The sequence below is a fragment of the Neomonachus schauinslandi genome, chromosome 6 (assembly GCF_002201575.2).
Source record: "Neomonachus schauinslandi chromosome 6, ASM220157v2, whole genome shotgun sequence".
NCBI lineage: Eukaryota > Metazoa > Chordata > Mammalia > Carnivora > Phocidae > Neomonachus > Neomonachus schauinslandi.
In genome coordinates this window covers 116,967,998-117,040,086 of record NC_058408.1, presented here as the reverse complement: position 1 = coordinate 117,040,086, position 72,089 = coordinate 116,967,998, and the positions used below count along the sequence as shown (strand labels likewise).

The following is a 72,089-nucleotide window of genomic DNA, read 5'->3' as shown; positions in this document are numbered from 1 at the left end:
CGTGTGATTCTTCTAGCACCAAATTGTGACAGTGCATGTGAAGTATTGCCTACCAGTGAAACTTATCAAAGACTCAGGGCCCAAGGTATTCTCCCTAGCACAAACCCAAATTCCAGCTTCTCAGAAGGAAGGCACATTTTCAGGATAAGGCATATTGTCTGAACAAACAGTTTAGGCACAATGAGACAGTCTTATCAGGGAAAGATGAAACACTCCTGAAATCCAAGTTCCCAGGTGCCAGCAACAGGCCTTGAAAGCAGGCCTTCCTAAGGATATTAATCTTGGGCTTGCCGTATTAACCCTTTTCTGCACACTTTCTCTTTCTGACTTGTTCGGAGTTTGTCCAGGTGTTGGATTTTGTTAAATGGTTTTTCTACATTTGTAATATGAGCACATGAGTCTTCTTCGTTAGCCTGTTTATATGGTGGATTACATTATGATCGACTGATTGATTTTTTTTTTTTTAATATTTTATTTATTTATTTGACAGAGAGAGACACAGCGAGAGAGGGAACACAAGCAGGGGGAGTGGGAGAGGGAGAAGCAGGCTTTCCGCTGAGCAGAGAGCCCGATGTGGGACTCCATCTCAGGACCCTGGAATCATGACCCGAGCCGAAGGCAGATGCTTAACGACTGAGTGACCCAGGCGCCCCTGATTGATTGATTTTTAAGGAAGCTCTGGGGGCGCCTGGGTGGCTCAGTCGGTTAAGCGACTGCCTTCAGCTCGGGTCGTGATCCTGGAGTCCCGGGATCGAGTCCCGCATTGGGCTCCCTGCTCGGCAGGGAGTCTGCTACTCCCTCTGACCCTCCTCCCTCTCCTGCTCTCTCTCTCATTCTCTCTCTCAAATAAATAAATAAAATCTTTAAAAAAAAAAAAAAGGAAGCTCTGGGCCCAGTGTGGGGCTTGAACTTAGGACCCCAAGATCAAGAGTGGCATGCTCTACTGACTGAGCCAGCCAGAGCCCCTACATTATGAATTTTTAAATTAGCCAACCTCACTACTTGGAAAAAATCTGTCTTGGTCATGGTGTGTGGTACTTTTTATACATGATTGAATTTGGTTTCTTAGTATTTTGTTGCAGATTTTTGTGTGTAAATTGATGAGAGGTATTGGTCTATTGTTTTTTTTCTGCGCTGTATGTACAGTTTTGGTATCAGGCTAATACTAACTTTATTAAATGAGTTGGGAAGTACCCTCTGTTTTTTTTGTTTTTTTTTTTTAAAGAATGTCTAATTGATGTTAATTATTCTTTTAAAATTTGGTAGATTCTCCAAATCTGGATCTGGAGATGTCTTTTTTGGGGAGCTTTATAGTTATGAATTTTGTTTTTGTTTTTTTTAAAGATTTTATTTATTTGACAGAGAGAGACACAGCGAGAGAGGGAACACAAGCAGGGGGAGTGGGAGAAGGAGAAGCAGGCTTCCTGCTGAGCAGGGAGCCTGATGCGGGGCTCGATCCCAGGACCCTGGGATCATGACCTGAGCCAAAGGCAGACGCTTAACAACTGAGCCACCCAGGCGCCCCAAATTTTGTCTGTTTTATCGCTTGCTGAGTTTGTGGTGTTGAAGTTTCCAATTGTAATTATGATTTTTTTAGCTTTATTGTATTTTTATGTTTTATGTATTTTGAGGCTCTCCTGGTTGGTTCATAAACATTTAGGATTTCTAAATGTTATGTCTTTCGGTTACATTCCTCCTTTTATCATTATGTAATATTCCTCTTTGTTTCTAGTAATTTTCTTTGTTCTGAAGTTTACTTTATTGGGTATTACACTTTTGTAATTGTCCTACAGTTCTTGGATATTGTTTTATTTTGTTCTCTTTGCATTTCAGTTTTGGAAGTTTCTATTGACATTTCTTTAGGCTTGCTGATCCTTTCCTCAGCCATCTCATCTCTTGATGAACCCATAAAAGGCATTCTTCATTTCTTTCACAGTGTTTTTGATTTCTAGCATTTGTTTTTGATTCTTTCTTAGAGTTTCCGTTCTCTGCATACATTACTTATCTGTTCTTGCATGTTGTCCATTTTTTCCATTACTGCTCTTAACATAGTAATCATAATTTTATTTTATTTTTTTAATTTAATTTAATTTTAAAGATTTATTTATTTGAGAGAGAGCGTGCAGGGGGGAGGGAAAGAGGGAGAGGGAGAAAGAGTTTTTTTTTTTTTTTAAAGATTTTATTTATTTATTTGAAAGAGAGAGAATGAGAGAGAGCACATGAGAGTGGGGAGGGTCAGAGGGAGAAGCAGACTCCCTGCTGAGCAGGGAGCCCGACGCGGGACTCGATCCCGGGACTCCAGGATCATGACCTGAGCCGAAGGCAGTCGCTTAACCAACTGAGCCACCCAGGCGCCTGAAAGAGTTTTTTTTTTAATATTTTATTTATTTGACAGAGAGAGACACAGTGAGAGAGGGAACACAAGCAGGGGGAGTGGGAGAGGGAGAAGCAGGCTTCCTGCTGAGCAGGGAGCCTGATGTGGGGCTCGATCCCAGGACCCTAGGACCTGACCAGAGCCGAAGGCAAAGGCAGACTCTTAACAACTGAGTCACCCAGGCGCCCCGAGGGAGAAAGAGTCTTAAGTAGACTCTGCACTGTGTGCAGAGTGAGATCAGACCAGAGCTAAAACCAAAAGTCGGATGCCTAACTGACAGCACCATCCAGGTGCCCCAGTAATCATAATTTCAAATTCTCAGTCTCATAATACCAACATTTCTGCCATATCTGAGTCTGGCTCTGATGCTTTCTCTTTCTTTTCAAACTGTCTTTTTTTGTCTTTTAGTATACCTTTCATTTTTATTGAAATACGGATATGATGTACTGGTGTATTAGAGTTCTCCAGAATAAGAGACAGACACAACACAGCAGCTGAGGGTCACAAGTGGGAAAGTTTATTAAAGCGAAAGTACACTCTCAAGATATGAGAGCTGGTGAGTTCAAGAGAAGGAGCGTTGTGTGCCCTGGGGTTTGGGTTTCTGACATTTATTGACCGTTGTTAACAAGGGGGAGAATATTCATTACTTGAGGAGGGGATTTTTCTGAAGCAGGGTTTTGGCCTTTTTCTTCCTTATATGGACAGGAGTTCCTGTCGTGGCACCTGTCATCTTGGGCCTGTCTGGTTTGATCCGGCCTTTTGTGGCTTCGTTTGGAGCGCTGCCAGAAAGTCAGCCTCTGACTTGCCCGATAGCTGGCTGTGACTTCCTCTTTACTGGACACCAGGCCTCCTGCTAGAACTCAACCAACGGCCTCTAACAGCTGTAGGGGTCAATATTTGTAGTAGTTGCTCCCGGTATCATAATATATATGTAACTGAATGTTTATCACAGTTGACTTATGTCAACATTTTACCACTTAGTGTGAAGCATGGAAACCTTACTTCCATTTAGTTGTTTTTCCTTTCCCTACTTTTTTTTTTTTTAAAGATTTTATTTATTTATTTGACAGAGAGATAGAGAGAGAGCACAAGTAGGCAGAGAGGCAGGCAGAGGGACAGGGAGAAGGAGGCTCCCCGCTGAGCAGGGAGCCCGATGCGGGGCTCGATCCCAGGACCCTGGGATCATGACCCGAGCCGAAGGCACCGCTTAACCAAGTGAGCCACTCAGGTGCCCCTCCTTTCCCTACTTTTAAATATTATTCTCTTGAGTATCACATTGATGTAGGCAAGCTGGGTCTGAGGACCCAGACGGGGGGCCCCTGCAGGACCAGCGATAGAGTCCTTGACTTTGCGCAGGATAGAAATCAAACTCATGTGGAGAGGAAGTGAGAACAGTTTATTGAAGGCATAGAGAGCAGGTAGAGACTGTTTAGGTGTCCTCCCTAAGTCACTTATGCTCTGGAGCCAGGGGTCTTGGTGAGTCATTGGTCTGGAACACTGCATGTGACACTGCCTGGTCACTCTTTAGTTATCTATAGTGCCGGAAGACTTCAAGGAAATCATTAACTCCTTGACCTTTATAAGGAGGACATAGCGTGTGTAGGATAAGGGTGCAGGGCCTAGCAAGAATAGAAGCAGGAGAAGGAGCCGGAAGCAGCCCTTCGTGGGGTCTCTTCAGTGTCCCTGGCTCAACATGGTATTTTAATTTTTGTTTCAACCTTGAAATATGATTTATAAAACTCATGAGGAAAGGATAGTTTATTCTTTAGCAATTCCTCAATGGTGGGTCTCCTTACAACAAATTCTATTAGTTTTCTTTCATGCGAGAATATCTTTACTTCTTTTTCATTCCTGACGGAGAGTTTTAAACCAGATGAAGAATTTATAATTTAGAGTATTTTCCTATGAGCATTTGGAAAAATGTGACAATTCCTGGGGCTCCTGGGTGGCTCAGTTGGTTAGGTGTCCGACTCTTGATTTTGGGTCAGGTCATGATCTCAGGGTCATGAGATGGAGCCCTGCATCAGGCTCCCTGCTCAGTGGGGAGCCCTGCTTCTCCCTCTCTGTCTGTAGCTCCTCCTGCTTGTGCTCTCATAAATAAATAAAAAATCTTAAAAAAAAGAAAGAAAAATGTGACAGTTCCTTCTGGCCTCCATGATTTCAGATGAGAAATTCACTGTCATTCGAACTGGTGTTCTGTGGGTGATGTGTTGTTTCCTTATGGCTGTTTTCAGGATTTTTTTCTTTAGCTTTTGGATGTTTAATATGATGTGTCTAGGCATAGATTTTTGGGGAGTTTGATCAATGTCTTCTATTTAGATTGGTCTTTTGTCAGTTTGGAGACATTTTCAGCCATTATTTTTTTAAACACACAGCTGGGGGGCCCTGAGGCTTTTTTTAGTCTATTTTCTCTCTGGTCCAGATGGGCAAATCTGTTGCTCTGTCCTCAAGTTCACAGATTCTTGTCATCTGCAATTGTTATGGGTTGAATAAAGTCCCCTTGAAAGATATGATGAAGTCCAAACCTCTGGTGCCTATTTGTGACCTTGTTCAATTATTCAATTTTGCCCTTAAGAAAATTTAAGTCTTGGGTGCCTGGGTGGCTCAGTCGGTTAAGTGTCTGACTCTTGATTTTGGCTCAGGTCATGATCTCAGGGTTGTGAGATAGAGCCCTGTGTGGGGCTCTGCACTGGGCATGGAGCCTGCTTAAGATTCTCTCTTTCCCTCTCCCTCTGCCCCTCCCTGCCTTCTCCCTCTAAATAAACAAATAGATAGATAAATAGATAGGAAGGAAGGAGGGAGGGAAGGAAGGAAGGAAGGAAGGAAGACATTTTAAGTCCTCTCATAGAATTTCAAACTTGGTACTTATCTTGAGACACTTTACATATTCAAAAATTTGCTTTTAACTCCAGCCCTTATTTATCTATTTATTTATAACAATTTTATTTGTCAGAGAGAGAGAGTGCGAGCGCACAAGCAGGGGGAGGGGCAGAGGCAGAGGGGAAGCAGGCTCCCCGCTGAGCAAGGAGCCTGATGTAGGGCTCAACCCCAGGACCCTGGGATCATGACTTGAGCTGAAGGCAGACGCTTAACTGACTGAGCCACTCAGGCATCCCTCCAACCCTTCTTGAATGCTAGATTCTGTCCTCCATACCTGCTCTGTGCAGGGGCTGAAGCCTTATTCTCAACCCTTATCTGTGCCAGAATTGGTAAGTGGTCCTGGATTAGGAGTGGGTTTAGATACTGAAGAGCAATTCACTACATTCTCTAGTGTTTTCATATCTTGCCTGTTTTGTTTTCAGAAGGTCTTTATATTCTAAGCACTGCAAGACTGAGATAGACTTCATTCTGCCTTTTTGTTCTCATCTCATTAGCCTCTTAGTAGAGGCTCTTGAATTTGTCATTCCTATCATAGCATACCACTGCCCAAAGTGTCCTTGCTTTGTTTTTTCCTCAGCAGAGACACAGTACGTGGGGCAAGACAAGCCCAGAGGCTCTGCTTGCATCCAGAATTGGAAAATGCTATCAGGAGAAACACACAAACAAACAGCAGGAATTTAGGAGTTCACCTCCTTGTGATTCTCTGTTCTGAAGTTTTGGTCTCCTTTATCCTTGTTGCTCCCACAACAGTTGGATGCCTTTAAGTATATTTTTGTTTTTTATATGGGTTTTACTAGATGTTTTTAGAAGGAATATTGGCCTACAGCAATGTAATACATCCTACCATGAAGGAGGTGTGTTTGTGTGTGTTTATTCATTTATTTTAAAAGAAATATATAGCTGGTCAGGTGTATAGGGAGTGCTGAACTTAAACCAGGTCTCCTCTTCTCAATTGCATGGATTGGTGTTTTCACTGTGAAGTCTGGGGCATCATGTGTTTTATTTTTGAGCTACCCCAGAAAAGGCTGGCTTGGAATCCCGATCAGTACAGATTCCCTCATGGTTGCAGAGTTGTCTTGCTGACCCCACTCCAAGATGCAAGCAGCCTTTCTCTTGCTGAAAAGATGACTTTCCCATATGATATTCCTTTTATGATGAAAGTAAAAGGCGAAAGATTTATGTGATCTGAAGAGAAATGGATAACCTAATTGGCAGATAATTCACAGGGGACATCCTCTTGCATCCACGGGATTTGAGGGATTCTCGATTTTTTTAAAAAATACTTTATTTATTGGGGTACCTGGGTGGCTCAGTCAGTTGAGCATCCAACTCTTGATTTCAGCTCAGGTCTGGATCGGAGGGTAATGAGTTAAAGCCCAGCATTGGGCTCCTTGCTGGGTGTGGAGCCTACTTAAAAAAAAAAAAAAAAAGAGAGGGACTTACCGGGCAAGTCTGTCTCTCTTTCTTTCTGTGTGTGTGTGTGTGTGTTGTGTGTGTGTGTATGTCTTGCATAAGAAAGTACTGTAGCCTTTTGGGGAAAATTTCAATTGTGCAAATATGAAAAAAATATTTTTCTGTATAATAAGTAGTACTGTATAATACTAATAAATTTTAACATGCACAAAATTAAAAACAGTGCAATTCCTTCTCAAATTTTCAAAGTTGTCAGGAATCGTAAATATTGAAAAACTTTTGTGTCCAGTGAATTAGGAGTTGTGTTGATGGTAGTATTACTCCCTGTTGCCCTTTACACACACATTTGGTATTATTACTATCTTTTTTTTTCTGGTTTAATTATTTTTTTCTTTCTTCCTTTTTTTTTTTTTTTTTGTAAGCTCTACCCTCAGTATGGGGCTCAAACTCACAATCCTGAGATTGTCACATGCTCCTTGGACTGAGCCAGCCAGGTGCCCCTGGTTTAATTATTTTTTAACTTACTGGTTATACTGCAATTGTCTTGGAAACTTTATTTGCTCATTTTTTATAACAAATTTATTGAGATATAATTAATATAACCCAAAATGCAAGTGTGTAAATCAGTGATTTTTGGTATATTCACAGAGTTAGGCAATCATTACCCCGACAGGCTACCTCAGATATCCTGCAGGTTCAGTTCTAGAACACCACAATAAAGCAAATATCACAATTAAGTAGTAAATGCCTGTATAGACCTCAGTTGTGGCAACCCTGAGTCGGGCACTTTGTGTTACGTATTTCCTTCCTAGCACTACTTCAGTTGGTGTCTCACAATTTTTGATATGTTTTATTTTTACTTTCATTTGGTTTAATGTATTTTTAAAAATCTCCTCTGAGGAATTCTTACTCTCAGGAAACAAACTGAGGGTTGCTGGAGTGGTGGGGGGGTGGGAGGGATGGGGTGGCCCAGTGATAGACATTGGGGAGGGTATGTGCTATGGTGAGCGCTGTGAATTGTGTAAGACTGTTGAATCACAGACCTGTACCTCTGAAACAAATAATACATTATATGTTAAAAAAAAAGAAGAAGAAGAAGAGGATAGTAGGAAGGGAAAAATGAAGGGGGGGAAATCGGAGGGGGAGACGAACCATGAGAGACTATGGACTCTGAGAAACAAACTGAGGGTTCTAGAGGGGAGGGGGTGGGGGATGGGTTAGCCTGGTGATGGGTATTAAAGAGGGCACGTATTGCATGGAGCACTGGGTGTTATATGCAAACAATGAATCATGGAACACTATATCAAAAACTAACAATGTAATGTATGGTGATTAACATAGCATAAAAAAAAAATTTCCTCTGAGACTCCCCTTGACCCATAGATTTTCCTACAAATGTATTGTTGAGTTTACAAGGGTTAGGAAAATTTCTTTTTCTTTTATTGATTTCTAGTTTGGTTACATTGCAGTTGGAGAACGTACTATGTGTGATTTCAGTTCTTTTAAATGTGCTGAAGTTTGTTTTATGGTACACGTTCCATAGGTACTTGAAAAGAATGTGTATGTGTTTTGTTGGGTCAAGGGTTCTATAAATATCAATTAGATCTTGTTGGTTGATGTGCTGCTGAGTTCTTTTATATTCTTGGTGATTTTCTGTATATTGTTTCAATTATCTAGAGAGGTATGTTGATGTCACTAGCTATAATGGTGGATTTGTCAATCCTTCAGTTCTGTCAGTTTTTGCTTCACATATTACGTGGCTCTGTTGTCTGGTATATATGCATTGAGGACTGCTATGCCTTCTTGGAGTAACCCCTATTATATAATGTTCTTCTCTTTGTTGGTACTTTTCTGTGTTCTGAAGTGTACCTTATTTGATATTTATATAGCCACTCTTGCTTTTTTTACATTAAAATGTAAAAAAATTAATGTTGGCACGATATATTTTTTCCTATTCTATTACTTTCATCCTGCCTATAGGATTATATTTGAATTCAGTTTCTTCTAGACAGTATAGTTGGGTTATATTTTAAAAATCCACTTGCCAACCTCCGTATTTTAATTCGCATTATTAGACCACTTAGATTTAATGTAATTATTGATATGTTAGGATTTAAATCTGCCATTTTAGTTTGTGTTTTATATTTGTTCCTTTTGTTTCTTGTTTCTTTGTATTGCCTCACTTTCTGTGGATTACTTGAACATTTTGTAGAATTCCATTTTGATGTATATATAGGGTTTTGAGTATATCTATTTGTATGGCTATTTTAGTGGTTGCTCGTATATTATATATGTATGTAACTTATTAACTGTTTTCATTTTATTTGAGTGAAGAAAAGAAATCTTATCTCCCTTTCCATCCTTTTCCCCTCTACTGCTTATAATAATGATTTTATTTATTTTTATTTGTCAGAGAGAGAGGGGGGAGAGAGAGAGAGAGCACAAGCAGGGGGAGCGGCAGCCAGAGGGAGAAGCAGGCAGAGGGAGAAGCAGGCTCCCTGCTGACCAAGGAGCCCAATGAGGGACTGGATCCCAGGATCTTGGGATCATGACCTGAGCAGAAGGCAGACGTTTAACCAACTGAGCTACCGAGGCGCCTCTGAAATATTGTTGAAGATTGAGTCTTACTTTTGTGAAAATCATAGGGCTATCTACCTTTTAAAGTCTTTTAAATGTTATACACAAAATGCCTTTTTTTTTTTTACAAGTTTACTTCTTTTATTAACTCGAATAATTCTTTTGCACAATTTTTAAAAAGACTTTGAGAGAGAGAAAACACGAGAGGGGAGGGGCAGAAGGAGAAGCAGACTCCCCACTAGGCAGGAAGCCCTATGCGGTGCCAGATCCCAGGACCCGAGATCATGACCTGAACTGAAGGCAGATGCCTAACTGACTGAGCCACCCTGGTGCCCCTATTTGGCACCATTTTTGATGCGATTGTGAATGGAACTTAATTATCATTGGAAAAAAATATTGGTTTTGTATTTTACAAGAAATTGTTTTCTGCAAAGATAGTGATAAAAATTATGCATATAATCGCATTTCTGCAAACTACAAGAAGGTTGTGTGTCTAACCGTTAAGCACATAAATCTCATGGAGCGGGAGGTGAAGTTGTGTCCATTGTTTCTTTTGGTTGTGTGCATTTTCTGATTTTCCTGAAATTTTCGTGTATCACTGGGTAATTGCAGGCTAGCATCGTAAGAAGAATGATAATGAAACATTCGTCATTATTTTCCCATCTTGGGAGACACCTGCCGTTCGGACGCAGTTCACGCCAAGGCCGTAGGGTCTCTGGTTTCCGCGTCCCTCGTTGTCGGGGGGGGGCCCCGCCCATCTCCCGGAACTGCCCCGGGTCTCCCGGAGCCCCTGCGGCACACACTCTCCGCCGGGGCTGATGGGAAGTTGCGCGCGCGGCCCCGCTGCGCACGTACGCTCGGCGGCGCGCTCCCATAGCTCTGCTGCGTCGGGTAGATGGTCGGGGTGCGTCTGCGTCTCCTTACGGAGCCGCGCAGTAACGCAGCCGTGAGGGCCGCGGCGGCGCGTGGCGGGTAGAGCGCAGTTGAGAGGAGACCGTGCGCGTCGGGGGTGGCTCCCGACTCCGAGGCGGGGAGAGGCGGGCCGCCCGCGGGGAAGCGCCCAGACCCTGAGGCCCCGCCACCGGCTGCCTCGTAGGGTTGCGGCCCTGGGCGAGTGCGCCGAGCCTGCCAAGGCGGCTCGGGTCCGTTCCCAGCAGCGCCCCCTGGGGGAGACCCGGCTCTTCAGCTGGCTTCTCTGCGCTGAGAACGAAGGCGTATGTGAGCCTAGTAGTGTGTGGTGGTTAATGATAAAGCAGTTGGCATTTCGTTCAGTTTTTACAACCATTTGTTTAGTAGAGAAGAACTAGTCTTGGAGAGGTGATGATTCACCCGAGTTCACATAGCCAGCAGGTGAGGGGGTTGGGTTAAAGGCCAGATCTGTTGTCCAAATCTCTTGCTGCTAATAGGCCACTCTAGGAAACCAGCGTTGGGTTCCTTCACAGCCCCCAAGTGGCACAAGTGCCTTGCTGGCTCTCGGGAGCCCTGGGGTCAGAGTCCATAATCGAGAATATGGGCCCCTCCCAACTTTCCCAGCTTGTGTGCCCAGCGGTTCTGATTTGAGCGTATAGAAGGTCTAGTCTGGGGAGCAACCTTCGGGAGAATCAGATTGCGGGTCTTTTTTTTTTTTTTAATTTTTATTATGTTAATCACCATACATTACATCATTAGTTTTTGATAGATTGGGGGTCTTGTATGAAGATTCCAGTTAAATGATTTTGTCCTCTAGGCCTCAGTTCCATTTCCTTCGGAACAAAGCAATTCTAGGAAGATAAAAGGGAACGGCACAAATCAGAAACCCACCTAGAAGAAAACACCCCTCAGACCTTCCTTAGACCTTTCACCAGAGCTCTGAACAGAAGTGGAAGAAACCCCCAAAGAAACAGACTCTAGATTTCCAAGGCCAGAAGCCATTTTTGGTCTCCCCGCCCTAAATGAGCATGCTTTCAGGTGTCACATCTGAAACTTTGACAGCTCTGTGACGGTGTAAGATCAAGACCAGGTTTCACCAAGAGAGGTGTGCTGCCTTAAGTGAGTGAGGCAAGCTGCAAAGAAATGTCACAGCTCTTTGGGCGGTTGGTCTGAGGAAATGATCACCAAGGAGGAAGTTTTATTTAACTCCCTACATGGCTTGTTTCTTTTGTTCTCTTTTTTCGAAATCCTGAACTTGTATATGGTGTATAACCAAGTTGTTAGTATCTAGATATTTTTTTATTCTTTTTTTATTCTGGACTTGGAATCACATCATGGTAGTGCAGGAAGGGTTTACGAGATTATCTATTTCTGCCTCTTTTGAAAGAAAACATGTGGAGCCTGAGAGGGTAAATGAATGTTACAGATCACTCCTTTGGTACTGATCAAGACAGAAGAGTTTCTTGGTTTCTTGATTCCCAAGCTGTCTCCTTTGCACAGCAAAAACAAGTTTCTTATCAAAAGGTTATGAAATTGCAACTAATTTGGACAGATTTAAAAAAAAAATTAAAGCGCTGATTCTCTTTTTCAGAGTTTCTGTGAATTGTTCAACAATGTTTCCAGTATCACATTGGTAGGAAAACAGATAATACAGTCTCGGTATTTCTAACCACATCAGTTTAAAGAAAACTTTCTATATTAGTATCCTGAATGCATATGTTGGTTGTATTTTAAGTTTTTTTGTGTGTGCTTAAGTCATAGGCAAAATATTAATATAATCAATGGGATGTGTATGTTTATTTTCACCTACTCAAAAATTGCATATCTAAGCTCAATGTAATCTAGTTATTGATACATGTCATGTTGTTTAAACTGCTTCTTCTGTGGAGTATTTTGGAAAGGTGATTCCAGGGTGCCTGCGTGGCTCAGATAGTTGGGCCTCGCCTTCAGCTCAGGTCATGATCCCAGGGTCCTGGGATGGAGCCCCGCATCAGGCTCCCCGCTCAGCGGGAAGCCTGCTTCTCCCTCTCCCGCTGCCTCTCCCCCTGCTCTTGCTTGCTTTCTCTCTCTATCTCTCTGTCTCAAATGAATAAATAAAAAATCTTAAAAAAAAAAAAAAAAGGCGAATCCAGGAGCTGCAAGGCAGGCCATATTTTTCCTGAATTCATTCTTCCTTCTTCTCCAGCTCTACCTTTATACTTCTCCATACTTTTCCAAAACCAGTAGAAAATGAACAGATCCCAGGTGAATTGTTTATTTCTTATTCCCGGTTTGTTTATAATGCCTTGTATGAGACTTTTAAGAGTTAGATTAAAACAGAAATACAGAAATTACAAATCAACAGGGAAAATATACAGTAGCAGATCAAGAACAGGATGATGTAATATATAGATATGTACAGGTTTTGTGATCTTACAGAGTTATCAAAGATGAGCTGCAGATTTATTTCTGATCTTTCTGACAGTCATGGGAAAATACATCTGTTATATGATTTACATTTTCCATAAAGAGAAACCATATTGATTGTTAATGGGGCATGAAGACTTCCTAGCTTTAAAGTCTAAAAAAAGTTCCTTTCTTGCACTCTGTATGGATGATGAAGTATGCAGCCTTCCAACAACTTCCCTAAAAGAAATTCAGCCTCTTTCATTGAGCGGTTCTTCAATGGGAACAGAAGTCTCTAGAGCTAAGGGAGAACTCAGTGAATATAGATTTTCAGAGAATCAAAATATTGTGTCTGGTACTGTATGCTTTCCAGTATAGTAACCACTAGCCACATGTAGATATTTCATTTAGAACAATTAAAATTTAGTTCCTAAGTCACATATCAACATTTTAAGTGCTTAGTTGTCACATGTGACTAGTGCCCACCAAATTGGACAGCAGTGCTCTAGACCATTTTCTGATGATCCTGTATGATCCAGGAATAAAATGTAGAGTATCTGGAGGAAGCAATCGAGTATATCTCCTTTACTGATTATTTCAGTAAGTGATTTTTTTCCCCCATTAGGCTGTATTTATTGGTGTCACAGATAGTTCAGAGTTATACTCTTTGGCTTTCTTTTTTTAAAGATTTATTTTTTAATTTATTTGACAGAGCACAAACGGGGAGCGGCAGGCAGAGGGAGAGGGAGAAACAGGCTCCCCACAGAGCAGAGAGCCGGATTCGGGACTAGATCCCAGGACCCCAGGATCAAGGGGTCCTCTTCTGACTGAGCCATCCAGGTGCCCCCATACTCTTTGGCTTTTATGTCCATAATTCTGTTTCACATTTCAGACCATTCTTGCTTATTCCTTTCCAGTTGTCTTAGTCTCCTATGGTAAAGGTCACAATGACCTAATTATAATAAAATGATGGCTGTTACCAGTGCCTTCTGTCTCTTGGACACTGTTGACTCTTCTCTCCTGAGAGTCTCTTGTTGGTTTCTCTGACATCACCCCAGTGGCCTGTGCCTTTGTCTAGATTTTCTATTTCATGGTGCTTTCTTTCATCCTTTTGCCCTTAAACATTATTATCCTCAGGAGCCTGTCCCAGTCTCTCTGCTTCTTGTTATTCTCATTGTCCCTCACAGACTCCATCCTCTCTGTGCTTATAGCTGAGGAGCACCTGTGGGACTCCAGAGTTTGTCTTTCCGTTGTATCTAGCTACTGGTCCCCTGTGTATAACTTGTTTAAAAGCAACAGATCCATAATTATGAAGTACTCGTGTTTCTTTATTCTCTGTCCAATGTTTGTTGTAGCCATAGGTGTTGGAGCCTTCACTTTGCTCTGGTGTCCTTATTTTTGTCTCCCCTCTTGACTTTGAGATTCCTTAAGAACTCTGTGTCAGTGAGAGTCTGTGTCTTGTAGCTCTTTTAGCTATAATCTGTTGCTGTTATGGTGGAGTCCTCTTGGTGTGGTGATAAAGTGTGGAGGGAAAGCATTCTAAAATCTCATGATTAAATCTCAGTCTTTCAGTGGGCCTGTGTCCCTGGGCTGTGATTTTCACAAGTATTTCTTTTTTTTTTTTTTATAATTTTTAAAAAAATTTTTTATTTATTTGCGAGAGAGAGAATGAGAGACAGAGAGCATGAGAGGGAGGAGGGTCAGAGGGAGAAGCAGACTCCCTGCTGAGCAGGGAGCCTGATGTGGGACTCGATCCCAGGACTCCAGGATCATGACCTGAGCCGAAGGCAGTCGCTTAACCAACTGAGCCACCCAGGCGCCCTTCACAAGTATTTCTTTAATGGTATAGTTTTCCCCACCCTGCCTGCTACTTCCTTCCTTGGCTGAGTTTCTCCTCTATTCCTTGAAACAATAATCTTTAAAAAACTGTTCCCTCCCCTCCCACCTTAAGTGGGACAGGAAGGCTAGAGATGGATAGAGTGAAAAATTCCCTTCCTCCAGCTGGGATTAGATTTCAGAGAGTAGGCCTTTGTTATGAAAAAGATGCTGAACATATTTCCACAATGGTTACTGTTGCCCTATTCTTGCCAGGTCTAAGTGGATCTTTCTCAGATCTTCTTCATGAGAACCTGGCAGACTTGTGGGAGGGAAAGCCCGTAAATGTGTGGTGACGCCACTGTAGCCAGTTGTCTACTCTGATGCTTCTCTAAACTTAGCCTCCAGCGATTTGCAAATTTACCATTTAAGTATTCCTTCCAGTTTGTGGCTCTGGCAGCTTCTGCTCCAAATAAGCAGATCTCAGCTGTTGACTCTCTGGATATGCCTATCTCCAGATTTCAGCGTGGCAGTTTGCCTTGTGACCTCAGTTCTCTGATGGGTTCAAGGAAAGTCACCGAGTTTTAGCTGGTCTAGCTTTTTCTTGTTATAAGGATGGGAGTGGTGACTTCAAGCTCTTTAAATGTCAGAGCTGCAACCAAAGTTTTGTTTTGATTCTGAACCTTTTTAGTATGTCTCTTTCAATGTGAAAACTCAAAGGCTTTCAACTCTGAAAGTGTCTTACTTACATCATGATTAATTCTTTTCCATCTGTTCCCTTTAATTTACTGGAATCCTTGTTATTTACATGTTAGCTCTTCTGGATATGTTAGCCAATAGCCATTGTCTTTGTATACTAATTACCTTGCTTGGACTTGTTTGCTCAGGATTCTGGTTCCTCTTACATGGGGTAGTTATTGCCCTTTACTTGATCTAGGTTGTATATTTCCTGAGTAATTTGATAGACAGGCTGTTAGGGTCTCTTGAGCAAATGTCACCCAGCAGATAAGAGAGGGCAAATCAGTTCCTACTTTTGTGATGGCTAATAAGCTGGAAAACTGTTACTTTTCTATATTATCAGGAGAGAAGGTGCTACCTGCCATATGCATTTGGCGGTCTATCTTTCATTCTACATTCTAGGAGATTTGTACAATTGGTCATTTATGTCCATCCATTCTATTTCAGGCCTTCTCTAAAGAGTTTTGATTTTTTCACAATTCAGTAGTCAAGTTTTTCAATTTTTGAGAATTATCTCTTGATCTCTGATGGTTCCTTGTTATTAAAGTCAGTCCTTAAGCAGTTTTCTACTCAAATTTATAAACGCAGTATGGGGAACTAAAAGCAGATTTTCTTTCATTTCTTGCTGCGATTTTGTTTTATCCAGGTTCAGTTGTTTTGATTATCTTTCTTACCTTTATGCCCTTTGTTTTTTAAAAAATCCCTGCTGCTTCATTTTCTATTCATTTTCCATAAGTGAAGAATTATGTGTTTAATGTAAATTGTTAGTTTTGTTTTTACCTTTTGTATAATTTTTTCTCATTTTTCATGGCCTGTTCTTCCAGGCTCCTGTGTGGAGTTCTATCTTTCCTCGTGAGCCATCTGATTCACTGCTGGTTTCAGTTACCACCAAAATGCCGGTGACTCTGCTATCCTTGCCTTCATCTTGGGCTTCCTCCCTCCTGAGCCCAGAACCACACATCCAACTGCCTCCTGGAGGTCTCTGTTGGCCTGTTCCACAGATACTTCAGGCACAACATTTCTAGCTTTTATTTATGTCCAACAGCTTTGCCTCTGCTTCCCAGTCTTTGCAAATGGCACCTGGTTTACCTGGGATTCTCACAAAGATACCCTGGGAGGCAATTTCCCTGTCTTTCCTTCTGTACCATGAATCAAGGACATGATTTTCTTTGAGCTTTTTCTGTTGGATCAAGTCTCTGTTCCACCTCTCTATTATTAACCCCTGGATTAGGTGGTCAACTCTCATCCTGGTCTTTGCCTTTCACCACCTAATCCAGGGGCTAATAATGGAGAGGTGGAACAGAGACTTGATCCAACAGAAAAAGCCATATATATAATTAAATTTCTCTAATAGCCACATTAAGAAAGATAAACAAATGGAATTAATTTTATCTTGGGTTTTCCTCCTGTGTTCAGAACCATACATCCAGCTGCCTCGTGGAGCTGTTTGCCTGTTCCATAGATACATCAGTTACAACATGCCTAAGACCTCTCTAACTCTTAATTCTGCCCAGCCTTTTTCTGCTCTATATTTTCATTATCATCAGTTGTAACACATCTTAGATTCTACTTCAGGTTGTACTGAATTAGTGTTTTCTCAACCTGTTTAAAAATATTCTCTCCTGGGGCGCCTGGGTGGCTCAGTTGGTTAAGCGACTGCCTTCGGCTCAGGTCATGATCCTGGAGTCCCGGGATCGAGTCCCGCATCAGGCTCCCTGCTCGGCAGGGAGTCTGCTTCTCCCTCTGACCCTCCTCCCTCTCATGCTCTCTGTCTCTCATTCTCTCTCTGGCAAATAAATAAATAAAATCTTTAAAAAAAAAAAATATTCTCTCCTGTATTTATACACAGACTGGAGAACTAATTCTCCAATCATTTCAGACTTACTATTTTTTAAATTTTTTATTTAAAAATTTTTTAATTTGAATGTAGTTGGCATGCAATGTTACATTAGTTTCACGTGTACAGCATAGTATTTGACAAGTTTATACATAAGGCTATGCTCACCCCAAGTGTAGCTATCCTCTGTCACCATAGAGTGCTATCATTGACAGTATCATTGGCTATATTCCTTATGCTGTGCCTTTTATTCCCGTGACTTATTCATTCCATAACTGGAAGCCGGTATTTCCCACTGCCCTTCATCCATTTTGCCCACCCCCCATCTTCCTCCCCTCTGACAACCATCAGCCATCAGGTTGTTCTCTGTATTTATAGGTCTGATTTTGCTTTTTGTCAGACTTCTTATTGACATTCTGAATAAACAATAATTGAGTAGTAACATCTTTTGACTTATTAAGAGCAAGGAAAACCACTTGATTATTTGCCTGATGTTTTAATTGACAATTGATGTTGCTTCCAGTATCCTCAACTCTGTGAGCAACTCTCCTCACCAAGAGGCTAATAGGCATAAACAAGTTTATTTTCTCTGGATACATTTAGCTATTTAATAAAATATTATTTATTTTTGATGTAAAAAATTTATTATTATTATTATTTGGCTCTTCCATTAACTGTTTGACTCCTGGCAATTCACTTTCCTTCTCTGGGAATTACTTTTTTAATCTATAAAACGATGTGATAAACTAAACGAGACTGCTAAGCATGTGATTGACTAGGTGAGTGAATCTGTGGCTTATTACACTGATGTCTCAAAATGAGAAACCCGAGTACAGAATGAATCTAATCTCCTTATCTTCCCGGGCTGCAGTTTCCTCATTTATAAAATGGGTGTTGTGATACCTCACTGAATTGTCATGGTGGTTAAGTAATATTAGGCATATAAGACTCTAGCATAGGGTGCCTGGGTGGCTCGTTGGTTAAGCGACTGCCTTCAGCTCAGGTCATGATCCTGGAGTCCCAGGATCGAGTCCCGCATCGGGCTCCCCGCTCAGTGGGGCGTCTGCTTCTCCCTCTGACCCTCTCCCCTCTCATGCTCTCTCTCACTCTCTCTCTCTCAAATAAATAAATAAAATCTTTAAAAAAAAAAAAGACTAGCATAATACTTTTCACATGCTACATATTAGAAATTGATAGCTATGATTATTACTATGTACTAGATGTTTTAAATACTTCATCCCAGTGGGATAAATCCCACTTAACTGACTGAGCCACCCAGGCACCCCATAAGTTTGTACCTTTTGACCACTTTCACCTAGTTTGCCCACCTTCTCTGTCTTCCTCTGGCAACCACCAATCTGTTCTTTGTAATTAAGAGTTCAGTGTTTTTCTTTTTCTTTTCTTTCTTTCTTTTTTGATTCCACATAAAACTACAAGTGAGATCATATGTTAAAATACAGATTGTGGTGCCCGAGTGGCTCAGTTGATAGAGCATGTGACTCTTGATTTCAGGGTCATGAGTTCAAGCCCCATGTTGGAAATGGAGCCTACTTAAAAATAAAAGAAAAAATACAAGTGAGATCATGTCTTTCTCTGACTTATTTTACTTAGCGTAATACTCTCAAGGTCCATTTATATTGCAAATGTCATGTTCCTCCTTTTTTATGGCTTTATAATCCATTATGTATGTAATCCAACACTAATTTGTGATAAAAAAAGAACTTCAGTAAACTAGGAATAGAGTGGAAGTTTCTCAACTTGATAAAGACTACAAAGAAACCTACAGCTAACATCATATTTAATGATGAGAAACTCAAAGCTTTTGCATTAAGATCTATTATAAGGCAAGGATGTCACCTCTTACCACTCTTTTTCAAAATTGTACTGGAAGCCCTTTCTATTGCAGTAGGCAAGAAAGGGAAATAAAATATATACAGATTAGGAAGGAAGGTATAAAAGTCTTTGTTTGCAGATGACATGATTGTCTATACAGAAAATCTGGAAGAATCCACAGAAATAATCCAGTGTATTATATTATGTATAGTATCTATAGATATTATAGAGAAGAGGATATTATGAAAAACATTATGCTAGTAAATTCCATAACTTAGAGGAGGTGGACAAATATTTTGAAAAACATGATTTACTAAATCTAACACAAAATTAAATAGAAAATGCAGAAGAGTTCTATATCTGTTAAGTAAATTGAATCTACACATGGCATACTCAGTGAGATAGACCATATTCTGGGCCATAAACCAAGTCTAAATATGTTTAAAAGGATTAATCTGGCATGAGTAAGAATCATTGAATTTGAAGATAGATCAGTAGAGGTTTTCCATTCTAAATATCAGTCAATAGAAACTATCTCCTAGGGGGTCCAGATTCTGGACTTAACAGGGAAATTGTTCAAAGAAGCTATTATAAATATATTCAAAGAACTAAAAGGAAACAATGCTTATTAAGATTAAAAGGAAAGTATGATGACACTGGCTCATCAAATAGAGATCATCAATAAAAAGATAGAAATTATTAAAAAAATAGGGGCACCTGGGTGGCTCAGTAGTTAAGCATCTGCCTTCGGCTCAGGTCATGATCCCAGGGTCCTAGGATCGAGCCCTGCATCAGGCTCCCTGCTCTGCAGGAAGCTTGCTTCTCCTTCTCCCTCTCCCACTCCCCCTGCTTGTGTTCCCTCTCTTGCTGTGTCTCTCTCTGTCAAATAAATAAAATCTTTAAAAAAAATTATTAAAAAAATAGGTATGTTTTTGCAGAGTACAACGAGTAAAATAAAAAAAAATGAGTAGAAGGATTTTTAACATCAGATTTGGAAAGAATCAGTGAATTAGAGGATAGCTCAATAGGGATTTTACAGTCTAGACACCAGAAAGCACAAGGGGAATGAGGAAAAGTGAACAGAGCCTCAGAGACCCATGGAACACCACCAGACATATCAACAAAACAATAATGGGAGTCCCAGAAGGAGAGGAGAGAAAGGCATAGAAAACAAGTAATATCCAAAAACTTCCCAAATTTGATGAAAAATGTTAATCTACATATTCATGAACCTCATGTGTGAGACACTGCTGGAGAGTAACCAGTTTCTCTGAGGTGTGGGGAGGGAGATTAGGAAAGAGGCATATAAGATTATCAAAGGCATTAAAGGGACATGGTTCCTGATGACTACCCTCAGGACTTCTGCAGGAAGTCTGCTCGTGAGCTTGTGTGAGAGCTTCGCCCAAGGATCTCCCACTGGGACTGAGTCCACCCTGAACACCCTGAGTACTAAACCCACATCTCCCACTCTTCCATTGTGGCTGGCTCCTTGTGCACACTCCTGCATGTGGCCACAAGAATGAGTCTAGTAATTAGTAAATGGAGTGCTATCAGGAAATCAGACCAGGATCTTTGGGCATGGGAGAATCCTCAAACTTGAGCTATAGTACCATCTTCTGGAAAACAAAGGAGAGAGGTTTGAGCAATCTGCTTGGTGAATTATAAAAACCAGGAAAGACATAAAAGTTTAAGAATTCTGCCACAAGAGGGAGCAAGAAGTGTGGAGCAGGAGTTTATTCAAAGGTGGAGAAGCCCCAGATAGAATAGGACCAACGAATAATATACCACATTTGAAGGCAACTAGTAATGATTTGAGGAGGTGTCTGCTACTTCAAATGTGAAAACAGCAATGCAAAACCACAAGGAAGATGAAGAATAAAGAAAACATGTTATCACCAAAAGATAACAGTTCTCTAATAATTGAGCTCAAGGCATGGACTTTAGTGATCTACCTGGCAAAGAATTCAAAACAGCTGTTTTGAAGAAACTCAAATCAGCTACAAGGAAACTCAGTCCAGTGAAACGAGGAAAAACATACATGAACAAAATGAGGTATTTATCAAAGAGAAATCATAATAGTCAAACAGAATCCCTAGAGCTGAAGAATTCAGTGAGTGAAATGGAAAAAAAAAAAGCAGTAGAGAGCATCTGCAAGAGCGAATGGAAAGCAGAATAGGTAAACTAGAGGGCAGGAATTTTGAAACAATCCAGTCAGAGCAGAACAAAAGGAAAAGTTCTGCACTATGGTGGTAATCATATTGTAATATATAAATATGTCATATCAAGTTATTGTACACTTTAAACTTACATGACGTTATATGTCAGTTATACCTCAAGAAGAAAAAGAAAAAGTGCTGAAAGTAAAAATAAAACTACCCTGTAAACCAAGAATTCTATACCTAGCAAAATTACCATATTAAAAAATGAAGGTGATAAAATAATGGCATTCCACTACACACCTATTAGAATGGTGCAAATCCAAAACACCGACACCACCAAATGCCGGCAAGAGTGTGGAGCAACAGGAATGCTCACTGATTGTTGGTAGGAATGCAAAATGGTAAAGCCAGTTTTGAACACATTTTGGCAGTTTCTTATAAAACTAAACATACTAGGGGCACCTGGGTGGCTTGGTTGAGCGTCTGCCTTCGGCTCAAGTCATGATCCCGGGGTCCTGGGATCAAGCCCCAAGTCAGGCTCCCTGCTCAGTGGGGAGTCTGCTTCTCCCTCTCCCTCTGCCTCTCCCCCTGCTCATGCTCTCTCTCACTCTCTCTCTCAAATAAATAAAATCTTTTTTTTTTTTGAAAGATTTTATTTATTTATTCATGAGAGACAGAGAGAAACAGAGGGAGAAGCAGGCTCCCAAGGAGCAGGAAGCCCGATGCGGGACTCGATCCCAGGACCCTGGGATCATGACCTGAGCCGAAGGCAGACGCTCAACCATCTGAGCCACCCAGGCGCCCTCACGCCCTCAAATAAATAAAATCTTAAAAAAATATTTAAAAAACTAAACGTCCTAATAAAAAAATGAGGAAATCCTGCCATTTGCAACAACACAGATGGACTTTGAGGGCATTATGCTAAGTGAATAGGTTAGACAGAGAAAGACAAATACTGTATGATCTCGCATATATGTGGAATCTAAACAACAACAACAAAACTACTAGAAAAAGAGATCAGATTTGTGGTTAACCAGAGGCAGGGGTGGGAGGAAGGGGAATTGGAGGAAGGTGGTCAAAAGGTACAAACTTCAAGTTACAAGATAAATAGATATTAGGGATATAATGCACAACATGATGAGTATAGTTACCACTGCTGTGTGATATATATGAAGAGAGTTATTGTTATATTGTTGAGAGAGTAAATCCTAAGAGTTCTCATCACAAAGAGAAGTTAATTACTTTTCTTCCCATTTCTTTTTATTGTATCTATATTAGATGACAGATGTTAACTGAACTTATTGTGGTAATAATTTCACAATATGTAAATCAAACCTTGATGCTGTAAACTGGAAACTCATTCAGTGATGTATGTCAATTATATCTCAATAAAACTGGGTGTGTGTTTATGTGTGTACGTGACTAAATATACTGTTACAATGCAATATAGCAGTCACATTGGTATTTACCCAAAGGGGTTTGAACTTATGTCCACAAAAAAAGTATGGATGCATATGGATGTTTATAGCAGCTTTATCCATAACTGTGAAAGCTTGGAAGCAATCACAGTGTTGTTTGTTAGGATAAATAAACTGTGGTACATCCAGACAATGGAATATTAGTGCTAAGAAGAAATGCAATGGCCTTTTCATGTTGTGGAAAGACATCAAGGAACCTTGAATGTTTATTACACTAAGTGAAGCTAGTCTGACAAGGCTAAATATTGTGTGGTCTCAACTACATGACATTCTAGAGAAGGCAAAATTATGGATACAGTAACAAGATCAGTGGTTGCCAGGGGTTGGGGGGGAGGGATAAATAGACACAGAGGATTTTTAGAGCAGTGAAACTGTGAAACTGTGCCCTATGGTACTATAATGGTGGATACATGTCATTATACATTTGTCAAAATCCGTAGAATTTAAAGCACAAAGAATGAACCCAAATAAAAACTATGAACTTTGGGTGATAATGATGTGTCAATGTAGATTCAGTTGTAACAAATGCTCTCTTCTACTACAGAATGTTGGTAGTGGGGGAGGCCATGTATGTACTGGGGCCAAGGGGTATTTGGGAACTTTCTGTACTTTCTGCTCAATTTTGCTGTGAACCCAAAACTTCTCTAAAAACTAAAAGTGTATTAAAGACAATAAAAGCAAGGTAATATTTCTAGATTAACAAAAACAGAGAATTTTTGTTGCTAGCAGATCTGCTCTAAAAAAGATACTAAAGAAAGTCTTAAGATTGAAAGGAACTGACACCAGATAACTTGAATCCACCCCCCCAAAATTAGCAACAATGGAAAAAACGCTCATTACCTAGGAACATATAAAAAACAGTATAAATATTTTTTCTATTTTTTAAAGGTTTTATTTATTTACTTAGAGAGAGGGAGAGAGGGTGAGCAGGGAGAGGGAGAGAGAGAGTCTTGAGCAGACTCTGCACTGAGCACGGAGCCTGACATGGGGCTCAATCCCACTACCTGGAGATCATGACCTGAGCTGAAATCAAGAGTCAGAACTCAACTGACTGAGCCACCCAGGCACCCCCTTTTTTTTCTATTTTTAAGATTGATTATTTAAAATAATTGTTTAACAGTAGCTATAGAATTGTATTATTGGGTTTATCGCATGTAATCTATATGAGTCTATAAATAGGTCTTTCCTTTCTTTCCTTCTTTAAAAGTTCTCAGGGTGCCAGGGTGGCTTTGCTGGTTAAGTGTCTGACTCTTGATCTCAGGTCGGGTCTTGATCTCCGAGTTGTGAGTTCAAGCTGTGGTTGAGATCTTTTAAAAAAAAATGTCCTAAGATTGTATCAAGCAGTAATCTGTATTGGTTAGTTTATAACATAAATAGACATAATATGTATAACAATAACAGTAATACTATAAAGAGGGAAGGAATTCCTCTATTTTACTGGACCTTCATTTTATTTTATTTTATTATATATATATATTTAAATATTTTATTTATTTATTTGAGAGAGAGCACGAGCAGAGAGAGGGGCAGAGGGAGAGGGAGAAGCAGAATTCCCACTGAGCAGGAAGCCTGACGTGGGGCTTGATCCCAGGACCCTGGGATCATGACATGAGGCGAAGACAGATGCTTAACCGACCGAGCCACCTAGGCACCCCGACCTTTATTTTAATGAGTTTTGCAATAAATGTTTAGAAATGAGTTGCTTTACACTTGTTATTTGCTCCTGATATTATACATGTAGCCAAATCTGCAAAACGGTCAGGAGTGGATTGGAAGGACAAGATGGAATAAAATCAAATGAGAATGTCAAAGGGAGCTTCTGCAATGGAAAGAATCCTTACTTCACATGGGTGGTATAATTCATAGCTGCATACCCCTTTTTTTTCTGGAACCTTGGGGGTTTTAGGAAATTCTTCTCAAGGAATACTTTGTTGTTTCTTGATTTGTAGAACAGCCTTCATAAGTTACTATATACATTGCCAACAAAGAATCTTTACATTCTCTGTAACTTGGTGTATTTCTGTACATCCCATGACCTTCCTGATAACATCATTGCACTGAGACAAAAATGCAGATTGGAGTCAGAAATTGTATTGATGCAAAGTCCTAGTGGTCCTGGTTATTTGAGGGAGGGCAAGAAAGTGAAAGTGAAGGAGATTATTCCAGAAATTCCAAGATGGTGGACAGACTTTTTTTTTTAAAGATTTCATTTATTTATTTTGACAGAGAGAGACAGCGAGAGCAGGAACACAAGCAGGGGGAGTGGGAGAGGGAGCAGCAGGCTTCCAGCCAAGCAGAGAGCCTGACGTGGGGCTCGATCCCAGAACCCTGGCTCATGACCTGAGCCGAAGGCGGATGCTTAACGCCTGAGCCACCCTGGTGTCCCCAGACTATCTTTGACATAGGACCATGAACTTTTGCAACTGGAAAATGGTAAAAGATTTATTTCGACAGAGGATTTCTACTTTCTGTCTCCTTCCATGTAGTTTGGCTTAACTGAGAAACAGTTTTAGTTCAAAATGGCCAAGTATTAAAAATTTCTTGTTGATATACTAGGATATACCTGGAATGGCCTAAGAAGCAAAGTCATCTGGAAAAAAAAAAAAAGGAAGCAAAGTCATTGAGACTTTGGAAACCATGTATTTTTTTAAATTTTATTTTATTGGGGCGCCTGGGTGGCTCAGTCCATTAAGCGGCTGCTTTCGGCTCAGGTCATGATCCTGGGGTCTTGGGATCAAGCCCCGCATCTGGCTCCCTGCTCAGTGGAGAGCCTGTTTCTCCCTCTCCATCTGCCTGTCACTCTGCCTACTTGTGCTCTCTCTCTGTCTCTCTCTGTCAAATAAATAAATAAAATCTTTAAAAAAATTTTTTTTATTTTATTAGTCACCGTACAATACATCATTAGTTTTTGATGTAGTGATCCACGATTCATTGTTTTCGTATAACACCCAGTGCTCCATGCAGTACGTGCCTCCTTAATACCTATCACCGGGCTAACCCATCCCCCCACTCCCCTCCCTCTAAAACCCTCAGTTTTTTTCTCAGAGTCCATAATCTCTCAAGGTTCATCTCCCTCCGGTTCCCCTCCTTCATTTTTCCCTTCCTTCTCCTAATGTCCTCTGTGCTATTCCTTATGTTCCACAAATAAGGGAAACCATATGATAATTGACTTTCTCTGCTTGACTTATTTCACTTAACATAATCTCTTCCAGTCCCATCCATGTTGATGTAAAAGTTGGGTATTCATCCTTTCTGATGGCTGAGTAAGATTCCATTCTATATATGGACCACATCTTCTTTATCCATTCATCTGTTGAAGGGCATCTCGGCTCTTTCCACAGTTTGCTATTGCAGACATTGCTGCTATGAACATTGGGGTGCATATGGCCCTTCTTTTCACTACATCTGTGTCTTTGGGGTAAATACCCAGGAATGCAATTGCTGTGTTATAGGGTAGCTCTATTATTAAATTTTTGAGGAGCCTCCACACTGTTTTCCAAAGTGGCTATACCAACTTGCATTCCCACCAACAGTGTAAGAGGGTTCCCCTTTCTCCACAACCTCTCCAACATTTGTTGTTTCTTTCCCTGTCCATTTTTGCCATTCTAACTGGTGTAAGGTGGTATCTCAGTGTGGTTTTGATTTGGATTTCCCTGACGGCTAATGATGATGAACATTTTTTCATGTGTCTGTTAGCCATTTGTATGTCTTCTTTGGAGAAGTGTCTGTTTTGACTTGGTTATTTGTTTTTTGGGCGTTGAGTTTGAGAAGTTCTTTATAGATTGGATACCAGCCCTTTATCTATAGTGTCGTTTGCAAATATCTTCTCCCATTCTGTGGGTTGTCTCTTTGTTTTGTTGACTGTGGAAACCATATTTTGGTCTGAGAGGACATAGTATTGTGTTCTGCTTTATGTGGCATATTTGTAAGTTTTCATACCCTTTTCTATTTAAGATATTTGATTTTTATGATTTATTTATTTTTATTTAAAAGATTATTTAGGGCGCCTGGGTGGCTCAGTTGGTTGGGCGACTGCCTTCGGCTCAGGTCATGATCCTGGAGTCCCTGGATCGAGTCCCGCATCGGGCTCCCTGCTCGGCGGGGAGCCTGCTTCTCCCTCGGACCCTCCCCCCTCTCATGTGCTCTCTGTCTCTCTCATTCTCTCTGTCTCAAATAAATAAATAAAATCTTTAAAAAAAAAAAAAAAAAAAAAAAAAAAAAAAAAATAAAAGATTATTTATTTTAGAGAAGGGGGAGGGGCAAAGGGAGGGGGAGAGAGAATTTCAAGCTGACTCAGGGCTTGATCCCATGACCCTGGGATTGTGACCTGTGCCAAAATCAAGAGTCAAATGCTTGACCAACTGAGCTACCCACCCAGGCGCCCCCAGGCAGGCTTTATTAAACAGAACTACAAAAACTAAGATAAATTATTTTCCAAATAAAATAACCTTATGTGTTTATCACATTATTAGGTTCTGAAATGATCTGAGAAATGAAATTTCTTCCCATGTAACTGGGAATCTTGGATCTCAAAGTGGGTAAGTGCTTCTACTGCTGACATAATCCTTTTAAATGTTCCAATGTACTTTTTTTTTTTTTTTAAAGATTTTATTTATTTATTTGAGAGAGAGAATGAGATAGAGAGAGAGAGCACGAGAAGGGGGAGGGTCAGAGGGAGAAGCAGACTCCCCGCCGAGCGGGGAGCCCGACGCGGGACTCGATCCCGGGACTCCAGGATCATGACCTGAGCCGAAGGCAGTCGCTTAACCAACTGAGCCACCCAGGCGCCCTGTTCCAATGTACTTTTAACTGGATTCTACCAATCTGCCTCTATTAGTTTGTTCTTGAAAGCATTCAAGAAATTGCCTGTTTTGATAACAATTTGTAGGGGGTTTACAGGTATCAAGATACAGCTTAAAGTCAGTTTGTGGTTATGTGTAAGAATTTGAAACAGAATGGTCAATATAAGTTTTCCAAAAGGTTAAATAATCTCTATCTCTCTCCCTCTCTCAGTCTCTCTCTCTCTGTCCCTCTTTCCTTACTCTTTCTTCTCCCACTCTCCTGGGTCTGAAAGACTCTCCATCTTAATTCAGTGGTTCTTACTTTATCAAATTATTGCTCTATATTTTCTTCTCTTTTTTTTTTAAGATTTCTTATTTATTCGACAGAGAGAGAGGGCGCGCGAGCACAAGCAGGGGGAGCGGCAGAGGGAGGGGGAGAAGCAGGCTTCCCGCTGAGCAGGGAGCCCGATGCGGGGCTCGATCCCAGGACCCTGAGGTCATGACCTGAGCCGAAGGCAGACGCTTAACCGACTGAGCCATCCAGGTGCCCCAGTGTTTATATTTTCTTCTCAATCTCTGTTCTGTTTGAGAACTAATAATGTTATTTAGTTGATTCTTTATTGGCAATGTATATGGTAACTTATGAAGGCTGTTATACAAATCAAGATCAACAATGTAATATTGAAATTAATATACCCAAGTAGGAATAAGCTTAATTAGTGTGCTATGATATATTGATATCATTTTACTCCCTTGAAATTACATCTTAATAACTTATTATTTTAGGTTTTATATTTTCTTCTTTTTGTAGCTGTTTTAGGTGTAAGGTTAGGTTGTTTGAGATTTTTCTTCTTTTTTTTTTTTTTTAAAGATTTTATTTATTTATTTGAGAGAGAGAGAATGAGAGACAGAGAGCATGAGAGGGAGGAGGGTCAGAGGGAGAAGCAGACTCCCCGCCAAGCAGGGAGCCCGATGCAGGACTCGATCCTGAGACTCCAGGATCATGACCTGAGCCGAAGGCAGTCGCTTAACCAACTGAGCCACCCAGGCGCCCTTTTCTTGCTTCTTGAGGTAGGCCTGTTTTGCTGAAACCTCCCTCTTAGAATCGCTTTTGCTGCATCCCAAAGATTATTGTTTTCATTTTCATTATTAGACTGTTATTATTATTTTCATTATTATTGGACTATTGTGTTTTCATTTTCATTTGTCTCCATGTAATTTTTGATTTCTTCTTTGATTTCTTGGTTGACCCATTCATTTTTCCTAGCATGTTATTTAACCTCCATGTATTTGTGCTCTTTCCAGATTTTTTCTTGTGGTTGATTTCTAGTTTCATAGCGTTGTGGTCAGAAAAGATGCATGGTATAACTTTGATCTTTCTGAATTTGTTGAGACTTGTTTTGTGGCCCACTATGTGATCCATTCTGCAGAATGTTCCATGTGTACTTGAGAAGAATGTGTATTCTGCAGTTTTAGGATGGAATGTTCTGAATATATCTATTAAATCCATCTGGTCCAGTGTGTCATTCAAAGCCATTGTTTCCTTGTTGATTTTCTGTTTGGATGACTGTCCATTGATGTAAGTGGGGTGTTAAAATCCCCTGCTATTATTTATTTTTATTTTTTTTAAAGAGATTTTAAAAAAAGATTTTGTTTATTTATTTGAGAGAGAGTGCTTGAGGGGGGTGGGGGAGGAGTAGAGGAAGAGGGAGAGAAAATCTCAAGCAGAGTCCATGCTGAGCACAAAGCCTGACACAGGGCTCAATCCCACAACCCCAAGATTACAACCTGAGCTGAAATCACGAGTCAGATGCTTAACTGACTGAGCCACCCAGGCACCCCTGTTATTAACTGTCTTATGTATTTGGGTACTCCCATGTTGGGTGCATAAATATTTACAATTGTTATATCTTCTTGTTGGATTGTCCTCTTTATTATTATATAGTGTTCTTCTTTGTCTTTTGTTACAGTGTGTTTTATTTTTTAAAGATTTTTAAAAAATTTATTTATTTGAGAGAGAGAATGAGATAGAGAGAGCATGAGAGGGGGGAGGGTCAGAGGGAGAAGCAGACTCCCTGCTGAGCAGGGAGCCCAATGCGGGACTCGATCCCGGGACTCCAGGATCATGACCTGAGCCAAAGGCAGTCGCTTAACCAACTGAGCCACCCAGGCGCCCTACAGTCTTTGTTTTAAAATCTATTTTGTTCAACATAAGTATTGCCACCAAGCTTTCTTTTGACATCCATTTGCATGATACATGTTTCTCCATCCCTTCACTTTTTAAAAAAGATTTTATTTATTTATTTGAGAGAGAGCGAGAGACAAAGCAAGCGAGCACATGCAAACGTGAGTGGGGGACGGGCAGAAGGAGAGGGAGAGAGAATCTCAAGTCGAAATCAAGAGTTGGATGCTTAACCTACTGAGGTGCCCCTCCATCCCCTCACTTTCATTCTGCGTGTGTCTTTAGGCCTGAAATGAGTCTCTTGTAGACAGCATATAGATGGGTCTTTTTTTTTTTTTTAAAGATTTTATTCGTTTATTTTGACAGAGAGAGAGAGACAGTGAGAGAGGGAACACAAGCAGGGGGAGTGGGAGAAGGAGAAGCAGGCTTCCCACTGAGCAGAGAGCCTGACTTGGGGCTCGATCCCAGGACCCTGGGATCATGACCTGAGCCGAAGGCAGACACTTAATGACTGAGCCACCCAGGCACCCCTTGTTTTTTTTATCCATTCCGTCACCCTATGTCTTTTAATTGGAGCATTTAGTTAATTTACAGTCAGAGCAATTATTGGTAAGTATGTATTTATTGCCATTTTGTTACTTGTTTTGTGGTTGTTTTTGAGGTTTTTTCCCTGATCGTTTCTCCTCTTGCTCTCTTCTCTCATGATTTGCTGGCTTTCTTTAGTGATAGCCTTGGGTTCCTTTCTCTTTATTTTTTGCATAATTATTAGTGGTTTTTGATATAGTGATCTATATTAAATTGATGATTGCTTAAGTTTGAGCCCATTCTTTATCCTTCCCCGCCATGTTTTTGGTACATTGTGTCATACTTTACATCCTAAAGAAGATGTGATATATATATACAATGGAATATTATTCAGCCATAAAAAAGAGTGAAATCTTGCCATTTGCAACAACATGGATGGATCTAGAGAGTAGAATGCTAAGTCAAACAGAGAAAAACAAATACCGTATGATTTCACTCATGTGGAATTTAAGAAACAAAACAGTGAAGAGCGCCTGGGTGGCTCCGTCGTTAAGCATCTGCCTTGGGCTCAGGTCATGATCCCAGGGTCCTGGGATTGAGCCCCATGTTGGGCTCCCTGTTCAGCGGGAAGCCTGCTTCTCCCTCTCCCCCACCCCCTGCTTGTGTTCCCTCTCTTGCTGTGTCTCCCTCTGTCAAATAAATAAATAAATAAATAAATAAAATCTTAAAAAAAAGAAACAAAACAGTGAACAAAGGAAGAAGAAAAGTGACAAGCCAAAAAACAGACTCTTAACTATAGAAAACAAACAAATGGTTACCAGAGGGGAGGTGGGTGGGGGGGATGGGTGAAATAGGTGATGGGGATGAAGAGTACACTTATCTTTATGAGCACTGAGTAATATGTGGAACTCTTGAATCACTATATTATACACCTGAAATTAATATAACACTATGTTAACTACACTGGAATTAAATTTTTTTTAGTTTTTTTTTTTTTTAAAGATTTTATTTATTTTTTTGACAGAGGCAGCTAGAGAGGGAACACAAGCAGGGGGAGCGGGAGAGGGAGAAGCAGGCTTCCCGCGGAGCAAGGAGCCCGATGTGGGGCTCGATCCCAGGACCCTGAGATCATGATCTGAGCTGAAGGCAGCCGCTTAACGACTGATCCACCCAGCCGCCCCTAAAGTTTTTTTTTTAAGTAGGCTCCACACCCAGCATGGAGCCCCGCGATGGGCTTGAATTCATGACCCTGAGATGAAGACCTGAAGTGAGATCAAGAGTCAGACACTTAACTGACAGAGCCACCCAGGCACCCATGGAATTAAAAATTTTTAAAAAGGGATTCATAAAAAGAAAACAAAAACACCTTAATAGAGCTTCAGTAAATCTCTCTGCCTATTCATTTACTGCCTATATTTTAGGGCATGCTACTTCAACAAAACACTGATATCATCAAGTACTTTTTAAAAAATAATAAAATAATCTTATATAAAAACCCTTGCACATTTAAATGCATTTGAGAAATGCAGATCAATAGAAAAAAAATTTGTTTACAACACAAACATTTAACGTTTTCATGTATTTCTTTTTAGTCTGTTTTTTCCTCTCTTTATAGGTAATACTCATTTTTTATATGCACAATTAAATGGTATGCAAATTATATGCCAATAATTTTTCATTTTATTTTATTTTATTACTTTTTTTTAAAAAGATTTTATTTATTCATAAGAGACAGAGAGAGGCAGAGGGAGAAGCAGGCTCCCCGCTGAGCAGGGAGCCCGATGCGGGCCTCGATCCCAGGAACCTGGGATCATGACCTGAGCCAAAGGCAGATGCTTAACCATCTGAGCCACCCCGGCGCCCTAATTTTTCATTTTAAAATATATAATATTTGTAACTTCTATTTTGAATGAGTATACATGGACTTTAAAAATATGAACATTTATGGGCACCTGGGTGGCTCAGTTGGTTGGGCAACTGCCTTCGGCTCAGGTCATGATCCTGGCGTCCTGGGATTGAGTCCCGCATCGGGCTCCCTGCTCGGCGGGGAGTCTGCTTCTCCCTCTGACCCTCCCCCCTCTCATGTGCTTGCTCTCTCTCATTCTCTCTCTCTCAAATAAATAAATAAAATCTTTAAAAAAAAATATGAACATTTAGGTTATATCCACATTTTCCCCACTTGACAAAACAAAACAAAATACACTGAACGCTTATAATGGATTTATTTATTGAATTACTTTTTTTTTTTTAAAGATTTTATTTATTTATCTGAGAGAGAGAATGGGAGACAGAGAGCATGAGGGAGGGGGATCAGAGGGAGAAGCAGACTCCCTGCCGAGCAGGGAGCCCGATGCGGGACTCGATCCCGGGACTCCAGGATCATGACCCGAGCCGAAGGCAGTCGCTTAACCAACTGAGCCACCCAGGCGCCCCTTTATTGAATTACTTCTTAAACGTGACTGCATTTTGGAATCACTTGGGGAGCTTTGCTGAGGCCCTACCCCAGACTAATTAAAGTAAAAATCTCTCAGGTGAGATTTTCTTAAGCTGTGATATTAATGTGCTGCCAGGTTTGAGAACTGTTATATTATAGGGGTGATTCTCAAAGTTTAGTGGGTATCAGAGTCACTTGGAGGGCTTATTAAAGCACAGGGTGGTCCTGCCCCCAGAGCTTCTGATTCAGGAGGTCTGGAGTGGGCTTGAGGAGATACATTTTCTAACTAGTTCCCAGGCGAGACTGACGCTGATGCTGCTGGTCTGTGGACCCTACCTTGAGAGCCATTGATTTGTAGAGAGTGATTCCTTCAAGAGAGACTACCTAAAAGAGATTTACAAGGACAGAGGGTAATAAATATCTATTTTTCCGACAAAGGACCTTAATCAAAGTGTTTTCAGGATAAGGTGCACAAATTTATAACTTTATTAGCAATGTATAGCTATAGTAGCTTCACTTTAGCACTCGTGGAATTATAATATTATAATTATTATATTTTATATGGTATATTTATATATTATGTTTCTATATTATAATTGTTTTGAGTTTTTTGGATTTTATAGGCAGGAAAGGTTATCTGGAAAACAGTTTACTTTGAACGTCCTCTCATGCACTAGAGGCAGTATCAGGTGATTTACTAGGGCTCTGCCACGGGGCTAGGAGTTGGTGGTGGGGAAGAAGGAAGACCCTCTCTCTTGGAAGGTCAGTGGTTTCCGGGGAACATTTCTATCTTGCCCCCTTTGGCACCTTCAGCGTGGGTGCAGTGAGGATGCGTAATTGCCATAGCGTTCTTATTCTTTACGTCAGACTCATCTCTAGAAGTTCAGATTGAACGTTTAAAGAATTGTCCAGGTGATTCTCACAGGAAGCAGCACGAGGACCCTGGCTGGTGAGGAGATGCAGGCCCTGTAAGCTGTGGCTGCATTTGTGGTGGCGCCTCTGAGCTGGCCGAGTTCTACACCTCCGTGCGGCTCTGGCCCTCGGTGGGTCAGGTGCTGAGAAGGCAGGGCCTCTATCAGATGCAAAGATGATTAGGCTTCAGCATGTGCACCCTATAAATCTCACAAAATTTACAGGAAGGAAAGCAGACATAGCGATTCCTGAGGCGTCTAAGGAGGCCGCCAGACACCCTGGTTGATATTAGCAGCTTTGAAAGAGGTGTGGAAACCGCAGAAGCAATGGCATCTTGGTTGCCTAGTTATGTAGATATTTCCTAGGCTTGGACTCCTGGAGGCCAGATTCTCAGAGCGCTGGTTCCTGCATGGGGAATTGATGTGCGAGGGTCACGCTGCCCTGGTCTCTTTGAAGGGCCCCCGCGCCCTGGGAAGAAGAACACATCATGGGAGTACTGTTTCATGTATTTTGTCATGTAGCCTGTTGTGTAGCTTCCTTGTCCTTCTCTCCCGGAGCACTAGTCACTCAACTCTCAGATTCTGAGAGGCTGTTTTCGCCACTTCTCCACTGCCATGGGACTTGGACACATGAATTAACCTATCAGATATTTAGCAAGATACATTCCATCGCAGGATTGTTATAAGACTGTTTGAAATTGTCCGCCATATTGTACATCTGGCTATTTTAGAAAGCTTTACCAGTGTGTGTGGATCAAATTCTTTCTGGCCCTAAATGCTGTCCTAGCAAAGTCCTGGACGTCTCCTATTGGAGGGGAAGAGGACGAGGACATGGCGGATTTGGGGCACCAGCATTGTCATCAGGCTTGACTGCTGCTGTCACGCTTGCAAACCTCTTCTACCAGGATAAGGGCGCATTATCATGGTACCATTCAGGCTTAGTTTGCCTTTGAAAGCCTATAAGAGGGGCACCTGGCTGGCTCAGTCGGTTGGGCATCTGCCTTGGACTCAGGTCATGATCCCAGGGTCCTGGGATCGAGTCCCGCATCGGGCTCCTTGCTCAGCAAAGAGTCTGCTTCTCGATCTCTCTCACAAATAAAATCTTAAAAAAAAAAAAAAAGAAAGCCATTGGGGTTCCAAAGAGAAATACGTAAAACTAAAAAAAAAAGCCTTTAAGAAATGTAGGATGCTTTTGCTATCCCCACTTTTTCCTACAAGGAAAGTACTGTTCAGGGAGATTCTAGACCTCTCTAGGACCACACAGCTGACAAATATTAGAGCAGGACTTTAAGCTATGTCTTGAGGTTTTGGGCTGTTCTCAAACCTTGGTTTTTAATTGGTGTCATCTGGGCGCTTGGTAAAAATGTAGAGCCCAGGTCCTATCTAGTGTCGGTGAGCCTGGGGCTCTGTGGGCTCCTTGCTGATTCTGATAAAAAGCCAAGTTCAAGAAACACTGCTTCAGATTCTGCTCTGCCCACAACCTAATCTGTTAGCTTCCACAGATAAAGTCTAGATGAAGGCAGTCACATCATCAGAGAAATCATTATTTCAGCAAACATAAGATTGCCCTTCCCATGTGTCCTGGGTCCTTAAGATAGGGAAGATAGTGCAGGAAGGGTTCTCTGGGCTTGGTCAAGGCACATAGGTGTGAGAAGAGGTTAAGTATTCTGGGATATTTAGCAGGGTAGTATTCTGGGAGCCTGGAAGGAAGGGAATACCAAGAAAAGATTATAGAAAGCTAGAATGGGGCCTGGCCACCAAGATCTCTGAATGTTGGGCTAAGGATCTGAGCTGTGTCTGTGTTCTTTAGAGTAGAGGTAACATAACACTAAGACTGAGCTTATCAAGAACATATTTATTTCATGATAAGGCACTGAAGTGCTAAATGGGTAAGTGGATTAACCCTCTCTTTCTATTCTCTCACTTGGTTTTGGGAAGAGCTGGACACCAAGCAAGGAGAGAAGCAATGGCCTACCAGGGGCAGAACCAGGCCCCCAGACAAGAGCCTGTTCTCAAGGGCTCTGATGACAAGCTTACTGTGCCCAGTGATTCTAGGAAGATAGAACATGTTCCTGGACAACAGTCTCCCTCTGGGACCCCTGGAGGCAGGAGCGTAGGTGTGGCCCCAGATTCCCCTGTGATGGCCAGTGCAAGCTTAGGACCTTCTGGGGCTTTGCAAAGTTCCCCTTCTTCCTCAGGCAGCTCAAACCACTCTCTCGCCTTTGACATATTCTCTCAGTGAAAAGTCTACAGAATCGGGAAGTCAGAGACAAAAATCCCATCCCAGGACAGGGGCCCCTTAGGACACTAACTGGCTCCTCTGGGGAAGACCTAGGGCTATCTGAGCAATTCATCCACCAACTCTTGCAGCCATCACTGCAGGAATGTCCAAAATGGGAAGAACCCTTGAGTCCAAGTCTCAAGATGCTTCTACAAGCTTTTCTAAAATTTCAACATCCAAAGAATCCCCAGGAGATACTTCTTGATGTAAGAGATCCACAGTCAGACATGAAAAGGCTGTTCCAGGTCATGCTTCAGGATTTTTCTTCTTGGCAATTGCTCTTAGATGAGAGTCTCGAGAGGATACTTCAGCAATACCTTTCAGCCTGGGGCCAGCAGCCTGGCTGGGGAGACCAGCAGGGGAACATGCTGCAGCCCCGTCCACCCACAGTCCAGTATCAGCAGCAGCCCCATGGCCAGCGGGCTGGCTGGAGAGCACAGCAAGGCACACACTGCAGCCCCATCCCCCCATGGTCCAGGGTCAGCAGCAGCGCCAGGGTCAGCAGCCCGGCCGGGGAGAACAGCAGGGGCAGGTGCTGCAGGCCTGCCCACCGACATTCCGGCAGCTCAGCTCAGAAGGCCAGCAGTCCCGGAAGGCTGCAACCCCATCACCTCTGTCCCAGGGCAATGCACAAGGGGAGAGGTGGCTGCCAACTCTTCACTAGTCTCTGATGTTGGAGCACGAGATGCACCTGCCTCAGCAATAGTCCCTAAATTAGTGCTACTTTTGGAGACTGCTCTCCAGATACATAAACCTGCATGCATGAGCATCTCCACCCACTGCCACAGCTGTGGGCTTTGTAGCTGCACTTGCAGTCTCTGAAATTGTGAAGGAATTGCCTATTCTGTGATCTCTGAAGTCACGTCAGCAAACCCAGAAGCAGCTTTGTATTGTCTCTAAAGCTGATGATGGTCTCAAGCACAGGATGGCTATATTCTTTCCCATCGAAGGTTCTAGGTGCCATCCTGAAGCAGAAACTGGCACAGGAGACTCCAGAGAAAGGTGCCTCTGCTGTCACTGTCAGCTGTCTAGACTACTAAGAGAGCCAAGGGGGTCCATTCAGACCCTTGTCTGGGAACAAGGTCAGGATCTGAATGTTTCTAAGATCTAAATGTTCATTAGGTTAAAGAGTTTCACAATTTTATAAGGGATGGCTCTGCCTCTGCTTCGCACAAATTCCTGACTGTGTCTCTGTAGGGGCAGTTGGACACTCATCTCTATGGGGCCTGTCACTGCTGCCATTTTTACCATTATATTGTTACACAAATTAACTATGAACTTATGGAGTCATAGTTCTCCTACCATGTTCCTTTTCTTACATATGACACAGGATGCAGATCTGAATAGTTATCCTAATGTGAATGAAGAAGGATGATTTAAAATCTTATTTCCAGGATGAAATCATTGATTAAAAATTAACTTCGGACATTGAGGAAAACCAGTACTTAAGGACCATAATCTGTGCTAAAGGGTTTAGCCCAGGTGGGGATGTGAGTTACACTGTAGCTTTTATTTTTTCTAATGGATCAATAAAGTTGTTACATATTTATTTTGAGTCACTGCATTCCCCTGCTGCTCTTTGTCCTCCACCATCTTAGGTCTTAGAACCAGGGACTCTTCAGCTTGTCACGGGGTGGGGGCTGTCTTCCCCCTCACCAACTTATTTTCCAAGCCTTGCCTCACTTTTCTTTTCATTCAGCTCAATGCATCTAATGACTGAGTCTTGGGCAAAGTCCATCACCATTCTTCATCCCTGTCTTTGCTCATGACTTCCCTTCAGCTAGGCTTATTTTATCTAAAAACAAAGCCTAAAGACTCATTGTTTAAAAAAGATTTATTTATTTATTTTAGAGAGAGAGAAATAACTTGAGCAGGGAGAGGGGCAGTGGGAGAGAGAATCCTCAAGCAGACTCCCTGCAGAGTGGGGAGCCCCACATGGATCATGACCTTAGCTGAAATCAAGAGTCTGCTGCTTAACTGACTGAGCCACCAAGGCGCTCCTCATTGTATTTTTTTTTTTTTTTTAAAGATTTTATTTATTTATTTGACAGAGAAAGACACAGCGAGAGAGGGAACACAAGCAGGGGGAGTGGGAGAGGGAGAAGCAGACTCCCTGCCGAGCAGGGAGCCCGATGCGGGACTCGATCCAGGGACTCCAGGATCATGACCTGAGCCGAAGGCAGTCGCTTAACCAACTGAGCCACCCAGGCGCCCTCCTCATTGTATTTTATTTTATATATATTTTTTTAAGGATTGTATTTATTTATTTGACAGAGAGAGAGACAGCGAGCGAAGGAACACAAGCAGGGGGAGTGGGAGAGGGAGAAGCAGGCTTCCTGCCGAGCAGGGAGCCTGATGCGGGGCTTGATCCCAGGAGCCTGGGATCATGACCCGAGCTGAAGGCAGATGCCTAATGACTGAGCCACCCAGGCGCCCCTATTTTATTTTTTTTAAAGACATCCTACTTAATTTTTAAAAATATTTTATTTTTGGGGGGGGGATGGGTTAGCCTGGTGATGGGTATTAAAGAGGGCACGTATTGAATGGAGCACTGGGTGTTATATGCAAACAATGAATCATGGAACATTACATAAAAAACTAATGATGTAATGTATGGTGATTAACATAAGATAAAAAAAATATTTTATTTTTAAGTAATTTCTACACCCAACGTAGGGCCCAAACCCACAACCTTGACATCAAGAGTCGCATGCTCCACTGACTGAGCCAGCCAGGAGCCCCAAGACTTTTTCTTTTTTTAAAGATTTATTTATTTATTTATTTGAGAGAGGGAGAGAAAGAGGGCATGAGTGTGTGAGCGAGGGGAGGGGCAGAGGGAGAGGGAGAGAGAGAGAGAATCTCCAGCAGATTCCCCGCTGAGCATGGAGCCCAACAGAGGCCTCCATCTCACAGCCCTGAAATCATGACCTGAGTGCAAATGAAGAGGCGGACACTTAACCAACTGAGCCACCCAGGCGCCCCCCTCCTCTAAGACCTTTTATAGTCGAAAGCCAGAGGACCCATTTTCAGCTATGGATATATAGGAGTATTCTGTTTCTTATATTGAATATTACAAGTCTATGGAATGTGTATGTTTATATGTTCTCCTCTATTAAATATAATTGCTTAAAATTATAGATCAATTTCTACTTGTGCAAGTCAGGAAGAATAGACACTGGAAACTAACTTGAATTTTTCCAGAAAAATTAAGAACTGTACCAAGAATAGGAAAAATTGTTAGCACAAGTGGACACACAATACCAGGTATAAAACCATGTGTTTTCAGACAATGTAGTCCCAAAAGTCCCAAGAGGAGAGTATACTACAAAGACTAGACTCCCTAGATATAGGAGATGAAGCCTCTGATCACCCTACTGATTATAATCAGATGACAAGTAGGTGCAATGCAGTCAAGGGCAGACTGTGAGTAGACAGCCTGTGAGCAGACATGATGGACACAGGAATAGGGAGACTGCTCTTTCAAAAAAGTAAACTTTTGGGGGTGCCTTGGGTGGCTCAGTCGGTTAAGTGTCTGCCTTTGGCTCAGGTCATGATTTTGGGGTCCTGGGATCGAGTCCGGCATCGGGCTCCCTGCTCAGTGGCAAGTCTACTTCTCCCTCTTCCTCTGTGATCTCTCTTAAATAAATAAAAGCAAACTTTTTATTTAAGTATAACATAGAGAAAAGTGCCCAAACTATAAGTATACAGCTCAACTAATATACATAAAGTGAACACACTTGCATAACTGCCAGTTGGTTCAAGAAATTCAGTATTACCAACACTACAGATGTCATCCTTGTGCCCCCTCACAGTCCCTTACCTCTCCAGTGTTAATCCTGACTTCTAACCCCATGTGTTATTTTTTCTTGCTTTTGCTATATTTTTTAATGCCCAACCAGGACCAGCAAGGACAATTTAGTCCAAGTGCAGGCTTATTGGCTTGCTGCAACAAGGGAGGGCACCTCGGCAACTTGAGTGCATTTTGGTAAGAAGAGGGACCAGGGAAAGGCTGGGATTGGGTTGAATAATTCTGAGGGGGACCAAGGGGAAGAGGGGATCAGCTCTAAATTGGGAGCTGTCATAAGGCAGCTTAGCAATTAAGTATCTCCATAATGTTTGCTCAGATGGGAACAGCGAGGCAGGACTGGTGCCTTATTAGTAAAAAGGCAGCAGTAACTTGAAGAAGGGGGTCATGATGGCACTTTACATCTGTAGCATGGCCTTGGGAGAAATATTTTTGGTTAACTTTGCAGCTGGCTTCATGTCTGTTATCAGATAATAGATATAGGCAATGGCTGATTCTTGGACTAATTCTATTCATTTGGTATAAATCACACAATGTAAATATTTCATGTCTGGCTTCTTCCATTTGACATTGTGTTTGTGAGATTCATCCCTATAGTTGCATGTAATTGTGGTCTGCTCATTGTCAGTGCAGTGTAATATTCCCCTGTGTCATATACCACACTTTACCCATTCTGTTACGAGCACTGGAGAATTTTCAGTTCTTGGCACAAAGAGTGGTGCTATTAACAGTCCAGTGAAGGCTTTAGGTGAACAAATGGGCCCATTTCTGTTGAACATAAACCAAAAGTAACATTGCTGGGCCATTTGGTATGCATATAGTCAGCTTTAGTAGATTCCGCCATCGTTTTCCAACCTGGTTACTTCAATTTAGATTCTCACCAGGGGTGTAGCAGAGTTGCAGATGCTCCATGTCCTCACGAATGCAGGTATTGTCTGCCTTTTCACTTTAGCCATTAGGATGGATGTGGAGTTCTGCCTTGTGGGTTTTTTGTTTGTTTGTTTTGTTTTTTATTAAAGTAGGCTCTATGCCCAATATGGGCTTGATCTCATGACACCGGGATTAGGAGTTGCATGCTCTACCAACTGAGCCAGCCAGCCAGGTGCCCCTGCCTTGTGATTTTAATTGCATTTCCTTGATGGCTAATAAAGTAGAATATTTTAACACGTGGTTTATTGGCTATTTGGATAGGCTTTATTTGTGAAGTGCTTAAGTCTTTTGTTCATTTTTCTGTTGTGTTGCCAGCTTTTGTCTTATTAATTTATAGGTTTTATATATATATATATATATATATATTTTTTTTTTTTTTTTGAGGGGGTGGGCAGAGAGAGAGGGAGAGAGAATCTTAAGCAGGCTCCTGCCCAGCTCGGAGCCCATCACGGGGCTCGATCTCACAACCTAAGCTGAAATCAAGGGTCTGACACAACTGACTGAGCCTCCCAGGCACCCGTTTTATTTATATACTTTTTTTTTTTTTTAAGATTTTTATTTATTTATTTGAGAGAGAATGAGAGACAGAGAGCACGAGAGAGAAGAGGGTCAGAGGAAGAAGCAGACTCCCTGCCGAGCAGGAAGCCCGATGCGGGACTTGATCCAGGGACTCCAAGATCATGACCTGAGCCGAAGGCAGTCGCCCAACCAACTGAGCCACCCAGGCGCCCTATTTATATACTTTTTAAAAAGATTTTATTTATTTTTTAACAGAGAGAGAGACAGCGGGAGAGGGAACACAAGCAGGGAGAGTGGGAGAGGGAGAAGCAGGCTTCCCACCAAGCAGGGAGCCCGATGTGGGACTCAATCCCAGGACGCTGGGATCATGACCTGAGCCGAAGGCAGACGCTAAACGACTGAGCCACCCAGGCGCCCCTTATTTATATATTCTTGATATAAGGTCTTTGTCAGATAGAAGTATTGCAGGTATCTTCATCCACCATGGCTTGCCTTTTTACTTTTTTTTCTTTTTCTGTAAGATTTTAAGTAATTTCTACACCCAACGTGGGGCTGGAACTCACAACCCTGAGATCAAGAGTCATGTGTTCTACCAACTGAGCCAGCCAGGCGTCCTGCCTTTTTACTTTATTTATTTATTTATTTTTTTCTGCCTTTTTACTTTAATAGTATTTTTTTTGCACAGAAAATCTTAATGTGTTCCAATTTACCAGCTTTTTTCCCTTTGTGGTTAGAGTTTATTCACTGATGTGTCCTCAACTTCTAAGCCTAATAGAGAGTGAGTGAATGAATGATTTAATGAAATAATGAAATTAAATGCATTAAAAATAGGGAGAGAAATAGGATGTTCAGGGAAGAATATACCCCAAGAGGTGTCATTGAAGAAAGGCCTGAATGAAATGGGGTGCAAAAAGACTTAAAGAAGGGTGCCTGGGTGGCTCAGTCGTTAAGTGTCTGCCTTTGGCTCAGGTCATGATCCCAGGGTCCTGGGATTGAGCCCTGCATCGGGTTCCCTGCTCCGTGGGAAGCCTGCTTCTCCCTCTCCCACTCCCCCTGCTTGTGTTCCCTCTCTCACTATGTCTTTGTCAAATAAATAAATAAAATCTTTAAAAAAAAAAAAAGACTTAAAGAAGATGAAGACAAATGAAACTTTATTGAGTAAAAGGAGGAGTATCTCATCAGATTCCCCCAAATGAGGACAGAGTGGTGGATGTTCAAGAAGAAGCATCAAAGGACTATTACAAATCAAGATTTTAATTCTTTTTTTTTTAAAGATTTTATTTATTTATTTGAGAGAGAGAGAATGAGAGAGAGCACATGAGAGTGGGGAGGGTCAGAGGGAGAAGCAGACTCGCTGCCGAGCAGGGAGCCCGATGCGGGACTCGATCCTGGGACTCCAGGATCATGACCTGAGCCGAAGGCAGTCGCTTAACCAACTGAGCCACCCAGGCGCCCCAAGATTTTAATTCTTATAAAATCCCAAGACCCATGCAGTCTCAGAACTTTGGGAAGAAAACGCATGTAAATGAATTTCAGTGTTCATAGGAAAATAGCAAACAGTTGGTGGCTGTTCAGAGGAAAACTGAACAAAAATAGTGTGGGGAGAATGTTTCCCTAAGCTCAGAGAAACCCATGGTTAACATCTGTCTTAACATCTGTCTGATAGCAAAGAGTACCTAACCCCACTTTTTAACAGTAAAGCAATCTGCCAATACTGCCAGTTAAGAGATCCTGCGAAAACAAAGCAGTTTTACTATTCCAAAATGATGTGCACTAGTACTTCATAGAATAGACAAACCCACAGAACCTGAAAGTAAAATGTTGGTTGCTAGAGGCTGCGGGGAGGGGGAGATAGAGGGCTGCACTTCAACAGGTATGAAGCTTCAGTTATGCAAGATGAGTAAGTTTTAGAGCTCTCCTGTCCAACATTGTGCCTATAGTTTATTTTATTTTATTTTTTTAAAGATTTTATTTATTTGACACAGAGTGAGAGAGACAGCGAGAGAGGGAACACAAGCAGGGGGAGTGGGAGAGGAAGAAGCAGGCCTCCCGCTGAGCAGGGAGCCCGATGCGGGGCTCGATCCCAGGACTCTGGGATCATGACCTGAGCAGTAGGCAGACGCTTAACGACTGAGCCACCCAGGTGCCCCACATTGTGCCTATAGTTAACAGTACCACATTGTGCACTTACAAATTTGTTAAGAGTGCAGATCTCAGGCGCCTGGGTGGCTCAGTTGTTTAAGCGACTGCCTTCGGCTCAGGTCATGATCCCGGAGTCCCGGGATCGAGTCCCGCATTGGGCTTCGTGCTCAGCGGGGAGTCTGCTTCTCCCTCTGACTCTCCCCTCCTCATGCTCTCTATCACTATCTCTCTCAATAAATAAATAAAAAAAAAGAGTGCAGATCTCATGTTAAGTGTTCTTATACACAATACAAAAAATATGCACTGGTGTATGTGTATGCATGTGTTTTAATTAGTTTTATTGATTTAGATTTATATACCATGTAAAATTTATATATAATATCTACCCATTTTATGTAAATAGTTCAATGAATGTACTCATGTCATTGCCACCACAGCTGAGTGGACATTTTCCATCCGTTATTCCACTTTGTAGTCAGTCACCTCTCTCCTATCCCCTAACCACCAGTCAACTGCCTTCTCTCATAGATTTGTCTTTTCTAGAATTTCCTATACATTATGTAACATTTTAAGTCTGATTTCTTTCATATAGCATAATGCTTTTGAGATTCATTCTGTTGTATTTTTTTTTTATTGTTGTTTACTCATTCACCTGCTGATGGACACTTAGGTTGTTTCCATTATGAATAGTATGCTTATTATGAGTAAGCCTGCTATGAACATTCACATAAAAGCTTTGGATGACAATGTTTTCACTGCTCTTTGTAAACACCTAGGAGTGGGATTGCCAGGCTCTGCGATAAGTGAATATCTCACTTTGTAAGAATAGTTGAATTATTTTCCAAATGGCTATTTTGTATTTTTTTTTTTTTTTAAGATTTTATTTATTTGCGAGAGAGACAGAGAGCATGAGAGGGAGAAGGGTCAGAGGGAGAAGCAGACTCCCCGCTGAGCGGGGAGCCCGATGCGGGACTCGATCCCGGGACTCCAGGATCATGACCTGAGCCGAAGGCAGTCGCTTAACCAACTGAGCCACCCAGGCGCCCTATTTTGTATTTCTGCCAGCAGCTTGCTCCATGTTCTTGCCAATACTTGGTATTATTATGCCTTTCAAATTTTAGCTATTCTAGGGGTGCCTGGGTGGCTCAGTCATTAAGCGTCTGCCTTCGGCTTGGGTCATGATCCCAGGGTCCTGGGATCGAGCCTCGCGTTGGGCTCCCTGCTCCGTGGGAGGCCTGCTTCTCCCTCTCCCACTCCCCCTGCTTGTGTTCCCTCTCTAGCTGTGTCTCTCTCTGTGAAATAAATAAAATATTAAAAAAAACCCAAATCTTTTATCCACTTTTTTTTTTAAAGATTTTATTTATTTGACAGAGATCACAAGTAGGCAGGCAGGCAGGCAGAGGGAGAGGGATTTTAAGAGTTCTTTATAGATTTGGATACAAGTCTTCCTTTATCAGATGTATGTTCTACAAGTATTTTCTCTCAGTCCGTAGTTATTTTCTTCATATGAAATCTTAACATCGAAATCCAATTTACCAATTTTTCCTTTTTATGATTTGTGTTTTTTCTTCGAGGCACTTTATAGTTTTTGTTTTTATGTTTACATTGTTTATTTCTCTTAGCTTCTGGTAGTGGCTGTCCATCCTCATTGTGTCTCAGCTAGAAGCTGCACAACTCCAGTGTCTCTGCTGTCACATGGCATTCTCCCTTCATGTGCCTGGGTTTCTGTGTCTCTTCTATTTATGCTCTATTTCTTCTATTTCTTAAGGTGTGCTCCTCAGGCCCAACTCAGTTGCCCCAAACCCAGTGCAGGCTGGTACACGGTGCCTGCTGAGACTTATGGTGGCCCCTTCCTTTTTCTTTTCACTGCCTTGTTGTACTGGCTACGTCTGGGACAATGTTGGCTAGAAGAGGAGTAGACATCTTTGCCTTCTTCCCAGTTTTATGAGGAAACTGCTTTTTATTTTACCATTAAGTATGTCAGATGCAGGTTCTTCCATAGATGCCCTTTAGTAAATTGAGGATGATCCCTTTAATTCCTTATCAATTGAGAGTTTCTAATCATGAATGAGTGTTGATTTTTTTCACATACTTTTTCTACATTTTATAAAAGATACAGGTTTTCTTTTTACTATGTTAGTATGATTAAATCCATTGATTCTGAATGTTAATGCAAACTTGCATTTCTAGAATAAACTCTATGATGTATTACCATCTTTTATAGATAGCAGTTTCTCTTTGCTATTTTTTAAAAGAATTTTTGCATCTGTTTATGAGAGATGTTGATGTATGATTTTCTTTTCTTGTGAGGTCTTTTTCTGGCTTTGGTATGTGGGCAATGTTGGCTCATAAACGAGTTGTAAAGTATTTCTTCCTAGAAGAGTTTTTGTAGAATTGTTAATATGTCTCCCTTAAATGTTTGGTAGAATTCATTTGTGCCATCTGGGCCTGTACTTTTTCTGTGTGAGAAGGCTGTCAGCTACAAATTCAACTTATTAGGGCTATTCACGTTTTCTTTTTCTTAAATTTTTAAAAATATTATTTACTTATCTATTTATTTTAAGGATTTTATTTATTAGAGAGAGAGAAAGCATGAGCGGGGGGGGGGGGCGGTGAGAGAGGGAGAAGACTCCCCGCTGAGCAGGGAGCCCAATACCACCTGATCCCAGGACCCCAAGATGATGACCTGACCCAAAGGCAGACGCTTAACCGACTGAGCCACCCAGGTGCCCCTCCTTTTTCTTCTTGAGTGAGCTTTGGTAGTTTGTGCCTTTCAAGGACTTTTTACATTTCACTTAAGTTGTTGAATTTATTGGCAAAAGTTAAAATTCCACACTGCTTTGGCTAGATCCAACAATTTCAATATATTCATTCAGTTCAAAATCTTTTCAGACGAGATTGGGCACGTTCAGGATGGTATGGGCATAGACTAGTTCAAAATATATATATATATATATATATTTTTTTTTTTAACAATGCAATATTTATTTTATATAGTTGAACTGGGTACATAGTAAACTATAAAAATTCCAAATAGTTATCTATAAAGGAAATCCTTTGTTTACATGGTTTTACATATTAATTACTCTGGAAAGTTTCTGAACTCTGTTTAGTAGTAGATCTCCTTTCTTGATAGTTTCTTGGTACTGCCAGTTCTTGCTATCAGGCCTGTTGGTCTCCACTATTTCATTTACTTTATCTATTTTGCAGTGTAGTCTCCCTGCAGCAATAAATCTGGACAGCTCCTGATCAATGAATTCCACACCAACACCAAAGGCTTCTGCCATATAGCCAAGAGTTAATGACCTATAGGATTCCAGCAGCTGGCTGTATGCATGAATTCTCATTTCTCTGACATAGTATCGATAGTGAGGAGCAAAAAGCCAGTCCTTTTTCATTTCCTGTTCCACAATAGCTAAGGACTGGAAGAAAACTGAGTAACGACACTCATAGAGTGAAAACAGGTACTGCCGGACGGCTGGAAGGCTATGCAGCACCTCGAGGATCTCGGCTCCTTTAATCACCTTTTCCCTGAGATCTGGTCTTTCTAAGGCAATCATGCTGACGTAGATAGTGTAAGTCACAAAGGTCTTATAATCCATAAGTTCATAGGATGTGAATGTTGACACTGTGTCAAGGAAGAGTTCAGCTGCCTGTTTGAAATCACGAATAGCCACACAGTAAAGACCTTGATATACCTTTAGGCGGTTTCTCCTGTCCCAATCTCCTCCTTCCTCTATTAAGCTTTTGGCCTTCTCTGTTTCGTGTGATGAGATCATTATCCATATAAAATAATCCAATCCTAAGAAGATAGAACACAATATCCAGTCGGTGACCCAAGGCCACAGTTTTGTCATATGTCTTGCGAAAGGCTGTCAGAGCACCCTCCTTGTCGCCTATCCGGCACAGGTACTCGGCCTTGGCCATCATGGCATCCCGGATTTCGCTCTCTCCCAGATTCTTCTCTGCATCTTCCAGCTCCTCGTCCAAACGTTTCAACTCTTCCTCGTTCGCCTTCTTCATTTTATTGAGCAGGTCCGTGTCCATCTGCCAGTCGAGGGATTTGCACAAGGCTTCGTAATAAGGAGCCATGTTATTATCCCGGACGGCCGCCATCAGCTCGTCGCGCACGGCCGCGTCCCCGCGGTGCTCGGGCAGGCTGAGCAGGAAGCGCAGCTGCGCGATGCGCAGGTCGGGGTTCTTGGGCAGACCCTCCTCCTCTAGGTTCTCCAGCGGCATCTCGGCAGCGGGGGTAGCAGCTGAGGGCGGACGGCAAGTCGGCGCGGACTCCTATATATATTTTTTAAAGATTTTATTTATTTATTTGCGAGAGAGGGAGAAGCAGACTTCCTGCTGAGCAGTGAGCCCAACACGGGGCTCAATCCCAGGACCCTGGGATCATGACCTGAGCTGAAGGCAGATGCTTAACCAACTGAGCCACCCAGGTGTCCTAGCTCAAAATATTTTCAAATTTTTCTTTTTACCTCCTCTTTAATTCAGGGCTTATTTAGGAAGGTGATTTAATTTCCAAATATTTGGGAATTCTTCAGATATCTTCCTGTTAGTGATTTCTAATTTAATTCTGTTCTGGTCATAGAACATCTTTGTATTGTTTTCATTCTTTTAAATCATTTGAAACTTGTTTTATAGCCCATAATATGTACACTGGAAAATAATGCATATTATGCTGTTGTTGGGTGGTGGTCTATAAATGTCATTTAATCAAGTTAGTTGATAGTATTATGTACTTTTTTTAAATTAAAGATTTTATTTATTTGAGAGAGAGAGACAGTAAGAGAGAGCAGGAATGGAGAAGAAAGGGAGAAGCAGGCTCCCTATGAGCAGGGAGCCTGACATGGGGCTGGATCCCAGGACCCTGGGATCATGACCCCAGCCAAAGGCAGATGCTTAACAGACTAAGCCAGGCACCCCAATAGTATTATATACTCTTAACTGATTTTCTATTTTTATTATCATTTAATTATTGAAATATCTATACTTGAAAACTTGCCTATATTTATTTCAATTTTACTAGGTTTTTTTTTTTTTTTTAAAGTAGGCTCCATGCCCAACATGGGGCTTGAACTCACAACCCCGAGATGGAGAGTTGCATGCTCCACCAGCTGAGCCAGCCAGGTGCCCCCTGATTTTCAGTTTATATTTCAGGCATTTTGAAACTCTAAGAGTAATGGAGCTAGAAGATAACTGCTTTACTGTTGGATTCTCAAATGCCAGAAATAGAGGTCTCTCTCTCGGAGTCATTCAATTTCGGCAGAGAAGAAACTTCCATCTCTTGCTGAAGGGTAAATCTCTGGTTGGCAAGTGCACAGGGGTTGGGGAGGAGGGCATGTGTGTATGGGATTAAGTGAATGTTCCATATACAACAGGCCATTAATTTCACTGCCTTCCCTTCATGTCTCACTCCTGTCTTCTACAGTATTAAGCATTTCTGAGCCTGGAGCCAAACTGGCTCCTTTTTGTCCTTACCTACTATAAATGGCACCTGCTTCTGCTCTGATACAATAGCCATCCTCCTTCACCTTTCAAATTTTTGTTGAGATTCCTTGTTTGTTGTGGTCTTTCTCCTATTCTCTTTACTACTGTGGTTTTAAAAATGTAAATTTTTTTTAGCATTTTAATGCTGTCCAGAGAGATGTTTAACAAAAAGCACATTTTCTAGTCCTTTCTCTGCTAGTCATTTTGCTTAGCTGACCAAACACTGACATGATATCTGTAGCCCTTGCTGATCAATTACCACATGCTCCTATGTATTAGCTTTTTCCAGATCTACCTCTTGAACCTACTTGTTGTTCTCACCTGCTCTCAGGTACCAATCGAGTGCCAGTTTACTCTCACAACTACTTAGAGCATCTTGCTTTGAACTCTGCTTTCATTATCTAGGGTTCAGTGTTGCACCCCATGACCAGTTATGACCCTTTCTTATCAATGATGTACAAAGAGAAAGGCATAGGAGCTTCCATATTTCTTTCTCTCCCCTAACTCTGGCTAGGGCAGATGGTAGGAAGAATTAAAAGAATAGGGGTGCCTAGCTGGCTCAGTTAGTAGAGCGTGCAACTCTTGATTCCAGGGTTCTGAGTTTGAGCCCCACACTGGGTAGAGATTACTAGAAATAAAATCTTAAAAAAAAAAGAATTAAATATATTCATTAGTATTTTGATTTTAAGATAGTAAACAATTCATATAGAAAGGAAATAGCACTCACTGAGTAGATATGAATTTTAAGATTTGTAAAGTCTCGAGTAGTCAACAAATAATCTGTAAACTATATCTTTTGCTAAATTAGGGACAGGATTATCAATTGGATATAATTGATGAATACTGAGGATATCCAAAGGTCTTTGTTCAAATCAAGTACTTGTAAAGTATCAAGCCTACTGCAGCCCTTGAACTCTGAAAATTTTTTTTTCAATAATCCTAAAACATCTTTTTAAAAAAATGTTCACATCTCTGAAATTGGGTACATTAAGCAAAGTGCTTTCTTTTTCACAATGGTTTCTTACTATCTGATGAAATGTGATATATCCCGTTGTTCCCCCTGCATTTTCTTTTTTTTTTTTTTAAAGATTTTATTTATTTATTTGACAGAGAGAGACACAGCGAGAGAGGGAACACAAGCAGGGGGAGTGGGAGAGGGAGAAGCAGGCTCCACGCAGAGCAGGGAGCCCGATGCGGGGCTCGATCCCAGGACTCTGGGATCACGACCTGAGCCGAAGGCAGTCGCTTAACCGACTGAGCCACCCAGGCACCCCACCCCCTGCATTTTCATGTACAAGTTCCTCTTTTCCACAAACTTCCTTCCCATAATCCGTAAAATGCTTCACAAGGACTCTGATCATATTTCAATTGTATTAAGGAAGGTGATGCTTAAAAGAAAACAGTAAAAGCTAAATATAGTTAAAAACATTGATATTGTAAGTTATGCATAAAAGGAAATTTGGCAAAACAGGCTGTTTTATAATCACCTGAGATCTGAACTTCAAACCTTCCCCCAGCTTCATCACACGCGGGTTCTTGTGATCTTATTTGGCTCCAAATCTCAGTGAGATCCTATACATCAGGAAATTAGAAGACATATGTGATGAAAAAGTCGAATCCAAAACAGATACTCAGGTATGATCCATGATGGTAGGAGGAATTGAGAGGCATTCATTACTCTAGAGATGGTGAAACAGAATCACATCATTTGTGATACTGCCTTAGGGTATCCAAATAACTGAAGGATATTATGGAATGCTAAAGGGCAGATGCTCAGTCACCACCCTAATCATTCCATATGGAATGCTTGCCCAGGGATGGAGTCAAATATTCTGGAGCTCTCAAAGAAAGGCAAATGTCTTTAATCTCTCTCCTTCATTCCTTAATAGAAATTAGCTGTTTCCCCAAAATTAATGTACAATTTCCCTGTTATCTATGTCCAGGTAACTGCTTCAGGTTACATTGTCAGGATATATCAGTTACAACCCCACCTTCCCAAGCTAATAAATAAGGCATCCATATTTTCCCTACCATTTTTCATATATGGATACTAATTATTGGTGGAAAACTGGAATATCGAACACTGGGTAGCCTCCTAAGAAATGCTTGCGGAATCATTAACAGCCCTCAGAAAATGAGGGCTGCTATCAGGAGCTCCTCGTTGAACAGTAAATTCCAATTTAGTTATGTATGCAATCACTTTTCTACTCTCAACTGTTGCTTGAGTTTCTTGTGTTAACTTCTAGGGGATGAATGTGTAACTTGGTGAGGTGTCCTACCTTCACACCCCAAGTGAATGATATGTGACGCAGTGCATATTTTAGGCCTGATCATCCCAAACATACTCTCCAAATATGTTTTAAAATGTTTTTGTGTAGCTATTTTTATACAAAGTACTTTCAACCAAATATAAAAATAATTTTATAAAGAAGTTATAGGTCTATAGTGAGGCCTAAAGATTTAGACTGGGGATGCTGTAAATACAAGCGGCTTTTGGCCGCATATTAAAACAAGAGATAAGCCCAAAGAGAAAAATATTAGAAACTTTCTCTCCTGACTTCTTTGTTTTATACAGTATAGAACATGAGTGCTGAAAAAAAATTAATGAGGTATTGAGGAATTAAATACATTTAAATATATTTCAACTTCATTTGCTGTGTTTCAACATGGTATGTACCCTACTTGGCTTTAGTTTGGCAGCAGGGGGTCATCTGAAGTGGTGAAATCTGGAAAAACTTCAACAGGCCAGCTGTACCCAGGAAAAATAACTATTTTTGTTCCTGAGCAGCTTTCTTGAGGGGAGAAATGGCGGGGGGGGGGTTCAACATCCTATAGCACATGGGGTATACCAGACAAGTAGCTCTTCTCCACCTTCTTGTTGTGTGGCCACAGACTTGTATATTTTGCAATAAACACAACAGATTTCATGCCCATAATATCTCCAACCACTCCCTCGACCTAAAACTAACATGTGCAGTCATAGTTTAAAGAGGCTAATCAGGGCTGGAAGGAACTATGAAAAACACAAGGCACAAGATTTGAAGAGAAACCAGTTTCAATTTCTCAGAGAACATGAACAAAGGGAAACATGTTCTGCTTACACAAATATAAAGTTCTTGCACTTAAAAAAGCTGGGTAGGACATGTAGTTCTAATAACACTGGCTGAACTACAAAGTACAGACATTTCACTGTACCCATATGAGGAACCAGAAGTCAATTTATTGTATAGCATAACAAAGAGCTTGGTACTTAAATACTTTAAATGAATGGTTTTCAGTGACGGAACATAAATGAGTAACTTTTACTATCTCTCTCCTGAGAATATAAAAGAATGATGTTAAAAATATTTACGTCTTTACAGTATGAGCATATGACTGAAGACCTTATTTAATGGGATCTTTCCTATGAACCCGCTGGTGGATGTGGAGGTTGGAGCTCTGGCTGAAGCCCTTCCCACACTTGCTGCACTCATAGGGCTTCTCTCCAGTATGCACTCTCTGATGGATGAGGAGTTTTGAGCTCTGGCTAAATCCCTTCCCACACTTGCCACAGTGATAGGGCTTCTCTCCAGTGTGGACTCTGAGATGGATGCGGAGATCAGAGCTCTGGCTGAAGCCCTTCCCACACTCATAGCACTGGAAAGGCTTCTCGCCTGTGTGTATGCAGCGGTGAATGTGAAGGTTCGAACTCTGACTGAAGCCCTTCCCACACTCCCCACACTTGTAGGGCCTCTCCCCAGTGTGGACTCGCTGGTGGATATGCAGGTTGGAGCGCTGACTGAAACTCATACCGCACTCCCCACACTCATAGGGCTTCTCGCCAGTGTGCACTCGCTGGTGGATATGCAGTTTGGAGCTCTGACTAAAGCCCTTTCCACACCTGTCACATTTATAAGGCTTCTCGCCTGTATGGACTGCGTGATGAATGAGCAGACTCGAACTCCGAGTGAAGCCTTTCCCACACTTGTCACACTTATAGGGTTTCTCATCCGTGTGGACTGCTCGATGGATGAGGAGACTGGAGCTCCTTGTGAAGCCTTTCCCACACTGCTCACATTTGTAGGGCTTTTCTTCTGTGTGGTGTCTTTGATGAAGTAGTAGTTCTGAGTGCTCACTGAAGTCCTTACCACACTGACTACATCTGTGTAATTTCTCTGCAGTGTGGATTTTCTCACATGAATGACTGTCTGAGCTGTTGTTACGTCTCTTCCCAAGGTTGTACTGGTTACAGGGTTTCTCCTCTGTATGAGCTCTCCGATGACTACGACTGACCACTTGTGATTTCCAACCACAAATGTCTTTGCAGGTACAGTCAAAGAGATCCAAAGACTCTTTCAATTGGCCATTTTGGCATTTTGCCTCACCACTGACCAATGGTGAGACCAGTTCTGTTACGTTCGATGTAAGTTTAACTTGAAGGTTCTCTGAACAATGGTCCATGGGAGGACTTTCTCCCCGTAAGACTTTTCTCTCAGTGCTTTCTTCAGTTACAGATAGACTTTTGCTTTTCTGAGGCTCCTGGGGCTCATTTTTACAGAATGTCACTGAGGAGTCCTGTGTGGCCATTTGGCTTGGGACTTTCAAAGACAAATATTCTTCATTTGCCATGTTTTTGTAATCATCACTTTGAAGAGTTACCACACTGCTCGTTTCTGGAAATATAGAAGATGCTTCTCCCTACTTCTGATAAGGGGAAAAATCTAGTTCAGGATTCTTGTACATGTCTCCTGGAAGATTCACAATATAATCCTGACTCTTATTGTACTGGCCATATCTTTAAAATTAGCCAGCAGAAAAGCCCCTATGTAATAGATTGCTAAGTCCTTTCTTTTGAAGATTCTCCATAGAATTTTCTTTCAAGTCTCCTAGGGAACAAAGAGAATTCAGTGATAAGAACACACAAAGAGTATATTTCAAAATTTTATTTTTTTAAAGATTTTATTTATTCATCAGAGAGGGAGAGAGAGAGCACAAATAGGAGGAGGGGCAGAGGCAGAGGGAGAAGAAGGCTCCCTACTGAGCAGGGAGCCTGATGCAGAACTCGATCCCAGGACACTGGGATCATGACCTGAGCTGAAGGCAGACGCTTAACCAACTGAGCCACCCAAGCGTCCCAGATTTCAAGGTATTAGAACTGGATTGCCTAATGCCTGAAGATTTAGTAACTAGGAAAAAGTTCAGTCTTGTCCTTATAGTCATGTCCTTTGGGTTAATATCAGAAAGAGAAAGCTTAGCTGTATAAAACAGCTTGTACACAAAATCTTGTCTTGGCTTTTAAGCATAGCCAGTAAAAGTGTTCTTTCCCTACCCTGCAGAGGCTATGAATCCCATGTCCTTGTCACAAATAACATTTCATTTCACTTTACTTCATTTTACTTTAAATTTGTATTTAATTGGTAACCCACTTTAATAGGTGCTGAGGATACAAAGAAGAAAATAGAAATTCTTTTGCTAAGCAAGCTAGAGCCTACTGGAAGAAAAAAAACAAATCAACCATGGTAACGCTCTAAGTGCAACAACAGATGCATGCACAACGAGTCGTGGGAGCACAGAGTAGGGGCATTTGACCCAAATCTTGGGGAAGAATTCTGGGAACAAATATAAGGGAGAGAAAAAAAAAAGTGAAAATGTAGAGAAAATATGACACGCTCAGGAAAACTATATGCAACTTCTTGTGGAGGATATAAAACAGGTGACAGTGGTAAAGAACATGCCCTGGAGAAGAATGCAGGAGCCCAAACAAAGGGTTTGGTGAGTACTACTAAGGAGTTAGGGCTACAACCCTCAGGGATTTAAAGTTTAATGACTTCAGTGGAGAGTGAAATGCCTGACTTTGTGATTATAAACACCTTCAGAAATAACCAAGACTTTAGGTAGAACAACAACTGCTGCAGCAAATCAGAAACAAAGTGATAAGGATGGTTAAGAAGAGAAAGGGAGAGATTCATTCTAAATCATGTGATGACTGACTAAATGTGGAAGGAGGCACCCAGCATGATCCTCATATTCCTTGCTTGAGTGACCAGGTATGAAAGTGTAAATGGTAAGACAGCCTGGAGTTGGGAAGAGGGGACCAATAAACACAAACTTTGACTTGGTTAATTTGTGGTGCTGGTGGAACATTCTTGAACTGTTCAGTAATATGGGTCTAGAACTCCGAGAGAGAACTGTGCTAGGAATACAGATTTTAGACTTACTAGTATGTATGTCAGTCATAACAATTAGAACGAATATCTTAATATTACACTGAGATGACAAAAAAGAAGTCTACAATAGTCTTGGAAAAATAGAAAGTTTGCAATCAGCAGGATAATGTTGAGGAACAGAAATGTTGAGGATAATGTTGAGGAGCAGAAAATGTTGAGGAACTCCTAGATGATAAAGAGCAGACGGATAAGAAATGGTGGAGATACTAGGAAAAAAACCCCAAACACACAGCTCAGATCACATACAGAAGGCTTCCAAAAGACTAAGAGATCTTCTCAACAAGTCCTAGAAATTCAAATTCCAAACTCAGAAACAACAATTATAAAGTAAGAGAGGTTGATCTTGGAAACAGGTTTATTAATTCACATTAGGCCTTTCTTTCTCCCTCCCTCCCTTCCTTTCCTATTCATTCATTCATTCATTCATTCAAGTAATCTCTACACCCAATGTGGGGCTCAAACTCATGACCCCAAGATCAAGAGTCACATGCTCTTCCAGATGAGCCAGCCAGGTGCCCCTCATGTTAGGCATTTCTAATGGCTGGACCAGTTGTTGCCATTTGCAGCACCACTCTCCCAAACACCTTCTTACCTACAAAAACTGAAATACTGGGTGGCTAAGGGTAGTGGCCCCACATAAGCCTCAAGAACAAAATAAATGGCCAAAAGAAATGCCAAAGAAGGGGCGCCTGCGTGGCTCAGTCGTTAAGCGTCTGCCTTTGGCTCGGGTCATGATCCCAGGGTCCTGGGATCGAGCCCCACATCGGGCTCCCTGCTCAGAGGGAGGCCTGCTTCTCCCTCTACCACTTCCCCTGCTTGTGTTCCCTCTCTTGCTGTCTCTCTCTCTGTCCAATAAATAAATAAAATCTCCAAAAAAAAAAAAAAGCCAAAAAAAGACTCCTAATGGTATTATTTGGGCTGGAGAGAATAGCAGAAGTTGAGGTAATACTGAACCTGCACAATGACAGGGTTGATAAAGTACAAAAAGAAGCAAGTGACTCCACATCTGCCCAGGATAAAGGCTCAAGGTAACCCCTGAAGTGGGATTTCTGACAAGGGAGAGATCTCAGAGCTGGAGATTGAGAAGCGGGGGATGTCCCAGGTAATTTACTGGACTGAAAAGGCAACATCAAAAAGGTGGTTGTAGAAGCACCCCCCATGTGGATTCTTATAGCCACCTCAAGCCCAATCAGCAGAAGCCTCCTCTATTAAGGACAGCATGCATGCACCAAAGAGGGTCAAGCATCAGCTGAGGATGTATACTCCAGTATCATACTGTGAACATAAGACTTTTGAAAAAAAACATATGAGACGATAAAAACAATATAAGCAGACCAAAAAAAAGTTTTGAAAATGAACATAAATGAAGATTGGCATAAACTAAAGAAATAACAAACAGAGGAAACAGAATTTGAATGGTACCTAATTAAAATCCCAGAGAAATCTGAGAGGGTATCACATCTAGAAAAACAACATAATCTAATAATAAAATATAAACACATTGCTAAGAAAAATAATCAGAATTCTTTTAAATTAATACAAGGATTGAAAAAGATGACAATTTTAAGAACTAAGACCTACCATGCCCATTTGAAGCACTCAGGCACTAGCTGGACAATCTCATGTAAGAGGAACTCCTAGGACATCTACACATGAGGAAACCCAAGGATGAAGAAATTAAGTAACTTGTGTCATGTCATAGCTACTGTCAGGGAGGCTGATCTTAAGGTCTGCAATCTAGAATGGGTCGAGTAGCAAAATTAACACATGGTTAAGTTGGAAGACTGAGGGGTCCTCCTAGAATGTGGAATAAAAAGTACAGACAGATGGAAAGATAAAAGCCCATATTGTAGGAGTTCCATGAATATAATGAAGACAAAATGAAGGGAGGGAAATGATCAAAGCAGTAATAGATAAAAATGTTTCTTAGGGGCGCCTGGGTGGCTCAGTTGGTTGGGCGACTGCCTTCGGCTCAGGTCATGATCCTGGAGTCCCGGGATCGAGTCCCACATTGGGCTCCCTGCTCGGCAGGGAGTCTGCTTCTCCCTCTCCCACTCCCCGTTTGTGTTCCCTCTCTCGCTGTGTCTTTCTCTGTCAAATAAATAAATAAATAAATCTTAAAAAAAAAAATGTTTCTTAGAATTCACAATTCACGGCTCACTGAATGCTTTAAGTTGTGTGGGAAACCTCTGGATTTCAAGGAAAAAAAAATTCCAGAAAATGCTAAAAGCATCCAGACAGAAATGGCAGGCTGTGTGCAAATAAATGAGTTATATTGACACTGAACTAACAATCAGTAATACTGGATACCTAAAGATAATTGAGCAATATCTTCCATTTTGTAGAAAAAGTGATTGTGAAAAAGATGATACATGATACAGGAACTAGCAGTGAGCAAAGAAGTCAATAAAACAAGTGAAGCTGAATCATTTGTTGCTACATAAAACAGTAATAATTAACCAAATTAACCCAAATGCTATAAAACAGTATGGGACGAAAATCACTCCAAATAAAATATATTTTAAAAAGCAAGCATTAGCTTTAGGAAAGAAAAAAAAAAGGAACTATAATCATAGTACACTATTCGACCCTGCAGGGAACAAGAGTTACAAGGTCAAAGCAATGTAAGCATTAATCACTGATGTGACCCTGACATAAAATCTTGGGAGGATGCGCATGTTGGGGGAATTAATGTAAAAGGTCTAAATCCTCCTCTATGATGTAGAAAAGTCAATACAGAGTATAAAATATTGATCAATTGAAAAACAGTAGTATATTATAATAAGCTCAAACTGGACTGAGATACCATTTTCCACTTGTTACCCTGGCAAAAACCCAAAGCCTGAAGCCACACTGCCTGTGAGTGTAAATTCGTATCACCCTCCAAGAAGGACATCTATCAAAATCATAAATGTATGCACTCAGCATTCCAGCTTGCGGGTTTTATTTTTCAGATTTCCAGGCAGAGTTGTGAAACGATACTTGCACAAGATTTACTCACTGCAGATGACTTGTGACAGCAAATGACCATAACCTGGTAGAGAGGAGTTAGGGACATGATGAAAGGCTTATACTGTGCACCTTTTTATTTTTGTAGTATAACTTTAATAATTTAAAAACACTTAGTACATTTGGGAACTTTGTTTTCTTTGCTGCTTGCACATAATTTATTTTCTGCCTTTTCTCAGAATGTTCAAAATTTTCATTGTACATTTTTTCCAGCTTTATTTAGGTATAACTGACAAGTAATACTGTGTACCTTTTTATGCCTTTTTTTTTTTCCTTAAACCAATGTGAATATATTTGTTCCTTAAAAAAAAAAGTAAGTAGCGGGGCACCTGGGTGGCTCAGTTGGTTAAGCATTTGACTTCAGCTCAGGTCATAATCTTGGGATCCCTGGGATCGAGCCCTCGTGTCAGGCTCTGTGCTCATCGGGGAGTCTGCTTCTCCCCATGCCCCTCCCCCTGCTTGTGCTCTCTCTCTCTCTCAAAATCTTAAAAAAAAATTAGTAGCTGCCTAAATGTCTTATATGGAAATATGAAGGCAAATACAATAAGGAACAGCTGAAAGGATTAAAACCAAGTGACTATGAGAAGCTACCCTGTGGCATAAGGAGCAGCAGAGCAGGGAGACTGGCTTTTGTAATAAGACTTTTGATACAACTGGCTTTACCTAGGTGAATGTATTATTTTGTTCACAAAGTTTAAAAGTAATGGCAAAAAGAAAAAGGAAAAAGAAAAACTGTGCAGTTTGGAACAGTTAAGTCATGTGCTGGGCCAAAGTTATTAAATGGTCGAAGGACACTGCCTCAACATCCTTGCTGTACAATGCTTGGGAATGACTGCAAAAATGGCAGGTCTATGAAAATCAGTGGGAGAGACATTGTATTAATGGTAGTTTGTTTTTTTTTTTTTTTTTTTTTTAAGATTTTATTTATTTGAGAGAGAAGGAGAGCACAAGCAGGGGAGGGTCAGAGGGAGAGGGAGAAGCAGGCTCCTGGTTGAGCAGGGAGCCCGACGTGGGGCTTGATCCCAGGACCCTGAGATCATGACCTGAGCCGAAGGCAGACATTTAACCGACTGAGCCACCCAGGCGCCCCAATGGTAGGTTTTATAAATAGTTCTGAAACCTTGTGATACTAGTTTTTAAAAAATATTTAAAATAAAGAATGAATATTTGTATCAGAAGAAAATGCTGATGTAATGAGAAAAGGGGTCCTTTTACAGGGAGTATTTATGTCATAACAGAGATCTCTAAGACATACTGCATAAGAGTGCCAGTTGAAAAATACAGTATAATCTCATTAAATTTTAACACATATTTGTAATATACACACCTATGTATGGAGTACATAAAAAGATACACAAACTTTTATTAGTGATATCATTTCACAATACTTCTGTGTTGATTCTTTTAAATTTTTATATCTTACCTGCATTATAAAATGTTGGACAACCACGTTCAATTTTTTATCAATTAAAAATGAAAACCTAGGGGCACCTGCGTGGCTCAGGGATCGAGCCCCGCATCGGGCTCCCTGCTCCGCGGGAAGCCTGCTTCTCCCTCTCCCACTCCCCCTGCATGTATTCCCTCTCTCACTGTGTCTCTGTCAAATAAATAAATAAAATCTTAAAAAAAAACAAAAATGAAAACCTAGTGCCAAGCTTGAAACTGGAAGCACATCCTACTTCATTTTTGCCCCACTGCAAACCACTTTCTACACAGCAATCCCACTGATAGTGGGTAAATCGGATCATACCACCCTGTTGTCCACTGGCTTCCCACTGAACTTAGCATGAATTCACACTTTTTACCAGTGCCTTCAATGCCACAAATGAGCTAGGCCCTGCCCACCATGTCTCCCGCCTCTGTTTTTCCCAGGTGCTCCCTATATTCTCACCACGCTCCTTCCAGATTTCAGATTTTCCTTTGTACTATTCTCTCTGCTTGGAATATTCTTACCCTAATCAGTCACCTGTTTCATGCCTATTAAGCCTTTAGATCTCAGTTGAAATGTCATGTCAGAGGCTTTCCCTGAAACTTTCTTTCTTTTTTTTTTAAAGGTTTTATTTATTTATTTGAGAGAGAGAATGAGAGAGAGAGAGCATGAGAGGGGGGGAGGGTCAGAGGGAGAAACAGATTCCCTGCTGAGCAGGGAGCCTGATGTGGGACTCGGTCCTGGGACTCAATCCTGGGATTCCAGGATCATGACCTGAGCCGAAGGCAGTTGTTTAACCAACTGAGCCACTCAGGCACCCCTCCCTGAAACTTTCAACAATACATATATTATCACTCTTGTCCCATCCCATGCCTTCGTTTTCTCAGGGCACACTATTCTATCCTTCACAGGACTTAGCAATTTATAATAATATATTGTGTTTACTTAATGCCTCTTTTACAAGACTGTAAGACACATTTCTTCTTTGCTAAGCTCCATAGTAGTCAAATTTTAAATCTTGACTATGTATACCCAGCACAGGAAATATTAAATACATTGCCTTCCCTCCAGAAACTTGGCTGGAAACAAGGAAAATAAATCAGACTTGCAGATCCAATGGCTAAACTTGGCTGGAAACAAGGAAAATAAATCAGACTTGCAGATCCAATGGTTAATATATAAGCATACAAAAAAAAAATACCCAATCAGGTCTGATGAGACAGTGAGATATAAACTGAAAGCTCTGAGAAGGAATGGTCAAAAGTTTCACACTAGACTTCAAATAAAATCTTAAAGGACAAAATTAATCAGGAACCAGAGTGTCATAACCATCAAAGATTCCAGAGAAAGCCAAGCAGGGAGTTTTGAGGCTCTAAACCAGCTACTAAAGGTAATTCCAGGTTTTTATGCAAAGAGTGACAAGATAAATGATATATTAGGGGAGATAAGTCTACTCACAACATCTACCTTGAGCCTGAAGAATGATGTCAACGATCTGTCTCATTGTTACCACTGTTAGCATGAAGTGGACCTATTTTAGAGTGCTGTCTGTGGGACTTAAGTGTTAATAAATTTAAAAGAACTTAAAGTCAAAAAAGAATTGGTGAGAGGATTACAGATGCTGGGGATGGCGAGGGACAAACTTAATAATGGCTTATTTCTAACCTAGGGGGCTGGTAGAATGTTAATACTGACAAAAGTGGGAATATGAGAAGTTAAAAAGGAAAGTAACTTAGAAAATTCTCAATACACTGAATGTGAAGTGACACTGGATATTCAAGGGTAGATAGCCCATAGCCAAGAAAGTACATGGGAATAGAGTTTCATATGAGGATAGGAAATAAAGACATTAGGGTTATCACAGTAGAAAGGATAGTTGAGGCCATTTATGTGTGTGCCAGCTCTTCGAGGGAGGCAGACAAGTGTACAGATACAGTGTACATTCTCAACAGGGGTACTACTGACACCAAGGGGGAGATAACAAAAAAAAAAGTGGAGAAACATTGATAGATGGTGATCTAAAGGCAAAGGGCCTTTTAAGATCTCCAAAGTTAGAGGAAAGACAGAGAAGCCAGTGAACATGCAGAGAAAAGGAACAGGAGAAAGGCCAGAGGAAACAAGAAAACAATGACTTCATACATGTCAAAAAGTTTGAAGGTTAAGGTGAACACTATCAAAGCCATCAGAAGAATTGGTAATAGTAAATCTTGAAGAAAAATTAAAAAAGGAAAAGCTCTGAAAGGGACAAAAGTTTAATAGTGACCTCCAGCTGAACAATTCTGGTACAAAGAGCACAGGCATTAGGTTTACATAAAGAAAATGGAAACACAGGACTCTGACTACTTACAGGGACCAATTCACTCTGTGGTGCTTGTCTTACCTCCCAGGTGTAGCTGAAAACAATGGTTTGAGAGCCACAGTTATGAAAGAACCATGTGGACAGAGGCAGGAAAAAGCCCTGAAAGCCACCATTACAGGCTACTTCTTTTTGGTGGTTTTTGTACAATGTCCGTTTTCACTACAATATGGCAATTTCACATGGTTTAATCTAGTAGGTATATATGTATCTTACATCTAATTAAAAATTCTTTATCATTTTTTTTTAAAGATTTTATTTATTTATTTGACAGAGAAAGAGAGCACAAGCAGAAGGAGAGGGAGAAGCAGGCTCCCTGCTGAGCAGGGAGCCCGATGCGGGGCTCGATCCCAGGACCCTGGGATCATGACCTGAGCCGAAGGCAGATGCCCAACTGACTGAGCCACCTAGGCACCCCATATCATTATATTTTTTAATGGGTACACATTTTTCTCTTGTATATTCCACTATAATTTGTATAACCAACACCCTGTGACACATTTGGTGAGTAACTTTTTTCACTATTTTAAATAATTCTACAATGACTTATCTTTTTCCACAATTTTCAGTTGAAGTTACTAATTATTTCCTTACGATACCTAAAAATGAATTATTAAATCAAAAATGTTTAATGCTCTTTGATTCAAGCAGTCAAAATGTTTTTGAGAAAAACTGTGTCAATTATACTCATATCTTTCTCTATGGTATGAAATTTTGTCTCATCACAAGTATTGTCTGATATTCAGAAGGGGAAATGGATGAATCCCTGAATGGGAAGAAAAGAAGCAATGGAAACTAGATACTGTAGGGTGGGGATATTTAATGAAAATAAAGTCCAAGCAAAAATGGTACAAAGCCAATGTGGGAAAATGTGGGAAAAGATAAGAGTACCAATAAGAAGGTCAGTGTGTATGGGAAAGACCACAACCATCTGAAAAGGAAGAGGGGGAGTAAGTGAAGAGACAAAGGTGTATCAGTATGTGCAAAGTATCCTTTTGATGCCCTGGCTTTCTCCACAAACCAGAGAACTTCAGAGAGAACTCAGAATATTTCAAAAGGGACTCCTCTTCCATGTATTAGCCTGAGCCTGTAATTTGCCATGGTGCCTAGCTGATTTCTTTGGAGTTCATTCGCCATTATACAATGATCTTCACCCTGCTCTGAGAGATTACTTCTGGGTAACAGAGGGATTGGGTAACTGTGCAGAAAGCAAAATCAGTCCCAAGAGATGGTTTTATAAGGGATATGGTTTCTAAGATGACTCAGTAAAGCTACATTCTTCAATTCTTAACAAGCCAAATTCTTTGGCTGCTTAAAATAATCAGAAACATCCTTTGTGCCAAAAGGAAACTTTTGATTCCTAACCCACAATCCCTGGGGCCTCATTACTATTTAAAATTGAAGAAACAAAGAGTCCAGTGGGCAGGTGTCCAGGCTCATGTTCTTACCTACGGAGACCAACTGGCTGTTGTTCTCCAGCATCACAGCTCGGTGTAGCTTCCTCTGAGCGGGGTCCCGGCAGCCCCGCTCCTCCTCAGTGAAGCCCCCAGAGACATCCTTGAATGTTACCAGTTCCTAAAACATTAAGCAAATTCCTCCTCAACTGACAACTGTTTGCACAAATGCCCTGGAAGGACTGTGGGGCTGGTAGCATTGGACAAAGTGAGAAGGGGACAGAAGAAGAGTACAGTGCAGGGAGCTGAGTCATCTAAGTCAAGTTTTGTTGGAACAGCTTTCCTTTCTCATCTACTTGGCTACTTCTATCCAAATCCTTCCCCTCCTGCCCACAACTCACTCAAGCTCAAGCTGTCCAGTTACTGAATCTTTCTTTGTCACTGTCATTTCACGGTCATTGCTGAGTTGTCCTTTCCACCCCATTCCTACCATTATTCTGACAACCTCAACACTCAAGAGAACAATTTGCTGACTGCTCTAACCTCACATTTCTTAATTTCTTTATAGTGCTCATGATCTCTGTCTCATTTCTTCACACTCAAAAACCATGACCAGGGCCATTTCACTATGTGGACCACTCTGCTTTTGAAATATTGATCTCTTAATATCCTACTCCTTAAAAACATCTTCCTGATCTTGGGGCGCCTGGGTGGCTCAGTTGTTAAGCGTCTGCCTTCGGCTCAGGTCATGATCCCAGGGTCCTGGGATCGAGCCCTGCATCGGGCTCCCTGTTCAGCGGGAGGCCTGCTTCTCCCTCTCCCACTCCTCCTGCTTGTGTTCCCTCTCTCACTGTCTCTCTCTCTGTCAAATAAATAAATAAAATCTTTAAAAAAATAAAAACAAAAAAACCAAAAAAACATCTTCCTGATCTTTTTGCTCTTCCTCTTCCATCACACCTGCTTTATCAAGATCACCACCCTCAACTCTTCCTCTTTTTTCCTTCCAGCCAAAGTATACTTCCGATCTCAAATCTTTCCCTAGTCCTATCAATCATATGTCCTTTCTTGTTCTAAACTAAGTAGTTGAACATTCCTGGAAAAAAGAAAATAGCACACATACACAAACCATGATACTCTCCTTAGGTATTCCCAAATATTTACAGCCAGCCCTGTTTCTCCTCACCTGCAGGCTCCAAATCTCTACCTAACATCTGCACTTAGATGTCTAGGAGGCACTTAAATTTTTTTTTTTTTTTTTTTTTGAGGCACTTAAAATTTAATAGGCCCCAACGAAACTCTTGCTCCCAACAATCTCCATCAATATCTGCTCTTCCCTAGGGGTCCCCACTTACAGTAAATGGCCACAGAACCCACCCAATTGCTAAAGCCAGTCTTAGAAGTCATTTTGATTCTCTCCTCTCTCCCTCACATTTTATCCATCACCAAGTCCTACCTCTAAAATGTATCAGAATCTACCCACTTCTCTACACCTTGCACAGTTATGGTTATAAGCCCCAGCCATCATGTAGTCCCAACTGTACCAACCTCCCAATTTGTCTCTCTGCTTCCATACTTGCTGTCCAACACAATGAATTTTCTACATAGTAGCCAGGGTGATCTTTTAAAACATATACCACATCAGGCATGAAACCCTCCAAAGGCTTTGCAATGGACATCAAGTAAAATCTAGACGCTTCATCTTGGCCTGCAAGGTTTTATAGACTGGGTCCTGTCATTTCTCCAACCTCAGCCTGAATCACTCCTCCCTATGTATCACACTCAGCCCCAGTGACCTTGCAGGTCCTTGACAACATCAAACCCATCCCAACTTAGGGCCTTTGCACTGGCTGTTCCTTCTGCCCAGAACGTTCTTTTCCCACATCTTCACACGCCTGGCTCCTTATCATTCAGGTCTCAGCCAAATCGCTACTCCTCAGAGAAGCATTTCCTTGACTGTCTAATCCACAGTGGTACCCAGAAACTACCACTTCTTGTTTTAATTTCTTTGTACTACTTATGTCTTATCCCATTTTCTTATTTATTCATTTGCTTTCTTATTTAACTGTCTCTCCCCACTAAGATATATATTCCTTAAGAACAGAGAGATATTTGATCCTTGCATCCCCAAGGCCTCAAGCAATGCCTGGCATCTAACAGGAATCCAGGCGTTTATTTAGTTAACTTCACAGTGACTCTGGTTCCTTCCAGGGTTCTGTTGATGGAGCAACACTTCTCAAACTACCTCTGGTGAAGGACAAGTTTATTTTAAAAAGTTTCTAATATGTCACACTTTTGTCAGATATTTTTACAAAATACAATAAAAAAGAGTTACTAGAAATAAAAACCCAGATGTATAAAATACCAATGCCATTTAAAAAAATATTAGATTTGACGGACATAACATTTTTAAACACTCTTAGTTTCTCTCCTTATGTCTTTGCAGACTGGTAACAAGCAGCAGTCTGTGGACTGGCACCAGCCTTCGGGCCACACCCTGAAAAGCAGAATGACAAAATACACACAAAATGACTAAGAACCAAGTGAAGCCAAGGAAGCAGCTCAACTCTGGGCCAGGGAAGTACCTGATAACCTTCAGAACTCCAACACCTCAGGCCTGAAGCTGAAGGGGCACTACTCACACGCTCCTCAGGAATCTGAAGAAAACCAGGCTGTTTGCAGGAGTGACAGGACTACCCTACTTATCACCAGTGGAGAAGGTAAAGATGAGGGAAGGTGGCAGCTTCCTCCCAAGCTCTCCTCTCAAGGTCTTGGGTATCCACTGTGTCTGAGGTGAAAGAGATGAGATTGGGCTCAAGAAGCCTGCAAGTCCAGTGGCACCTGGGTGGCTGTTGGTTAAGCATCCAACTCTTGATTTCGGCTCAGGTCATGCTCTCAGGGTCCTGGGATTGAGCCCCGTGTTGGGCTTCATGCTCAGTGGGGAGTCTGCTTGAGGATTCTCTCTCTTCCTCTGCCCCTACCCCGCCATGCGCTCTCTCTCTCTCCCCCTCTCTAAAATAAATAAATGTTAAAAAAAAAAAAAAAAAGCCTGCAAGTCCCTGCGCAGAGGTGGGACAGAGAAGGGGTAGAAGTGGAGGTTGCTGCCTCAGGGAGCCATACATACACCCACTAGGACAACAGCGCCTGGGGTACATCGGAGCAGTAGAATTAGCCACTCCTCTCAATCAGACTTTCTTCTCAGCCTCAGAGAACAAGGTTTCTTTCTGTCCAAGGCTAACCTCTCCTGAGAGGTTAGCCTTGGACATTCTAGCTCCAATCCTTTTCTTCCTTCTGAAATTCAAGTCCATCAATTATCTTTTTTCCCTTTCATTTCTGATTCATTTTTCCACTCAGTCATCTGGATGGTCTAAGACTCCTACCCAATCTCAATAATATTCAAACCACTTCAGATCTTGTCAACTCATGTCCCAAATCTCCCACCATAGTATTACCTCTTCTTTATTTTCACTGCCACTGTTCCATGTAAGGCCCTCATTTCATACCTAGACCACAATAACTCCTTACCAAGTCTTTAAAGTACAAGTTTTGTCATCTTTCAATCCATAGACTGAAAGACAGAATCATTACTTTTTTAAGATCTCACAAAGTGGTGGGGAGAATTCCATGCCAAGAATGGAAAGGGCACATACACATATATATAATATATATATTTTTTTCTTTTTGAAATGACATATTGATGGACTACTAACTCTGCAGTAGATTAGAGATTGCTGGATAAGAAATGGTGGAACAGTGGGCCAAATGAAAGGAATCAGTGTGACAAAGGAAAAGGGAAAGAAAATAGTGGTTCTGCTAAAGACAAAGGGGGGAATGAAGGAATCTGAATAATGAAGAGTCGTGTCCCCCGCCCCCCCCATCAGTGGAGCTAATAAGTTACACCCAAGGTGGACTCAGTATCCTGAAGGCCAACCAAAGGGGAAGGTCATGGGACTAGTAGTTTCCTGTTCCCACCTGACAAATTTCAAACTTTTTAAAACTACATATATCATGTGGCTTTCCACTTCCTTTTCAGAGCCCATCCTCGCTGGATCCAACAATTAGAGGTAGGAAACAGTAATGCTGAAGTCAGGAGGTAGACAAGATCTGTCATCACAGAGGATTACCTGCAGTCAACCAGATGTCATGCTGTAGTCTAGAATAGCCCTTTACATGCTGCTTCTGCCTTGACTTGTATTTCTCACGTCCATTTTGCAACTCCTTCTAGTTTCAGGACAATCAACAACTGCCTTTCTGAAGCATGAAGATAAGTTAAATGTTTCCTCCTCCAAGATCTCATAGTATTTTTCCCATCTCTCTACCAAAGCTATAAAATCTGTCTTCCAAATTAGCTACAAGATTCTAAAGGACAGGGGCCATGTTCCGCTAATCTTTAAATCCCCAGCAACTAGCTCAACTGACTAGGAATCTAAATGATATTTATAAATTCAACTTAAATGAATAATGAAAAGATACAAGTAAAACTGAACTTCAGGATCATCAAAGGAAACTCTTAATTTTACAGATGAGAAAACCAAGGCTCATGATAGTGAAGTGACTTACTCAAGGTCACAAAGGGAGGGGTTAAATTGGGACTCCTGCCTTTCAGGAGACTCAAGGAGAATGTCTGGTTTATAAGAGAACACTCAATAAATATCGGTGGAATGAAATCCTTTCTTTAAATTCAAGTTATTAACATATACCAGAATCTCAAAATTTCACTATATTAGCAATCCCCATCGCTGTGATAAATAATCTTCATCAGGGACCAGGTAGAGGAAAAGGAAGGAAAATACAGAGAGCACAGGGTCTTATTCACATTAATTTCCTTTGAAGTCCTCAATTCCTTTTCAAGGCACAGAGATGGCATTCTCAGGACCTTGAGGCAGCTTACTGCCTTCTAAGCCCATTTTTATAAGAGCTCATGTTCTCGGGCGCCTGGGTGGCTAAGTCGTTAAGCGTCTGCCTTCAGCTCAGGTCATGATCCCAGGGTCCTGGGATCGAGTCCCGCATCGGGCTCCTTGCTCGGCAGGAAGCCTGCTTCTCCCTCTCCCACTCCCCCTGCTTGTGTTCCTGCTCTTGCTGTCTCTCTCTCTGTCAAATAAATAAATAAAAATCTTTAAAAAAAAAAAAAAGAGCTCATGTTCTCTTCCTATGTATATAAGAACTGTATTTGCCAAGCAAGTTTGCTGGTAGAGGTGTTAAGAAACAATTGTTTCTTCCTTAAAATCCAGCCTGATATTTCATTCAAGTAACTTCTGGTGTAATTGACCTCTTTAGCTCTGGAGAGGGAATAGCATGGAGTTGGAAGACATGGGCTTTCCTTCTGACTCTGCTGCTCTGCAACAGAGGACACGGTGTTTGCCTTCAGCTTTCTCAGAATTACAGCTCTCCTTGGTAAAATGCCAGCACCAAGGCAGAGAGGGGGCTGGCTGATCCCTTCCATTTCCAACATTCTATGATTCTAAGTGTCAATCTTGAGGTAACTTTCTAGGAATGGTTTTATAGAGACAAATGAGTAATCAGTTTCTTAAAAAGTGCTCCTCGGTAATTTAACAATTTATTGTACCAATTAAACATGTAGATATGTTGGTAAAGGGAACGAAGCAATCAGAGCATAAAAGATGAATAACCCATCTTATATACCTTCATGATGCTCACATCGAGTATGTAGAGAAATATCTCACAATAAATCCAACAAATCGTTGGGTGTACAAAGGCCAATGGGATTAAAAAAAAAGTGAAATTCTTTTAGTAGGTTTGGGGTTGGGGGAAGTGCCTACGACTCTTAATTCTTAAAAAACACCACAGATAACTCTGATGAATATCTTGGTTAAGAAGCATTTCTGGGACTGATTTGGTAACTACTGTGCTGGCATTTAACAAATTTTTTTAATGTTTAATAAATGGTTATTGTTAATATGTGTATTTTATTTTTTTCATACATGGAATCTGCTCATGAAGAAAAGCACCATAATTTATAATTCTGTTTGTTTTCCTGAGACTACTGAACACTGGCCAGAGCATGTGATAACTGAATAACTTTTAATATGAGTGAAATGTCTTGGCAGGAAAAGGGTGACTTTGAGAGAGAACCAGGCAAAGATGCTGTGTGGAGTCTTTCAATAGAATAGCTGAGTGCTTTGGGGAGTGGGCCAAGTTCATAGAGGGAGGGTGGTTCAGTAAAAATGATGTGGAATTTAAAGTAAGCAGCCACATGTGCAGACTCTGGCCACATCATTTGATAGCTACATGTCCTCAGTATATTAATGTTCTTACACCTATATTTATAAAATGTATGTCTCACACTGAAGTCTGACAATAAAAATAAAGTACAGAACAAACACAGGACCTGACACCAGATAGGTGTCAATTAATGCTGATGTTTTTCCTTTGTTCCAAGCAAGAAAGGTTATGTTCATTCTCAGAGAGATGGCATTTTCAGAGAAGAAACCCCAACTCACCTGGAACTTGGTCATTTCCTCCTCTCAGGAAGGACAGAATCCTGGACAAGTAGAGTTAGAGAAAGAGAAAAAGCCATGAATATCAAGTCCACCTTGCAGGATACAGAGTAGCCAGTCCAGCAAGACTGTAGGAAAAAAGTTACTCTGCTCCTGCTACTAACCCCTTTTCAGTCAACCCTTCACACGCTCTCCTGAGATGCCTTCCTAGTCTCCCCCAGGCTGCACCTCCCTCGCCTCTCTCCACAGGGTTTTGGATTAAACAGTCCAAGCCTCCCCGCCAAACCCACGAGGGTGAATAAATTCCGCTGCCCCCAGCAACACTAAGATGTGTCAATTTCCTCAGGGTTTCTGATTTCTGCCCTAAAGTTCGAGAAAGACCAGTAGGAGCTCTCGGCTTGGATGCTTTGCCTCAGAATGGATTTCAACTCCCTGAGGCGCCTTCCCTGACCTGCCTCATTTCTGGGGTGGGAGGACAGTGTTGTGGGGACAGAAACCTCGGTCCCTCAAAGAGGCCCCTCTAGGTCGCCTAACGTCCACCGAAAACCGTGGAATAAGGCCAGTCACCGGCACAGAAATGGCCGGTGCGACCAACTACGAAGCCTCCAGGCCGGCCAAAGCCAGAGCTCAGACGGGCGAAGGACGGATCCCTCGGAGCCGCAGCCACTTCTGCGCTGGGGGCGCTTAGACTCAGGTGATCACAGTCAGGTCGGGCGGACAGAGCGGCGGTCGCGACGATCGGACGCACGTGCGACCCCGGGCCGCACCTCCTGCAGGTCGCGCGCCTTCCCACAGCTGCCCAACCAGGTTTCCGGATCTCAGCGGCCTGCACCTCCCCCGAGGCACTCCCACATCCCAACCACCAGACGCCTCCCTGCGCGCGGCGCTGGCTGTCCTGTCCCGCGCGTCTCACCTCCCACGTGGAATACGATACCTGGAAAAGCAGGACTCCCGACACTGACCCGCACCCGCTCCTACGGGCTCGGAACTACAAGTCCCAAAAAGCTGGGGGATGGCCACGCCCATTTCCGACGCACGCTTCCGGCGCTGGTCCGGGTTTGGCGGGCTGTGACGCCGAGGGTTGTTGCTTTACGCTGGCGTCTGCTTGTTCGCTGTTCTTTGAGGTTAGAGGCTAATTTGTTCAAGTTCCCTTACTTTTTTTTGTTGCTGTTGTTAAACAAACGCGTAAGAATTATTTTAGGAATACCCATTAAAGGGTTTTTTATTTTGCTGAATTCCTACTGGCGTGAAAAGAACGTAAATATCAGCTCTAATTTTGTCTTTGCCTTAAACGAATATATGCTACTCAGCATCACCAATTCGGCTCCAAAGTTCATGCATTTGGCAAACAAGAGGGCCTGCTATGTTCCAGGAACTTAAAAATCACTGGATATAAAATTTTTATTTATTTATTCTTAAGATTTTATTTATTTGACAGAGACACAGCGAGAGAGGGAACACAAGCAGGGGGAGAGGGAGAGGGAGAAGGAGAAGCAAGCTTCCTGCTGAGCAGGGAGCCCGATTCGGGCTGGATCCCAGGACTCTGGGATCATGACCTGAGCCGAAGGCAGACGCTTAACGACTGAGCCACCCAGGCGCCCTGGATATTAAATTTTAGTGGGACAAAGAAGCAATACTTGTTTATACATAAATGGTATAGTGTGTTATAAAGTGATATGTGTTACAGAAAAAGTAGAGCCGAGTTGGAGGATTAAGGGGTGTTGGTGTGTGTTGAGATACGCTTTGCAGTTTTATTTTTTTAAGATTTTATTTATTAGAGCACAAGCAGGAGGAGCAGCAGGCAGAGGGAGAAGCAGGCTTCCCACTGAGCAGAGAGCCTGATCTGGGATTCTATCCCAGGACCCTGGGATCATGACCTGAGCTGGAGGCAAACGGTTAACCGACTGAGCCACCCAGGCACCGCTGCTTTGCAGTTTTAAATAGGGGTTATTGGAGCAAAGATACTGAGATGAAGTAATCAGTCTCGCGACATTCAGAACTCTTTCTTAAATGTACACAGGCAACTATTTATGCACACACATACTTTTTAAACAACATGGGGTCATGCCATATATATGGGCCTACAGTTTGCTTTTAAAAATACAGTAGTACTTACTGTGTATCATAAATTTACCAGAGAAGGGGCGCCTGGGTGGCTTCAGTTGGTTAAGCCTCTGCCTTCAGCTCAGGTCATGATCCCAGGATCCTGGGATTGAGCTCGGCATCGGGCTCCCTGCTTAGCAGGGAGCCTGCTTCTCCCTCTCCCTCTGTCTGCTTCTCTGCCTCCTTGTTCTCTCTCTCTGTCAAATAAAATCTTTAAAAAAAAAAAAAATTTACCAGAGAAACAAACCCTGCCCCCTTGAGACCCTTTTAATTATTACAGCCTTCAAGGGGAGAGCAACAAAATTCTCCCAGGCTGCACCTTCATTACCTTCACCCCTTCCTGAGGGGCACAAGGCCACTCCCAACTCTCCCCAGGACCTTCCCTTCAGATTTATTTTGGGAGTTAACTGTTGCCTGGACCTCTCCTCTGTATCTTCCCCCTTCGTTAGTGTATTAGCTTCCAAATGCTGCTGTAATAAATTACCACAAACCTAGTGACAAAAAACAAAACAAAACAAAAAACAAAAAACCCCCACAAATTTCTTTTCCTACAGTTCTGGAGGTCAGAAGTCTGAAATCAGTTTCACTGGGCTAAAGTCAAGGCATCAGCGCAGCCGGTTCCTTCTGGAGGCTTAGAGAAGGATTTGTTTCCTTGTCTTTCTCAAAGTACATTTGATAGCCTCTATTCCTTGGCTGTGGCTTCTACTTCCATCTTCAAAGTGCTTGACTCCAA

At 41.6% G+C, this 72,089-nt stretch overlaps 2 protein-coding genes across 2 annotated transcripts; both read right to left on the bottom strand.

Moving 5' to 3' along the window:
- Positions 1 to 45,815: 45,815 nt before the first annotated feature.
- LOC110589248 (26S proteasome non-ATPase regulatory subunit 6-like) lies at positions 45,816 to 47,186 on the bottom strand. Its single transcript, XM_044916544.1, is given in 2 exon segments — positions 45,816 to 46,667; positions 46,669 to 47,186. Coding segments are annotated over 2 exon segments (1,167 nt in total). The 5' UTR covers positions 47,148 to 47,186; the 3' UTR covers positions 45,816 to 45,979.
- Positions 47,187 to 51,525: 4,339 nt separating this feature from the next.
- Positions 51,526 to 53,901, bottom strand: ZNF239 (zinc finger protein 239). The gene is given in 2 exon segments (XM_021700239.2): positions 51,526 to 53,178; positions 53,876 to 53,901. Coding segments are annotated over 2 exon segments (1,416 nt in total). The 3' UTR covers positions 51,526 to 51,788.
- Positions 53,902 to 72,089: the final 18,188 nt, after the last annotated feature.